The sequence below is a fragment of the Lepisosteus platostomus genome, chromosome 7 (genome assembly GCF_059453375.1).
Source record: "Lepisosteus platostomus isolate fLepPlt1 chromosome 7, fLepPlt1.hap1, whole genome shotgun sequence".
NCBI classification, from domain to species: Eukaryota; Metazoa; Chordata; class Actinopteri; order Semionotiformes; family Lepisosteidae; genus Lepisosteus; species Lepisosteus platostomus.
The window spans coordinates 18,102,204-18,174,292 of NC_142617.1; positions in this window are offsets into that span (position 1 = coordinate 18,102,204).

The following is a 72,089-nucleotide window of genomic DNA, read 5'->3' on the forward strand; positions in this document are numbered from 1 at the left end:
AAAAATTGTCCTGGTGTATGTAAAGAATGTGTGTGTTTGTGTCTGTGATAGACTGGCGTCTTGTCCACTGTGTATCCTACCTTGCACCTGTTGCCTACTGGGAAAGGCTCTGGTACACACAAGTCCCTGAATTGTAAGAAGTGTAAAATGGATGAATGGATTCCATCCTAATTAGGGTTTCATGAATTTTACTTAATTTATAGTTCTTTAAAACTGTATTGAAATGTCATTTACGTTACATAAATACTCACAACTACAAGGTATTCAGATATAGAGTATGAGTGTATTAAAGTACAGTATGTGTATACTACAGTATATAAACTATAAAAATACATATTTTGAGACTTTGAGTGAGCATATTATAATCATATGATTTAATTATTTAAGTATACAAACATTTTCCAGATGTGTCTTAATTTTCTTTCATATTTGTGAGCAATTTAATTCTTTTGATCTCTTTTACCTATTTTACTTCCAATATACCTATATATGTGTATATGCACAACAAAGAGAAATTGGCTCCTTTTCAAAGAAGGAATCAGCAAATAGTTTGCAAGGATACAGCTGAAATTCATCAGGGCTTGGCTAGTTTTGTGCCCCCACAATAGTCAACTGCTGAAATAACCTACCATGTAGGTCTGTGAGCTGTATCTTTAACTTGAACTTATTCTTTGTTTGAGAGTGGAGACCACATTTCTTGACCATAACCATAGACTGCCTAAATCAAACATATAAAAACAAACAAAATCTTCAAAGCTTTGCTCTTTAGAATCACTACTACCTGCTTATATAGTGTTTATCTTTTTTGTTACTTTTCTCATCCTTTTCTTGGGAAGTGGACCCTCTAATGAACTGAACTAGCATTCTTCATCTCATCTACACCACAATGTGCAGCAACATTCTGTTCTGCAGTTTTTTGCAGGCTACTGTAACTTGTGTCCTATTACTTGTGCATACAATGGTGTTTGTATCATAATTTGTCCTACTGAACATACGGTGATAATCATAGTATGCACCTAATTGCTATTTAAAAAGGCTTTCTTGCTCATTTAACCTTTTAAAAGGAAATATTTAAAAACAACATCAACATGTCAGGTCCACATGCACACATCAACAAATATTAGTAGTGTATGTCTTTAAACATAGAAGACCAGTTCCAAGTCGATTATGATTGTTCCTCATGAGTTTATAGTGCTGCTTGAAATTAATGGTAGTGCAAGACATGGACACTGAATGCCCCAGCAACCCCATGTTGTGAAGTTCCCTGTCAGCTGTGGAATCACCGCCGTACAATGAAAGCCAACAAATCTCTATGCCTTTTATACATGCAAATGTAACCTTTTCATATGCTAACTCACAAGCACAGTGAGTGTAAACAGATGAGCGCTAATGTTTTCACATGCATATTGCAGATTCTCATAACATCATGGGATAGCATGATCGAGCAGTGGTTAGCACTACTGCCTCACTGTGCTGAGGTCCTGGGTTCAGTTCCAGTGGTGAGATCTGTATGGAGCTTATATGTTCTTCCCATCCTCATGTGGGTTTCCGTATGGCACTCCAGTTTCCTCCCACAGTCCAAAGACATATTGTTCTGGTAGTTTAATTGGCCTTTGTAAATAAAAATGGCCCCAGTGAATGTATGAGTGGGTTTCTTGTTTGTGTGTTGCCCTACGATGGACTGGTGGCCTGTCCAGGATGTGTCCTGCCTTGCGCTCATTCCTTGCCAGGATAGGTTCCCGCTCCCCCCTGAACCTGCATTGGATAAAGCAGTTCGGAAATGCATAGATGGTTGGAATTCTAAACTGTTTCTATCTTGCAATATTAAATATAACCAAAAACACAATTCATATCCTATTTGAATTTGTTAGAGGAGGTTAGTGCTGTTGCCATGCATACCTACAGTACAGTAGGATTTCTGGGTTTACAGATTGCAATGCTTACTTTGAGGAGCTTGCATATTCCACCCACACATGTGTAGGTATTGGCCCACCTTCTTAAGACATACAGTATACTGTATGTCAGGAACATTGATGGCTCCAAATTGTCCCTTGTGTCTTTGGGCCACTGTACTTGCATTGAGTGTAGTTCCACCTTTTGCCTTTAGCTTCTGGAACAATCTCTGGTTTGCTGTGATTCCAATCAGAAATATGTGGCTTACTGATAATGAGTAGAAGGATGGGTAGATCATGAAGGATGCCATTACCTCTCTCGTGTATGACTTGAACATATTGGTAAACTTTGTAAAACAAAAATAAAGTGCATTCTGTTTTTAATTATTTAAAATTTATATTTTAACCTTATATTTATTTTCTTTATTTTGTAACTTAAGTATCCTCTAAATATTATTTGCACTCACTAATTCAATCCCATGCTCCCAATCACTTTACCAATATGTTTTGAGCACATGTAGTTACAGTACCACATTAATTGTGTTTATTTAATTCACAGTAGAAATAATATGATATAGGATTTTTTAACTATTTGCAAAAACTAGCTTGCTCAGACTTATGTAAAATGAAAAATACAACCAATGCTCTCACGTCTTAAGCCACAAAGGGACCATCTTATTTAGTTCATATTAGTTTTATCAGTATGATAAGAACTCCCTCCTCGCCTGTAGCGATGCTGCTCTATCTCCCACAGCTTCACCTTTGGAGCCTGAGGGGTCTTACTTCTTCAAGCTGATTTACTTGCAGAATTTTCTTTTTCCCTTGTGAATCAGAAGGATTTTTAAGGCTTGACTTGTGATAGTATGAATGAAATGCATTTGTAAGCGAAAAAAGTATTTAAAAAAAAAGATAAAACACCAACTGTCCTTCGAACAGAAATATTTTCATAAACCAGACCTGTTCATTGATCTGGTATTGAGACTCCCTGGTCAACTTAAGGAACAGATTCTATGCAAGGAATACAAACAAGGAAAAACAATGATCAGTATTCAACATGCAGGTGAATACTGCAGGTTGATTCTCACTCATTATAAGCATGATAAATATTGATGGGCTTAAAAACTTAAAAACTGAATCTTTTTCGTCTTGATCAGAGTAGGATCACTTCAGTTTGAACAATTAAATATAGAAATGTGGTGAAATTAGACAAGAGATGTATTTAGGAGAATCCGATGCACATCTCTATATACAGTATGTTTTGAAATATATCACCCAGACATTTTCCTGAACATTACTTTCACTCTTTGAAGTTTCAGTAAGTAGCTGGACAGTTATAGTAGTCTAAATGTTCAACATTTTGTGCAGTCATTCTAAAGGAAAGCATTACAGCAAAAGGTAAACTTTGACATATTTGTATCCTGTCAATTTGCAGAACAATTATAGTGATCTGTAACCATGAAATAACATGGCTTAATTTTTAACTTAGACTGCATGAGTTTATCAGCTATACAGAATATGAAAAACAACAGCAAAAAAAGGATAATAAAATATCCATAATTGATTTTTTTGTTTAAAATATTCTTCACCTTGCATTGCCTTTAATTTAACAAACAATAATGTATTAGAAAGCAGAATTAACCAGTTAAATCAGCTCAGCTGTCACTTTTGCACGTAAAAGAAATGAGAATAATGCTGCCTAAGAGCAGTAGGGAAAAAAACAATAAGGACAGAAATACTAAAAACCTAAAAAAATATGTTCTTCAATTAAACTTCAGAGTTTAGTTTACCAAAGTTAACCTCAAGGATTTTGTTATTATCTTTAATGGTTATGTAAAATCTATTCTCGATTCTTTTAGGTACCATTTAATAATTTAATCTTGGCACTGGTGAAATGTAGTCACTTTCTGAAATACTTTTTTTCCCCAGCACTCATGTTTTTTTCTTTAAATTTAGTATCTGCATTTATTTTTATGTTCATACCAATCTAATGGCATTGACAGCTGAGCACCGTCTTGACTGCAGTATGGGGGAAATGAGAATGTTGCCCTTTTGCCTCAAAAAGTGGTGGTATCAAGTTTGTTGCCCTCCAAGCCCCATTGTGCCAACAGAAGTTAAAGTGGTTGGAGAAAGCTCTCCCTGAAGGGTCACAGCGTGCCTGGAAAGTCACAGAATTCTTTGTTGCATGGCATGCTGAGAATACTTTTGCCAAATGTCAAATGTTATGATAGGTCAGTTGTGTTGAACTACTTGGATCGGTTACTGACAGTGATGTCTGCATTTCAGAACTCAAATCCACTTTAAATGAGGACAGTTACTCAATTTACTGATTGGGTAGTTTCTGACAGTTTCCAGACAAAATATACAGTGCCTTGCGAAAGTATTCGGCCCCCTTGAACTTTTCAACCTTTTGCCACATTTCAGGCTTCAAACATAAAGATATAAATTTTTTATTTTATGTGAAGAATCACCAACAAGTGGGACACAATTGTGAAGTGGAACGAAATCTATTGGATTTTTGAAACTTTTTTAACTAATAAAAAAATGAAAAGTGGGGCGTGCAAAATTATTCGGCCCCCTTGCGTTAATACTTTGTAGAGCCACCTTTTGCTGCGATTACAGCTGCAAGTCGCTTGGGGTATGTCTCTATCAGTTTTGCACATCGAGAAACTGAAATTCTTGCCCATTCTTCCTTGCAAAACAGCTCGAGCTCAGTGAGGTTGGATGGAGAGCGTTTGTGAACAGCAGTTTTCAGCTCTTTCCACAGATTCTCGATTGGATTCAGGTCTGGACTTTGACTTGGCCATTCAAACACCTGGATACGTTTATTTGTGAACCATTCCTTTGTAGATTTTGCTGTATGTTTGGGATCATTGTCTTGTTGGAAGATAAATCTCCGTCCCAGTTTCAGGTCTTTTGCAGACTCCAACAGGTTTTCATCCAGAATGGTCCTGTATTTGGCTGCATCCATCTTCCCCTCAATTTTAACCATCTTCCCTGTCCCTGCTGAAGAAAAGCAGGCCCAAACCATGATGCTGCCACCACCATGTTTGACAGTGGGGATGGTGTGTTGAGGGTGATGAGCTGTGTTGCTTTTACGCCAAACATATCGTTTTGCATTGTGGCCAAAAAGTTCGATTTTGGTTTCATCTGACCAGAGCACCTTCTTCCACATGTTTGGGGTGTCTCCCAGGTGGCTTGTGGCAAACTTTAGACGAGACTTTTTATGGATATCTTTGAGAAATGGCTTTCTTCTTGCCACTCTTCCATAAAGGCCAGATTTGTGCAGTGTAAGACTGATTGTTGTCCTATGGACAGACTCTCCCACCTCAGCTGTAGTTCTCTGCAGTTCATCCAGAGTGATCATGGGCCTCTTGGCTGCATCTCTGATCAGTCTTCTCCTTGTCTGAGCTGAAAGTTTAGAGGGACGGCCAGGTCTTGGTAGATTTGCAGTGGTCTGATACTCCTTCCATTTCAAGATGATCGCTTGCACAGTGCTCCTTGGGATGTTTGAAGCTTGGGAAATCTTTTTGTATCCAAATCCGGCTTTAAACTTCTCCACAACAGTATTACGGACCTGCCTGGTGTGTTCCTTGGTCTTCATGATGCTCTCTGCGCTTTCAACAGAACCTTGAGACTATCACAGAGCAGGTGCATTTATACAGAGACTTGATTACACACAGATGGATTCTATTTATCACCATCAGTCATTTAGGACAACATTGGATCATTCAGAGATCCTCGCTGAACTTCTGGAGTGAGTTTGCTGCACTGAAAGTAAAGGGGCCGAATAATTTTGCACGCCCCACTTTTCATTTTTTTATTAGTTAAAAAAGTTTCAAAAATCCAATAGATTTCGTTCCACTTCACAATTGTGTCCCACTTGTTGGTGATTCTTCACATAAAATAAAAAAAATTATATCTTTATGTTTGAAGCCTGAAATGTGGCAAAAGGTTGAAAAGTTCAAGGGGGCCGAATACTTTCTCAAGGCACTGTATACAATCTGTAAGTACTATTAGACAAAGAGTAAGGGATACTTTCAGTTCAAGAAGTCAATGATGTAAAAGCAAGTTAAACAACTGAGACATCAATAACCTTCAGAAATATCACAGTTATTAAACCAATTTAGGTAAATAAAAACACAAAGAGAAAATGATAACCAGAGGTGAGAAGAAGCATTGTGAGAGACCCTTTTAAATTTGCACTTATTTCCTTAATCATTGTATGTCCTCTGCCAGCTGAGACATATATTGTCTTTCCTTTGCTCTAGAATGTCTCCTTAAACCTTTAACTCCCACTTGTACTTGCTAGACCAAGAATTGTTAACACAGAGACTTATAAAGCTGTACACATTGACACACTCATTAGCTTTAGCAAGGGAATGTGAAAACTACAGTAAAATGAATAAGTGAATAGTCTAAAAATCTAGTTTAAAATAGTCTAAAATACATATCCAAAGTAAACCTGACATTGAAGCAGCTGTTTCTGTACTCTCGGATAGCATCCCTGACAGAAAATCCTGGATGACAAAATTTCCTTCATTTAAACTACGATAGGACTAAAGTCATGCTTCTCTGTACTTTCCATCATCTGTCTAAAGCACATGCAACAACCTTGTGTTACGATTCCCTGCCTCTCGGCAACGAAAGAGGCAGAAGAAGGCGTAGCCTTAGTTCATCAGTCCACCTATCAGTGTACGCTTTCACCACCACACCTCCGTCTCATCTGGTATTTAAGCATTAGTCTTTCCCTACCCCCTCGCTCAGTATTGGTTTCCCTTTCGAGCTACTTAGTTGCGCTACGCCTTCTACCTCCTCGTACAGTTCTGGTTCCGACTTTGGTTTATCCCCTTTTACTACGTCTTTTGGATTATGGCTCGGCTTCGGTTGCTTTCTCCTAGTTTGGTTCTCTGGCTTCCCCTGGACTCTCGGCTCTCTCCTTCGTCTACGGTTTTGGATTACGGTCTGGTCTCTGTCGGCTCCCGCAAGTGGGTTCACTACTTGGTTTCGGTTTCACTGGCCGAATCCGTAACACCTTGTCTGCAGATGGCACTGTACTTGAATTTCAATCTAAATTGAAGAATTTGTTGTCGATATTTGATACAGGTTTAATCTTTGACCTACCCTTGCACACATGCAAAATACTATAAAAACATAATTCTTTCCTCTCAGAAATATTGCTGGACTATATTGTTGTCTCTGTGTCTCCTTTGTTGTTTCTGATTGTTGCAGAAAAGCTGGTCAACACACTCGTATTTTCCAGAATTGCTTATTGCAATGCCATAGTCACTAGGCTATCTAAATTAACAAACTTCAGTATGTCTAGAATTTGGCAGCCAGTACCCTGACCAGGTCGTATCGTTGACAATCCTGTCCAGTGTCGACTTAAAAATCTTCCTTCTCACCTTTAAAGCTCTACGGCTTGGCACCTCAGTCCTTATTATCAATACTCTCTGACTTACAGTATTATCATTATATTCCCCACCTCACAACCTTCATTCATCTGCCTCTGATCTCCTGTTTGTCCCTCAAGATCATCTATATACTATGGATAACATTGTCTTCTCTTGCTGTGCCCCAAAGCTTGATCCAAAAGGAATTCTATCCCCATGGTTATCAGAAAGCTACCTTCCCTGAGCGCTTTCAAATTCAAAAGCAAAATCTTCTTCTTCAGGAAGGCTTTTATAAAAGGAGTATCTGTATCTGCTCCTTGCATCTTCTACTACATTTCTAATCCCTTGTGCTTTTATGAGCTAATTTAGTTATCTCCTATCTTTGGTACTGTTTTCATTTAACTGCGTTTTATTTTTTAATTTTCCTGTAAAGTTGTTTTATAAGATACTTTAAAGGTGCTATATACGGTAAAAATGTATTATTGTTGTTGTTAAAATGAAAATTTTATAATTAATACTAAAGCAAGTATTCAAAAAGTTGTGCTTTTAATTCAAAGCAATATGGACTAGATCCCTGGTTCTCAAACTGGTACGTGGAGCGCCCATAGGTGGTACGCCAGATGACCCTGGAAATTTGTTGTGTGCACTGAAATATTGGGAAGGGTTTTCATATTTTCTATTTTAATAAAATTAGTTTATGTGTCAAATGCGCAGCCTACGTACTTAGCCATGACGATGCAGCGTGCATTTGAGTGGACACAAGAGCTACTATGAGTGGACAGAAGAGCTACTATGTAATTCTTTACCATTGTATAGGAATGCGTGCTTCGAACCTAAGTGACCAATTGTATTAAAGAAGTTATCTTTAGAAAATTGGGAGAAGGAGAATGTGTGCGATTTTGGAACACTGCCAATCCTGTAAGCACAGGAAAGCGTGATAGATAACAGAAAAATATATAAGGACTGCTCTAGGTTAATTTTGAGAAAAATACACTGAGCATCTCCATTTTTAACTCCCATGCACATGAAATAAAAACATCTTTTAACTTCTGAGACGGACTCCTGACTGTATTTTAAGGTGAGATGGGGAAAAATGCAAGCTTGTGGATTGCTAAAGCAGGTATGCCCCGCACTATTGATGAAGAACTTCAGCATCATTTTACCATTGGTAAAAGAGCTGGCACGTATTATGTGTGGAGAAAAAGCTGTTAAACAACTCAACCTGCTGCTCCTTGACACAGTCACTCACAGAATTATTGATATGGCAGGTGTTGTCAAACGTATGCTGACAGAGCGCATTAAGATGAGCAGATGCATTTCACTGTGATTAGAAGAGTCTGTAGATGTAGTTGATTAAGCCAATTTGCTTGTTGATGTTAGATATGAGTTTGAGGGCTTGTCCCATGAGGACTTTCTGTTCTGTAAGCCGCTACCAACAAGAACTACAGGAAAGCAAATATTTCAGCTTCTGAATGAATTTATCGAAGAGAATGGCATCGACTGGAAAAAATGCGTCAGAGTTTGTACAGATGGTGCTAAAGTGATGACAAGCCGACACAGTAGTGTAGTTGCACGAATTACAGAGGTTGCTCCAGACATGAAGTGGATGCACTGCAGCATCCACTGCCTTGGCAGTCAAGAAAATGCCTGAGGATTTAAAATCTGTGTTAGACTCTGCTGTCAAAGTTGTGAATTGTATCAAGGCTCGACCAATGACTTCATGTCTGTTTAGTGTGCTTTGTAATGAAATGGGCTGCGAACATGTGCAGCTTTTGTTACATACCGAAGTGAAATGGTTATCAAGGGGGAAAGTGCTCACGAGGCTCTTTGAACTGCGCTCCGAGGTACAGATGTTTTTGCATGACCAGTAATATCCTTTGGCATGTCTATTTGATGATCCAGTGTGGCTGGTTAAATTAGCCTACCTGGCTGATATATTCTCACGTTTGAATGAGCTGAATATGGGACTGCCAGGGCTCTCTAACAATTTTTGACATGTCTGACAAGATCACTGCTATGAAGAAAAAGCTGCAGCTTTTTGTTAATAAAATCAATGCAAGCGGTGTCTCTGCTTTCCCAACTTTGGAAAACTATCTGCACACATGTCGTGTGGCACTTCATGCTGCTGTTCGTGATGTGATAGCAGTGCACCTTTTGTCATCGGAAGAACAGTATTTTCCAGTTCAAGTCACACCAGAATGGATCAGGAACCCCTTTACTGTTGATGTCGTGTGAATACCCAAGGATCTGACCTGTGCTGAACAAGAGAAGTTGCTCAAGTTGTCGTCTGATTTGACTTTGATGTCAGAATTGAAATGCCAGTCACTGTTGGATTTCTGGATCCAAAGACAGAGTGAAAACCCAGACCTCTCATTAAAGGCTACAGTATGTGGTTTTTGATGCCTTTTGTTTCTACCTACCTTTGTGAGAAAGGGTTCTCTGCTCTCACTGCAATCAAGACAAAGCTTCCTGCCCTTGTCCCTGACAATGCAAGGCTTTGCTCGATTAAACAGGGTCACCCCTCTCACTGAAATGGTAAGTGTTCAGTGCTATTTTTATTATATGGGTGTCTGAGTGTGTGTGCGCACGCTCATGTTGATAATTGAGATTTTCTGTGGTTCCTACGAGAAGATGACCTTAAGGTGGTACTTGGATGCTTTGGTTTGATTAGGGGTGGTACTTGGTCCAAAAAGTTTGAGGACCACTGGACTAGATAGATCAAATGACTAAAATGCATATTCAATTCTTAGGTGGAATAATTCCATTGTTTACTGTATGTATTACATTTTGGAAATCAGTATAAATCTAAAAGGTGTGTATGAATTTTTGTTAAATACTTTTAAAATTCAAGAACTGACCTACATTTTCATTGAAAATACTGTTACAAATGGGGGGTTACTGTCACGGACGTCCAAAGGGACTAACCGTGGGGAGCAGGAGAGCGGAAAAAGACCCATATGCGTAGCGGCGAGACAGGAAAAAGGCCCGGGCTCATTAGTGCAAAGAGTTCAGGAATGCCGTATAGAAACCTATGCCCTCAGGGAGCGGACATGGGGTGCCCTGGTGCTAGACGGGTCTCAGGACATCCGAACATCAATGCTGAGCAAGGACAGAGTGCAAGACCCGGAAATATATAGCCCAAGGGAAAGAGAGGGACCGGAAGGACAGCAGACCGGAAATTAGGGACAGGACAGAGAAGGAGCGCCCTCTGGCTGCAGAGGGCGTGACAGTTACGAAAATGTTGAAAATCAGGAATTGATCAAGCAGTTTAGTCAATAAGTGAAATAAATATTCAGAACCTCCAACTGGTTAGTGATTTCTCCACAATATACCCTATTGGTTAACATAATTAGAGGCACTTGAATTCTTTATTCTCTGGCACCGCTTTGGTGAAAAGAGTAATAACCCAGGGAGACTTGGTTATACAAATGCTTATTAACAAAGACAAGACAAACACTACACACAACAAAACATACAGTGGGGTGGCTCTGTGGCTAAGGATCTGCATGTATGGCTGGAAGGTTGCTGGTTCATATTCCGCAGCTGGTAGAGGAATCCTACTCCGTTAGGCCCCTGAGCAAGGCCATTAACCCCAACTGCTCCAGGGGTGCTGTATAAATGGCTAACCTTGTGCTCTGACCCCAAGCTTCTCTCCCTGTCTGTGTGTCTCATGGAGAGCAAGTTGGGGTATACTGTATGAAAAGACAAATTCCTAATATGGGAAATTGTATATAGCAAACAAAGTGTTCTTATTCTTATACAACACACAAGTTATTATACATTATGTACAGACACGGTGTTCCAGAGGCCCAACATTCTAATCATCCAGACTTCAATTACACTCTGAAATAATACCTACACAGGCCAAATAAGAGATAAGATGCCTTCTAAATAAATACAATAAAACCTGCAGTTAAATCTCTCTCTCTGCAAATCCAGGTTCTACAAAATAAATGGGAGCCTCCCTATTCTAAAAATGCACCCTAAGGAGGACAGACATCTCTAACCGATGTACAGTATCTTTTACCCAGGAAATCCAAATTCCCTAAAAACACAGAATAGCAAGCTCTCTCTAGCAAGGTTCAAATACTTAGCAAAGGTTTCATTTGGATGATCATGAAGTAGGGGCTCTAGTGTGGAGCAAGCTTGGAGTTCCTGAGTTCTTGTGGTCTGACCTTCTTTCCTTCCTCCTCATTCAATGCTCTAGGTCACCTCTAGGACCATTAGTTACATTGTATTTCACTGCTACTTATTCACTCATAAGATGTGTTCCCACTTACAAATTAAGCACACCAAGAGCCTGACAGAATGAAGAATTAAAAAATGCAATTATTATATATACTTTATATTGAGAAACATTAACTATGTAACTAATACTATTGTCTCCCACATCACATTTGTTGCATTTTTAATGTACAGTATCTCAGTATACTGCAGGTTGGGTTGCTTCAACCAAATAACCAAATTCTATCTCTAGAAATCAAACTTACATGAATGCATAACTGGACATAATTAAAACACATATCTTTCTGATGGATGACTATTCAGAAATTTTTCAGACCCCTCCACCTTTTCCACACTTTGTTGAGTTGTAGACTTATTTCAAAATGGATTGAACTGATTCTTTTTTGCCATCAATCGACACACAATACCCCATTATAAAAAAGTGAAAACAAGGTTTTCTAATTTTTTGCAAATTTATTAAAAATAAAAAAACTGAAATCTCCCATTTACAAACGTATTCGGACCCTTTAGTATGACACTCCAAAATGAGTTCAGATACATCCTATCTTCTCTAGGACTTGATTGTAATCCACCTGTGGCAAATTCACTTGATTGGATGATTTAGAACGGCACACACCTGTCTTAAGGTCACACAGTTCACAGTGCACAGCAGAGTAAAAACTAAGCTATGAAGTCCAAGGAACTCTCCGTAGACCTCTGAGACAGGATTGTGTCAATGCATAGATCTTTTAAAGGGTATAAAAAATGGCAATGCATCGAAGGTTCCCAGGAGTAAAGTGGCCTCCATCATTGTCAAATAGAAGAAGTTTGGAACCACCAAGACTCTTCGTAGAGCTGGCCTCTGGGGCCTTTGTCAGGGAGGTGGCCAAGAACCCAATGGCCACTCTAACAGAGCTTCAGAGTTCCTGTGTAAATATGGGAGAACCTGACGGAAGGACACCCATCTCTGCAACACTCCATCAATCAGGTTTCTATGGTAGAATGGCTAGATGGAAGCCACTCCTGAGTAAAAGGAATATGCCAGCCCACATACAGTTTGCCAAATGGCACCTAAATGACTCCGAGAGCATGAGGAAAAAGATTCTCTGGTCTGATGAGACAAAAATTAAACTCCATGTCTGGCAAAAACCAGGTACCACTCACCACCTGGCCAATACCATCCCTACGGCGATGCAAGGTGGTGGCAGCATCATGATGTGGGGATACTTCTCAGTGGTACAGACTAGGAAACTAGTCAGGATCGAGGGAAAGATGAACAAAGCCAAATACAGAGAGGTTCTTGAAGAAAACCTGCTCCAGAGCCCACACAATCTTGGACTAGGGCGAAGATTCACCTTTCAGAATGACAACGATCCAAAGCACACAACCAAAACAACACTGTAATCACTGCTAACGGTGGTCCTACAAAGTACTAAATAAAGGGTCTGAATATTTATGTTAATGGAGGATTTCAGTTTTTAATTTTTAATAAAATTACAAAAATTCCTAAAAACATGTTTTTACTTTGTCATTATGGGGTATTGTGTGTCGATCCATTTTGAAATAAGTCTACAACACAACAAAGTTTGGAAAAAGTGGGGGGGTCTGAATACTTTCTGAAGGCACTGTATATACGTATATTGCATAAGTGTAGTATATATGTCTTACAGAAGCAGAAGACGCATATACATTATAAGATTACAGATTTTAAGGTTTGTGATTACTTGCTACTCATTTCATTTAAGCATGTGACACTGGACGGGAGATTAATTTTACTTTAATTTCTGTATATGTGTATTTTTCAATTTGTTTGGGAAACTATTTTGACCTAGGAAGCTAGCACATAAATTATGTAAAATAAAATGTAACTGAAAATTCTTATTTCCAGAACTATTGCCCATTTATCCATACAGTTTATACAGTAGCATCAAAAAGTAGTTGTTTTCTTAAAGGCCAAGTTACCTTTCGGAGGCAATTTATTTTTGTCATCGTTGACTGTGACAGTCAAAAAATTGCTTCAGAGCACTCCATTATTCTAGCATTGAGTCAAGCGTTAAAAAAAAAAAAAGAAAAAACACTGTCAAGTCAGTGACAGTTTACATTTGAGTAGATGGCTTTGTAAGTGTGGCATTCACAAGGTGTAAAGCACAGCAGATCCCAGTTTCCTTCTGAGCCACCATGGTGCTAGTGAAAAATGACTTTTATGAAGGATTGGTTATGCATGGCTTATTTCTAAACACAATGCTTGGCTTTTAAAAGGTCCCAGGAGCACTCGCAATACATTTATTACAACGGACAGCGAGAGCTTTGGCTGCAGTCAGAAGAGAGATTAATTAGAGTGGATTCAAGGCTGTGCTGCTAATGTACAGCGTGGGGATGAAATGACGCAGCATGGGCTCAAGGAAGCTTAGGGCACATTTTTGACCTATGTAAGACTATGCTTCTGCTCTGGAAGGCTTCAAATCTCAACACACTGCCTTCTTTAAAGGCAGTGTATCTGGATGGGAAGAAGTGAAATTATGAATCTTTGGAATGTAATGTCTCTTTGGTTGCTTCATGGTTCCTTCCAGTTAGCAAAAAGGTTCATCATCATTTTCTGCTGATTTGCCTTTTGCGATAAAGCCCTGTTGGGGAGAGGCATGCTGCAATAAACCTGACTGAGGACTGTAACTGTGGACTTGACTGACAGGCTGTAAAACAGTTTTGATTGTACACTGTGTGTGACTATTATCAGAGTGTAGATGAAACCCTTGAGCTGCATGATTGCTTTACAGTGTTGCACCTTGATGGGCTGATGTCAGGTTGTCTGTTCAGGGGTGTTCTTATCAGATAAAGGAATAATGCATGTATTCAAATCCTGAAACTGCATAAGAGTGCCCTTCAGGCTCTTATATCGGTTGTGTGCTGAGCCAAGAAAAAGAGCACTGATTTCTTTTTCTACAGTTTGTTATTTTGCCTCCTTCAGTATAGCCTCATTTGGATTGAAGCCTTCTCATTTTGCCTTACCATAACTATTCAGCTGAAGTATATATTTCTAGGGAAATGCTGAAAAGACCCTGTAAATGGCGGTGGTTCCTTTGCTTGATTTTATCTGAAGCTAACATATTTCTAAAACCTGAATGGTATCAAACAGATTATGCATTTGTCCAACAAAGCACTAGAGATTGTTTTATGCTGCACCTCTCAACTAAAATGAGTAAAACAATGTCATCCACTGGTAAACAAAACATAAATGTAAGGATCACATTGTGGCAGTTTAAAAACGTCCACATTAACACACTGTGAGGTTTGAATAATATTTATACATATGTCAGGTCCTCTGAAAAATATTAATATTAATGATGCAGAATTCAGTTCTCAACAGTGATGTCTATGGAATGTACAGTACCAGCTCAAAACAGTCTCTGTGACAGTATGCAATCTCTGCAGAAAAAAGAACTTCCTCACTCTAGTCCAGATATACAATGATGTTACAAAAATGTAGGTTTGATTTATTTTAATTTCCAACAAATTAGGAAAATAGGTTAGCAAAGGTGACATATCTGGGGTTTCTTTGCAAAAAGTTCTATGAGTTTGAATTTTTCAAAACAATACATTCCCAACTCTTGAAAAAATTCTGTTCTGTCATTCCAAGTGATCAGTTTAATGGTACTGGATATAAACATTATCTTGTTGCTGAAAACAGTCAAATGCCTGATCAAAAATATAGTATACAGTATGTATTATACCCATTCACCCATTTTTCAAAAAACGTTTACATATGGTAAAGGTTACACCAACCTGAAGCCTAATCTTGTAGCATGCAAGTCCTTAGTAAGGCAGACACACAGGACAGTTGCAGCCACCAGAGAAACAGTTTCAGCCAGCATGTCTTTGAAAGATGGGAGGAAATTGGAAAGCATGACAAAAACCTCTGTGAGCACAAAGGTCACAAGTAGACTCTACACATTGCTTGGTCTAGATATGCAATAAACATATTTACTAATTAACTGTAAATGTTTCTGAAACAAGTCGGTGTGTGGTAATATGCAGTTTTCACTGTATAGAGAATGGCCATCATAAATCGTAATTTTTGCAAGAATTTGATATTGTTACAAATAATCAGAGCCTGACCAAGCGGTTTTATCAAGAAGTAAAATAAGTATTCATAACCTGCGACTTGTAAGTGACTTCTAGCAATATACCTGAGTGGCTTGTATTATTGGAGGCACATGAATTCTTTGTTCTCCAGCTTTGTTGAGAGGAGTAATAATCCAGGCACACATGGTTAAACGAATATTTGTTACAATGACAAGTCACAGATTGAACTACACACAACAAAACGTAAGTTACTTTATGTACAGTATTTACAAGAAAGGTGTTTGTAAACACAGAGGCCTAACATTCTGGTTACCCAGAGAACCCAGACTGCTACTAAGCATTAAACTCTTAATATGCTACAGAGGCCACACAAGAGAGGAGCTGCCTTCTAACTAAATAAGATCACTTTATTGGCCATAATGTGACAATGATTGTCAATGAGCAGTCCAGAAACAACATATAAGATTATACTTAGACAACAGAAAGGGGGAAAGAAAAAGCAAAAGTAGAAAGAAGAGGATGGGGATAGAGGAATGAAAGAAGGTCAGACCACAAGAATGGAGTCAGGAGATGTTGGAACTCAAAGCTTGCTCCACAACAGAGCCCCTACTTCATGATCATCCAAACAAAACCTGATTGGAGCTAAGTATTTGAACCTTGCTAGAGAGAGCTTGCTATTCTGTGTTTTTAGGGAATTTGGATTTCCTGGGTAAAAGATACTGTATATCGGTTAGAGATCTCTGTCCTCCTTAGGGTGCATTTTTAGAATAGGAAGGCTCCCATTTATTTTGTGGGACCTGGATTTGCAGAGAGAGAGATTTAACTGCAGGTTGTATTGTATTTATGTGTGTAATTGAAGTCTGGGTGATGAGAATGTTGGGCCTCTGGAACACCGTGTCTGTATATAATGTATAATAACTTGTGTGTTGTATAAGAATAAGAACTTTTTGTTGGCCATATACGATTTCTCATATTAGGATTTTGTCTTTTCATATACCCCAACTTGCTCTCCATGATACACACAGACACGGGAGAAGCTGGGGGTCAGAGCACAGGGTCAGCCATTTATACGGCACCCCTGGAACAGTTGGGGTTAAGAACCTAGCTCAGGAGCCCTATGGAGTAGGATTCCTATGCTGGCCGCTGGATATGAACCAGCAACTTTTCAGCCAATGCACCGCCCCAGTGCTAAATACAATGCAACCTGCAGTTAGATCTCTCTATCTCTCTGCACTCCTGATTCCACAAAATAAATGGGAGCTTATATCCCTATCCATAAAAATGCACCCTCAGGAAAGACATTTCTAACTGAGGTATCTTTTACTCAGTAAACCCACATCCCCTAAAAACACAGAATAGCATGCTCTCTCTAACAAGGTTCAAATACTTAGCTCCAGTCAGGACTGATTTGGATGATCTAGAAGAAGGGGCTCTCAAGCGCAAGCTTCAAGTCCCAACTCTTCCGGACTCTCTCTTCTCTGCTTCTTCTCTTTCTTCCTCCTCCTGTTGTCCTCTTAATGTGATTTTAAATAGTGAGTGTCTGTACTCCTCCTTGACAATCATTAATCCACAATTTATCTAGGTATACTAAGGTAATATTTCCTAATATTGAGGTGGGTAGCTGCATCAGCATGCAAAGGCTGCAAAGGAACAAGTTATAGGTTTATTCCATGCTGAAAAGAGAAGAAAGGAAACACAATGTTACGGCCGTGGATCCTTCTTTTGGTGTTCAGACACCTGAAGAAGGCTCCACGGACAAAACGTTGTGTTTTCTTTCTTCTTTTTTCACCATGGAATAAACCTATTATTTGTTTCCTAATATTGATCTTATACGTGAAGGTAACACCAAAAAGTACCATTTACTGTATGACATTCAGAGGGATCCAGTAAAAACGAATGTCTCTTTAGTAATGAAAAGATACAGAAGTGAACTGTACAGCTGCTATTATGTAAGAAAGTAAAAACAATCAGATTATGCTACAAATCCCAGCAGATGATGTCTAGAAAAAAATATTTAGTCCTGAGATTCTGTAACATGCAGAAGGACTGCCTGAAGCAGTTTCCAGTTTTGTAACATAGTCCCAGTGCTCAACTAAAACTCCTGTAGGAGCATGTTAGTGCACGTTATGCAATTTTTGCAATATTGTGCCATAAGAGAGGTCCTAAACATATAAGAATTAAAAAAGGACAGAGGAGGCCATTTATCTTTTCTTGCTCATTTGTCTTTAGAACTTTACTGAACTACTTTATGATATTCAAGCCATTTATTAATACATTCCATCAGCATAAACAGCATGGCTGGGTACCTTGTTCAACAAGTTGACAACATTCATGACCACTTGTGTATAATGATGCTTTCTATTCTTGGTCCTAAAAGTACAGCTTAATGCCCTTTTGTGCTGACCTTGTTTATTGAATTTACTTTGTCAAGATGTTTTAGAATTTTCAATAGTTGTATGAGGTCCCCCAATAAACACCTCCATTTAAAACTAAAGATCAGAACTTGCCCTCAATTTCTTGTGCAAAGTGATAGTACTGTACCTTGCACAAACCTATTAAATACTGTATAAGCACTTAAATGTTCAACTAGAACAGTATCTCACCCAACAAAATGCCTAAAGATGATTCAAACAATATCCAATATGTACAAGTAAAAGATAGAGATCTGTTCTTAAGACACTTCGAAATTGACGCCAGATTGAATTGACACCAGATAGATTTTTTAAAAGATGGATTCCAATAGGAGATGGACATAAAAATAGACTTTACACAAGGGCATAAAAAGAGGGTTTCATATTTACACTGCAATCTTATAAATGTAGTGTAAACATCACTGCCTGATATATTCTAGTCCATATAATATACATAAATTATAACAAGGCATGTCTTATTGGTTGACCAGTCTCTGTGTGCATAGATTGAAATCTGATTGGCTCTTGCTATAGTGATTATAATATAGCCAGTGTATTATTGGTTGTCTGAGAATCAATACAGTGGCTATGTGAAGGTAGATTGGATAACCACAGCTGAGAAATTAGTGGTTTATGGGTTGGAATGAATGGTTTTCAATAAAGGCATTTACCTTTGAAACTGAGATGTGTCAAGCCCCCCCGAAGACAAGACAGATGTAGACATGACAATAATGATGGTCAGCACAGAAATATTCATCATCTTCTACCATACTTTCAGTAACATACTGAAATTCTTCAACTCAAACCAGTTAATTTATATTTCTCCAAAACAAAAGTAAGATAGACTTTTCTTTTATATAGTGGAGTTTTCATTATATACAATTGGCTGTATTGGAAATCAAAGATATTAAATTGATTAATTTGTAATATCTGTAGCTGTGTTTTGTGGTTAAATACAAAATAATACTAAATGTAATACAAAACAGCTAAAGAAATCTAAGCAGGAGGTAATTTGCATTATTCTATTCTAGAAAGTGTGGGACATATTTACTCTCAACAGAGAGTGTACTGAATATAGCTGGGATACATAATGATCATCACTTTTAGCACTACTCACATGTAACATTTTTTCTGTACTATAAACTATTTTAATGTCTATTAAAAGAACGATGGAATATTTAATAAGGAAATAATTTTAAAACCCAATGGAATTTGTGTGGATAAGTGAAAAACAGATAAAGTTGAAAAAAATCATTTGACTTTATATATTTGTTTCATAATAATATTATGTACACTTTACGTGATTGGCATTACTGCCTTCAAATATCCAACATACTATACTTCATGTGAAGTCTTAAATTACAATTTAACATTTATAAAGTTTACAGTAATATCCTGCTGAATTGTGATAAGCAAAGAAAAAGTACAAGAAATATAACATTTTCAGAGACAGGGTAATGTTTGTAGTAAGCACTTTTGTTCCATCTTCTTTTCAGCATTTTCATAGTTGGTGCACAACTGCTTTAAGCACTGTATACATTTTTTGCTACTTGTGGAAAACAAATTGTGTTGTATATTTTTAAAGGGCAACGTGTTCTTTTTCTTAAGTAAGGTATAAACATTAGCCATTGATTATTAAAAGGAAAACCAATCAGCACACTTATTTTTACAGTAAAAACAATTTTGCTTTATTTGTCTTTGGATGGGGAAGGGTTCTTTTAAATAAAAGGTCTGATTCAAGAAAACAGTGGTAATATTATGACAAAGTGAAGGTATTCAAATATTATGGAGTACCATGGTAGCAAAGTCCATACTTGATTGTAAAGGCCAGAAATCTTTCTGGCTTCCATAGTGTTAAGTGGACTTAGAGTCTGCAGCTCCCTCCTGGGTGAGAAAAAGGACGATGCATCTTAAAGCACTGAAATCTATACTAGAATTTCTCACTGGAAACAAATCTTTAATTTTGCCTCAACTACAATTTTAAATTTTTGAGTCCCCTATACTGTTTTATACTGTAGACAGTATAATGCCGCAGTAGTGAACTGGTATTACAGCAGTGTCACTCAGTTTTATGACCCACAAAATCATTGGTTACAGTTAACACATATAAATTCAAAGGAACAAGTAATAGGTTTATTCCGTGCTGAAAAGAGAAGAAAGAAAATACAATGTTTCGGCTGTGGAGCCTTCTTCAGCCTTCTTTGACACCTGAAGAAGGTTCCACGGCTAAAACGTTGTTTTTTTCTTCTCTTTTCACCATGGAATAAACATATTTTTGTTCCTTTGCAGCCTACACATGCTGCCGCAGCTACCCACCTGAACATATAAATTCAGACTAACTGGATGACATTCAAAGGTTGTTGGTCTAGTGCAAATCTTATGTTGTATTTGTTCAGTTTCCGCAAAAACAACATTTGAATCCCTTATAGAATTCAAATAATATCTACTAAAACAATTCTCTGTTTCAAAGAAATTCCAGAGTCACAAGATTTATTTAAGAATAAAAAACTCCATCCATTCTGTGGTCTACATTTTGCAGATGTGTTTCTAGTCTGGAATAAGTGGTGGTGAAAGCCACTCTTGATTGTATTATTCTCATGATTCTACTGTATCTCATAAGTATAGGGTTAGTCACTGGACTCAGATATGCTGATGTATGATGAAAACAAAGTAATTTTTAATTTATTTATTTTAAATAATGATCTGCTATTTTTGCCATTTGAGCAACATTGTTGTTTGGAATAGCAAAATACTAAGCTCAAGTCATACAATTTCATAAAAGGCACCAGGTACTCAGTGTTTGATATTTGAGTTATGTTAAAGTTGCCAAAGGGGTTTGACAAAGACTGTTCTAGAAAGACATGCTTTTATTTGATTGGTGTGGCCATGCCACACTTGAGTAATGAAGATTTCTTGGTGGAACATTTTCAAGAGATTGAGATGTTCTGCATTCAGAAATAATGCCTCAAGGTGACTCAAACAATATCCAGTACATATATGTAAAATATACAGATCTGTTCTTATTGTTCAAGTTCAAGTTTATTGTCATTATACTCATATACAGGTATATGGTATAACGAAATGCTATTTAGCTAGCCCTCAGACGATAAGTAATACAAAAAAACAACAATACAATTGTATAATAAAAGAAAGATAGAGACAACAGGCAGTGTGCAAAAACAACAACAGGTAATGTGCAAAACAACAAAAGGTAACAGGTAATGTGCAAAACAACATCAGATGTGCAAAAACATGCATCAACAGAATGAAATAAAAGGTTAGAAAATTATAGGGAGTTTTGACATGTAAGGTAGAGGTATTGGGCTTGAAGACACTGGATAAATTGACTCTGAATAGATTTAAAAATATATGAATTTCAGGAGATGGACATAAAAATTGCCTTTTTACATCAAGGGCATTAAAAAAGAGGGTTTAATATTTACATTGCAATCTTATAAATGTAGTGTAGGCACCACTGTCTGATATATTCTATTCTATTTATTATATACACAGTATAATAAGACATGTGTTATTGGGTGACCAGTCTCTGTGTGCATATGTTGAAATCTGATTAACTCTTGCTATAGTGATTATAATGTAGCCAGTATACTATTGGTTGTCTGCAACCAATATATTTCCATAACTGTGTTCAAACTGACGTGGTTATAGTACAAGAATTTCCAGAAAAAAAAGATCACAACTCACCATCTGCGTGTTCGGAGGACATTTATGAATAACACCGATAGCCAAAAGACGATATCATCTTCTTTGGGCCATAAGATGTCTGAATGTCAGCAGAGATTGCTGCAGTGTTTCATTTATAGTTGAATATTGTATTGCCCTTGACAGACCTGATAACATGTGGAGACATGATTGTGGTACGCATTATGCTGACTGTTGCTTTGTTGAAGCTGGCTGGTGGGATGGTGAACATATAATTATGTAAGCAGGAATCTCCTTTACTCAAATTGATTTATGTATTGATAGTGCCAAAATTGTGTTAGGACACAGGGAGGTCCGTCCTGATAGTAATGTTTTAATGATTTATCTCTATGTTGGATCCCTTCAGAGTTGTCAAAAAACAAAGAAAGATGAGAAAACAAGATTCAATTTTTAATTACTTTTTTTTAAATAGTACAGTACAGATTTGCAGTATGTACTGTACAATCAATTAGATATACAGTATGTCTTCCATCAAATTCTAGTGCCCAGCAACATTTAAGCAGGTTATCTGGGAGGTGGCTAAGTTAATTAGGCTGAGCTGTGGGTATTTAGTGGATGGGCTAAATGTTTTATACTTCCCATACTAATGCCACTGGCTGAACTGCTGACACAATACTTAATTACACGGTTGCTGTGGTCTGAATTGTTGTATATATTAATAGTCCCCAATGAAACAATTGCCTTTGCTAGAAGACAAAAGAAAGCTTAAAAAGTGAATATAGCCTTGCACAGGCTGCAGTTTATTACATATTTGTATGGGTTTCATTGTTTGTAAAGCTACAGTATGTAATTCTCTAGAACTGACAATGTCATACTGTTCATCCTGTATATGATTAGTTCTGGTTCTGGGTTAGATAGTGATCACCTCTTGTGCAGGAAGTTGTTGACCATGGCTACAGACAATACTTAAATGAGTACATGCGTATAAATACAAGCCACCACCTGTTCAAAGCACAATGTTATTTTACAGTCTGTGACTAATACCAAACATTCTTTGGTAATTTTATAAAGTCAAAGGAATCAACAGTGTTTCAAGACTTATAACAATGTAATTCCAGATGGTGTATTCCTTAGCCCTGTTTCAATTGTTTCACAAAGTATACATAACTTTTACAAGACATCAAGAGTTAAATTAAATTCAAGTTTTTTTATAACACTAACTATTGTATTTTGTTTATTTTATACTAGAACATAGATTTCAGAATATGTGCAAACTTATCAATTTGAGACAAATCTGCCTCCACCTACTGTAACTGATCCATACGAGAAAAAGTCAACTCAACCATAATTACTTTACATCTCCAGACACCACCATCTTGAAAATTCCAGGAATAACTACCATCTTGGACACTAGTATCAAAATGCACCCCAAACAATAGCCATTAGATTTCATTTAAATGACGATGCGTAGTGACGATGTGTGCTTTTCACACACTAACACAAAAGAAAAGAGAATCTTTTAAATAATGTAATAAATCTTTTAAATCAAATGAGATATTAATCAGACCATTAGTAAGGTTACAAACAAGAGGAGGCCATTTAGTTTTATTACTGTACAGTAGATGTGTTAGAAATAATTTGAACTTTCTTTTGCAGAAGTGATAAAAAATATTAGAAACTTTAAGTACTTCATGCATCCCACAGACACCTTGAAAACTTGATATGGTGTTAAGCCCCTCTTTAACCTTCTTTTTGTTCCTCAGGGTACACAACAGATATATTTAGAACCTTGGTTTATAAAACAGATGCTATCCTCCCGATACCCTCTATAATGGGGATCATACTAAAACCAGTGATGTCCTTTGTGGTGTCTGAATAAACCACTAGTGAAAAAATAGGTCAACAGTGTTAAGTGAACAGAAACCAAAATGTAGATCACAATACAAATGTTTATAGTTTACCTGTTACATCAGGATCAGAAGCATTTGTATCATACATGTAAACTATGAATTTACTGTACTTTACCACTGTTATGTGATATAAAATTATTATTTTCATTATTATCCTCTTTGCATTTTCTATTCCTCCACTGGATTTTGCTCAAAAACAAGTTCTACTAATACATTTCTTAAAAAATAGTGAAATCGTGTCTGCACTGCTTTCTAAAATTTTTGTGTTAAAGAACTAAATTTGTCTGTTTTACCTCTTATACTTAGTTCATTGAATTCATATTTTTTTCATTTGCTCTATTTATTAATCACAGTCTCTGCAGATCAGACTGCTGCAGGTAGGCTATCCATTAAATTTATATATATATTATACTGTATGTCCACAGAGAAAAAATAAAATAATAAAAGCAGCTCTTTGAGGTTTAGTTTTCATTTGGCATTTGTTATAGAGAAATCCAGCCACAAAAAGTGTCTAAGATTTTCAGTTACATTTCTATATATTCAATGAGTACAGCAAATGACTGTCCCCAATCAATAAAGTCTGCCATTGCTAATGAAGTGTGCTGTTTTGGAATCAGTACTTTATTGCTAAACAAGCCAATAGCAATTCCATACAAATTAATGAATGCCACATTTCACTGTAACCGTTCTGGATTCCTTCTGGTCACTCAACTTTAACATATTTTGTAGTCAGAAGCAGGCTCAATGAATAAAGTGTTTTCACACATTATAATACATTGCACAAAGATTTAAAATATTATAATAGATCTATTCACTATGAATCAGCTTCAATCAAGAAATTGCAATTTGCTGCTCACCTTTCCTCATTTTGTATTTCATGCCTTAAAAAAAATGCAAAATCATTAAGCAGCAACATCAGGATTATCCCTTGAGGCCTCATCTTGTCAGATCACAGAAGTCTGGCCATTACTGCAATGGGAGACCTCTAAGAAAAAATGTGTTGCTGCTGCAAGTAATGATAGTGGATCTGTAGGTGGCACTCTTCCCTCTGGACCAAGCTATGGGCCGAGTGTGGTGAAAAGAGACACCGATTTAGATGATGCAATCCTTCAGATCAGTCATTAAACAGGAGTTATAACTTAGGGGGTCATCAAAGATCCCATAGCACTGTTTGTAAGAGTAATTGGTATTAACCTTGACATTCTGGCTAAAGATTACTCTTAGCTTGCACAGTTTGGCCCTCCTAAGACTTCATCTTAATTATTATAGGTGAAACAATTATTTACTTCTCCATCTGACCTGAAGTGTAGTCCGCCTTCTAGTGGATAATGGCTGCTGTACTTCACATGCTGCATTTCATTCATGCATGACATGATTCCCTTTCTATGAGAAACTCGTTGTGATACTTTAGAATGTAAAGGGCTATATACGTGCAATTAACTAGATGAATCGTAATGATACAAGAATGAGGCAGGGCGAAAAAGTATTTTTCTAATTCAGAAGAATGCTGCATGTTATATGTTGCTTATTTAGGTCTTTAATTGCCCATGATATTACTTAGAGGAGACAGACTTTCATTTATGAAGAAGGTACAGTAATAATAATGTGAACAGGAAAGCATGCAAGATCTGAGGCAATATGTAAATTGAAAAAAGAAATCACCAGGACCCTTTATAACGCTATGTAAAGCAGTGTTTAGCATTACAATAATACAATTACTTTTTAATTTAAGTGAGTATACAATGAATAACTCTTACTGAGTTTTGAATTTCCAAAGTCATATGTGCTTAAGAAAATGTCAGTGCACCTCCTAACAAGATGAACATATTCCTGATAGTTTTGTGAAATTGGGGAGGTTATGCAGTGCCTTCTTAATGTATTATGGGACAGCCCATAAGACAAAAAATATTTTTGTTTAACAGTCAAGACATTTGTATTTCTGATCATGAGATTAATATGAATTCATGCCTTCAACATGAATCATACTGTAGATAAGGATCTGTTCTTTGGTGCATGTGTAGTTCTTTTCTTTTCACACTTTAACCTTTCCATCACTTTGGTTAAGATTCATCTTAGTCTTATCCATCCATAAATCTGTTTTCCAAAATTCTCCTGGCTCATCTTTGTACTTCTAAGCAAAATAGTGTCTTTTTTGTTCTTGGTACTAGTGAGAGATATACTGTAAATCTTGTGGTGTAGCCTTCATAAATCTGCAATCTTCTGCCAGCAATAGATTTTGATACCTTCATACTTGCACCCTAGAGTTTATTGGTGACTTAATTAACAGTTGTTTAAGGGGTTTCATTGAAAGCTCTGACAAATTATCCATTAAAAACTGCAGACTGTTTTTTTTTTGCTAAGAATTGGTAATCATATCCGAGAATTCATTCTTCTTCAGTATATTCCAAATTGTTGTTTTTTCTATTACTACTTTCTGTTTTTTTTCTTGTTTGAGATTCAAATTTCCCTGCTTTTCTTTAACAGAAAGTTATTTGCTTTTCATTTTTTCTTTTCTTTTGACTGGGAACTTCAAACACTAAAACACTAAAAACAAAATGAACAAGATTAATAGGATGGTAACAGCTCTTTCTGAGTTCTTTTTAACCCAACAACAAACACCTGACAAACAAAAGACACCTGCCAGCCAACTGTCCCTATACATTTGTAGAGGTTTGATGGGTTTACTGAGACAATTATTAATTGTAGCAGTAATCACGAGGTTGTCCGTTGGGGCTTTTAGAAAATCAATTGTCAGAACAACTAACAACGCACACACACGGGTTCAATACACGAGATACACGAGATTTATTAATATAAATTGTGCACCAAACATATACTAGTCTGCCTGGATACGAGCGGCAGACCTTACTGTGAGGGTTATCAATATACAAGGTATATAATCTCGAAGAGATGCAAACACAAAGAGATACACAACGGAGAATATATGTCAATATATATCGTTCGGTTACCAAATCGCTAATCAGTGTTATTACCCACTGTTACTCTAAACTCGTAAGTAAATACATTACTCAGGAATTAAATTGATAACAACTTATGTTGAGGTACAATTGAATTCTCGAGACGCAATGTAGAACATGGGGTTTACTTATCCGCTGTGTATGGATTTGGAATTTCCCGGCACGAACACCAAACCAGCTGACAGGCTCTGTTGTAGCCTCTGTTCCAGCGGTTGTCCAATGGGCGTTGTCCCGGCGTCCTCTGGCTACCAGCCAACCAGTCGAGGTGCAGCTCGGAGTAGGACGGGGGGAGGAATCTGACTGCGGCGCGCAGGGCAGTCAATGCTCCGAGGGGATCTACCAGCAGTCCGGCTGGCTAGTAGAAAGTCTCTATGCACAGAGTGTGACCGCGAGTCCTCACAAGTCACTCTTTTGCCTGGGAAGAAGCTGGTTCGTTCCCGGTCCAGCGCTGCTTCTGAATAAGCTATTCAGGTTGTTGACGAGGGTCCAACTGTAGGCTGCCGTTGATCAAGCGGAGCATTCACGTTGGTAGAATTCTGAGTACGTACGGGATCCTCGGCCTCGCGCTTAGAACAAAGTCCAAGTCCCTTTGCAGACAACAGCAGTTGTCACGTGATTGTCTCTGAGGATGCGCGAAAATGGCCAAGGAGAGCCCCGATCTGAGCTTGCGCTCCCTTTTTGACCAAGACACAGATGTGTGCTGATTGGTTGAGAGTTTGGCGGGCATTGGAGACCCACGTGGTATTACCACGCCCTGCCAGTCCCTGATTGGTTGGTCAAGGTGAGATATAAGTCACTTATCACTTATCAGCCAGCAGCCATATCACCCTGCAACTCACAACTGACAACCCACTGAAGCTAAGCAGGTGTGAGCCTGGTCAGTACCTGGATGGGAGACCTCCTGGGAAAAACTAAGGTTGCTGCTGGAAGAGGCGTTAGTGGGGCCAGCAGGGGGCGCTCACCCTGCGGCTCATGTGGGTCCTAATGCCCCAGTGTAGTGATGGGGACACTATACTGTAAACAGGCGCCGTCCTTCGGATGAGACGTAAAACCGAGGTCCTGACTCTCTGTGGTCATTAAAAATCCCAGGGTGTTTCTCGAAAAGAGTAGGGGTGTAACCCCGGCATCCTGGCCAAATTACCCCATCGGCTGTTATCAATCATGGCCTCCTAACAATACCCCTCTGTGAATTGGCTTCATTACTCTGCTCTCCTCCCCACTGATAGCTGATGTGTGGTGAGCGTTCTGGCGCACTATGGCTGCCGTCGCATCATACAGGTGGATGCTGCACATTGGTGGTGGTGGAGGGGAGTCCCCATTACCTGTAAAGCGCTTTGAGTGGAATGTCCAGAAAAAGCGCTATATAAGTGTAAGCAATTATTATTAATTATTATTATTATTACTCTTGACACTTAAGAATGCAGTCCAGATGTCCATTCGGCACTCCCTAGACTGATAGGCACCAATGGATGACCATTGATCATGATAGCCAGGCTTAGCTAAGTGCATCCCCGTCTGGGAGCTGTTCCTTATCAAAAGAAAACATCTTAAATCAGCCTGCATGAATACTTTCTCTGTGGCTGCACCACAGAGATGGGGGGTGAGATGGGGGGTGAGATGGGGCCTCATTTAGGAAAGCATACCAACGCTTAATTCTGTCTTATTAACAAGCATTGCCGCTACACATTCCTTCAGAATAGAGGTTCAATATTATGGATTTAAGTGACCCAAGAGTGAACTGACTTCATTTAGTGATAATTAGTATTACTAAAGGTAACTAAATTGACTTCATATAAATAAAATACTTAGAAGATTTATGGATTCGTAGAAAAGATACATTATCAGTTATTTTTAAAGAAAAAATATTATTATAAGAGCTCATGGTGAAAACTACACTTTAAAAATTTGAAAAAAAGAGCCCCTATGTCCACTTTTTGGCAAGCTTCCTAGCTGGCAGATGAGAGGTTCTCTCAGCATATGCTAGAGAGCTGGCAAGGAGCCATGTATTCCTTTGAGAGCTTGCTTTTCAGTCCTGCATGTTTTGTTATTATCCGGAAGGATATGTTCAAATACACATATTACAGAAGAGCTGCAGGTGTCCTTTAATGAGCCAAGTTCTAACAATGTCAGGTCCTCATCTTGTGTCAGGGAACACAAGCTGATGCTCCTTCTGCTGTGCTGCATTTTATCAACTACTGTAGGTGTTTGGAGGAGAAAGGCATGAATAAATTCAGCAATGTCCTTTAGAGTAGCTTTCTTAGTCTTTTTATTAGTGAAAGTGCTACCAGTTGGGATAGTAGTATACTGTTGAAATCATATATTAATACCATAAACTGTACACAAATATTAATATTATTAATAACAGTCAGGGCCTAATTCCTGTTAATACTGTTATCCACCATACTGTATACACTAACACTTGTTCATTTATCACAGCATCTCTTGACGTCCACCTTGCCCTCAATCATGCAAAGCTCTACTTATCAACTGCCATCCTCTCACTATGCAGTGGAAACATACCAGACTTCCCTTCAGTAAGATTAGAGTTAGTTTCCTACACTGCACTTTCCTTTCACCTAAACTAGATCACTAAAATGCTTGGACATGACCACAGAAGACAGAAGACCCACTGCAGTTTGACAGACCACTAGGGAATGCACCGCACTTCTGCCATCACCATATCACATACAGTAGTACACTGGACCCACCAATGTATACCCTAACAAAGGCCTGGCCTTTCCCTCTATAACCCTTCCCGAACTCTAGCTCTTATATGTTGGTCCCCTGCTGGGGAACACTGCGTGGTCCTCTGAACCTGCTAATCTTCCTCCTTCTGCTCTTCCTTTAAAAATACCCAGCATACATTTCCAGCACTTCCATGGCATCTACAGTACAGCCAACAGCACCTCTTTCATTCAGCCTTGCCGCTTCTTCAACAACTGCACCCACACAGCATATTGTACATTCCCAAAACTTTCATGAACCCCATCAGGCAGTTTCTTGGTTAACTGCAGCCATCAGCCTCTACTGCTGAAATTGGCTGCTTTTTCCACTTCCACAGCAGTTGCATTTTGATACCCACCCCAGCCCAATAAGGCAACAATTCAAGGCAGCTGTGGCCTCTCAGTTAAGCATCAGCTGACACCATATGACACAGTGCTAGAAAAGTAAGCTTTTCACTATATACCACAGAATATGATTTGGATAATTGTATCCAATGTATAAAAGTTTTAACCCTACAAAGTTTTATGAAGTAATCTTAATACTCACCTTTTATGGATTTTTTTTAATGGCAAAGTACATAACATAAAACATAAAATAAGGAAAAGATAAGATTATGATTTAAAAAGTAAAATCAATAATTGTTCTTCATAAATCTTGTTTCCAGAGAGCACAGCTTGTTGTTGTCAAACAGAAGGCAATGCTTCGAGTTTAGGTACTGTATGTAGTTTATAATGAATAGATTTCTAAGGTACAAATGGAATATCATGTCACAAATCTGTTGAAAATATTGATAATGTTGGCAGAGTTGTTCTCACTTGCAAGTACAGGGCTCCACATTGAACTATGAACTAGAAAAAAAATGACTGTGTTGTATTGAAGTGTGGACATTTTTTCTAAAACTAATAAAAAAGGTAATTAACTTATAATTGTGGTGTATATATGACATATGAAGAACATGATGTAAAGTGAGACTCATGACAAGTTCCTTGTTGAGAAGAACCAACCCATTGCAGGGAGGAATATTATATAATGTTTAATAATAGATACGATAAGATATAACTTTATTGTCCATCCAAAAGGGTGGAACTTTTTATCTCTGGCATCACCTTGGCTTACAAAACTACAAATGAAATAACCCTCAACCTAAGATAAATACACATTAACAAAAATAGTCCTAGACATGCAACAACACATACACACACATTTCGCTCTGCCCCAAATTACACTACCATGTTTAATCTAAAAGATCCATAAAGGAAACAGTCACTTGGTTTTGTTTAATACCAACTGAACAAGGAACAAAGGATTTCTTGTATACATTTTTTCTTGGCTGAAGGCCATGTCTCCCTAAAGGTAGCAGTAGGAAATGGAGATATATACACACAATATATAGGGCATTGTATGATATTATTCTGAACATTGACACAAGTCTTGAAGGAGTGATGTGCAGGCTCTCTTATTGTCAGTGTTGTGGGCATTGCCCACCTTGAACAAAAAACAAAAGAATACTAGATGCTTGAGAGATGGGTCTACTCAGGAGCCTCAGGGTCCAAAAAGTTTTAAGGAGTATGTGAGTAAGATGTTGAGTTCATCTTTCTTGTAAGGTTGCTAGTAGCTCTATGATCCAAGAATACTATCAAGTCACTCCGTAATATTCAACAACGTGACCAGGAGCTTTGTTTGAGAACCCCACCCCTCTTGTGATGAAGCTTTTTCTGTTTTTTTTTGTGTCCAGACATTTCCTCAACTGAACTTCAGCTTGTGTTCCCTGGTCCATGCACTGTATCACTGTTAAACATTCAGTTCCCTTAATCTTTCACACCACTGTCATCTACAACAGCAATAACCCTTGTTGTAAAGTGACAAAAACTGATCAAAATATTACAAATGATGACTAACTATTGAAATGTATTATTTTAGCATTGCAGTCCAATCAATTATATCAGTTGTACACCTTTCACTTTCTATTAATGCTTTTCCACACTGCTAAAATGATTCAAGTGATGAGTCAATGGCAGCGTCCATTTCTTCTTTTAGTTAAACAAAACCCATTTGAGATTTAAACGTCAAATTCTTCCTAAACGTTGTATATCATCACCTTTGTTCAGACATAGAAAAAAGACTGAAACTCTTTATAGATCAAGTAATTGTTTCAGTTTTAAATATTATAAAAAATCGTATTTGTTATAAGAAGAGATGCAAAAACCCTTTGGCCTGTTAAGAACACAGTTGGCCACCTCTGCCTTTAGAGTATTCAGGGGGTTGTGGAGGATGTAACAGCTAAGAGTTAATAACTATTTTCTCCACCTTTAGTTTTAGATTTAGAGAGGAGACTTGGGTTAGAGCATGATCGTTTGGTCACTTAGATAAGTGATGGGAACACTATACTTAAAAGAAAAGGTGCTGTCCTTCAGATCAGATGTTAAACCGTGGTCCTGACTCTCTGTGGTAATTAAAAATCCCAGGGCGTTTCTCGAAAAGTGTAGGGGTGTAACCCCAGCGTCCTAGCCAAATTTCCCATTGGCCCTTACCAATCATTGGCCTCCTAATAATCCCCATCAAGAACTGGCTTCATTACTCTTTTCTCCTCCCCACTAATAGCTGTGTGGTGAGCGTTCTGTCACATTATGGCTGTAGTCGCATCATCCAGGTGGGTGCTGCACATTAGTGGTGGTGGAGGGGAGTCCCCATTACCTGTAAAACGCTTTGAGTGGAGTGTTCAGAAAAGAGCTAGATACAGTAAGTGTTAGCTATTATTATTATTATTATTATTATTATTATTATTATTATTATTATTATTATTATTATTATTATTATTATTATTATTATTATTGTGCTTGGAAGAGTTATTGTTTTCAAACATTGTGAAAATGTTTAAATTTTGTAACCACTTTATCCATTAATAAATTAACTGATTTTCTGTGTGGAGTTTGTATAATATCCCCTTGTTTGCATGGGTATCCAAAAATAGGATAGGAAAATTGGCCCTGGTGTGAGTTTGTGCATACAATATCTGTGTCTGTGTGCGATGGACTGGTATCTCATCCAGGATGCATCCTGCCTTGCTCTTGTTGCTTGCTGGGATAGTCTGTAGCTCCCTCATGACCATGAACTAGATGAAGCAGTTGTAAAATGGATGGATGACATCATTCTGAGAAAATGTTGTTTCATGTGTTTTTTCAGCAATGCCTCCCAGAAATTAAAATGATAAATTCTCATGACATTTTTGAGCAAAACATTTTGCCAAAAACCAAACTTGGTGGGAAGCAGGCATATTTGGCTTAACATGTTTGTACATTGCATTTAATGAAACACATTATTGCAGTGCTCATGTTCAGTAAAATGCAACAGACAGGAAAAATGTCCTTTGAGATTTGGCAGCCTGATTTAAATCAGTGGTGATGCTTAAAATTGCCTTCTAAAGTATGTTCCAACACCTGTTTTTAAGTTTAAGTGAATGTGATACTTCAGTGCATAAACTGGTTTTAAACCATATAAAGTAGTCTGTATAATGGTTTACTGTAGAAGAAACATTCTTATCGTATGATCTTGAATAAATATACTTTTTCTTAAGCCCAATCATGCATTTAATACTTTAGAGACATTAGATGATTTATAATTGTGTCTCATGGAGCATTATTAGCCTGAATGCATGTTTCCATCTTATCATCATTTATTAAAATCAGTTTATTTTACTTTGATGTAAGCTAAGCTAGTAATTGTATGTACCTCAGTCAACTTGTTTCCTTGATACATTTTTTATGCCTACATAAATTATGCATTCTCATGCATATTTCAGCATTTAAATACGTTTTTTTTCTTCAAAATCTGCTTTTTCACCTTTGCAACACTTCAAGCTTATCTTGAACAAAAATGAATATTTCTTTAGATAATTCCATGACTAAAAGAAGCATTTGTTCCTTGAGTTTTTTATAAGCAGTCAGAAAAGCCCAGAGACATTTCTGGCTCTCTTAAACCCAAGTTTTTATTCTTTTCCTCATTTAAAATGCAAAAAGAAAGTTGCAGAATTTTTAAATTAAGGGAAAAGAGAGAGAATGCCCACACAAACTTGGAGCTACTTCATATAATCTTAAATATTAATGGCAAAACTTTAACAAGTGGATAAAATATAGCATCCAGACTGAGCAGCTGGACATAAGGTAACCATGACAATGAAAACTAAACAACTGCTTTAGCCCAAGAAGGCATAATTGTTCATATACTGTAGATGTACTGAGATTCCTGCTGACACATTGAGATGTGCCTCTGACTAGCTCTCTTTGGTCATTATTATCATTATTAATATGCCATTGTGCTAACAAGGCACAACAAAGAACATTTTAATAGTTTATCATGGTCCTTATGCACAGAAGTTATAGTTAATCTTAGAATAATAATATTATTGAGATAAACATACAAGTATGTGATTTTTAAAAACTCGAAGCACTATATTGTATAATAGCAAGAAAAACAACGAAAAGCACAACAAATTCACCTAGAAAAACCAAGAGTGAAACTAAATTATACTCTAAAAGCTTTAGCAAAAAGTAAGTAAGATTTAAAAATGTCAACAGTCAGAGAGCCTTTGTATAGTGAGTTCCACAGATGTGTTGCGGAACATAACAAGTCTCTTTGTCCACTGTGTTGAGCCTGGTCTTTCTTTATCAGCAATATATCATTAAAATAGCTCAGGACTAAGCCATTCAGTGCCTCTTACAATACGTGAAAAGGAGAACTGCAGAAGAGACTTAAACTCCTCTTTAAATTTCATAGAGAGCCAGCACATTTTACAAAGCACAAGATTTATGTGCTGATGCTGTATGTTTTCAGTTAGGAAATAAACTGCAGGATTTTGGACATAGTGAATCCTACGAGTATCTTTAGAAGATACCAAAACAAGAAAATAGTTGCTTTGTCTTAACTGAACTAATTGCATGTGTCAATACATCAGCATAAGGTAAGGCAGACTAAGGTGAAATAAGTGATGTGCATGTGGATGATCCTAACATGCATTTCAAATGAAAACACAGGGTCAAAAGTAACCTGAGGATTTCCAAGTTCTTTCAATTTTCATGATTTCAGCACAGATAAAAATACATAAATATATTGTAGTTATTTTCACTAATGTTGTAAGTCCACAGATTTGCTTAAAAAGTTCCGTTTTGCTGGTATCTTAATATGAGACAGACATCTGTAAAGTATAGAAATCACGACAGAATTGTCGTGGCCATGAGGCAACAAGCAAATACTAAATAGTAAAAGTCCCAACATAGAAACCCATGAAACAACTTGAGAAAGTGGGACAACATCAGATTTAAAAAGCCAAGACAAAAAGATGGCCCGGGGTAGTACAATAGGAACCAAAGCAATGAAGGGAAGAATTTGCAATCCCTAACTAATTTTCCATGTGATCCTACAGAAAGCTGGGATTGACATGAAAAAATCAGCCCTTCAGACCAGTCTGAAGCTATCAGTAAATCATTAACTACCTTAAAAAGGGTTGTTTCTCTTTGTCTAAACTCCAACTGCAAAGCTGGATGATACTGATTCAAATATTGCTGTTCTATTTCTGTTCCTAGAAAAGAAAAGTGAGTTGGAAATACAGTAGAAATCATTGAAAATAGCAAAAATAGTTCACTAAAATCTAAATAGAAAAACAATGCATTTTCCCTTAGTCTATCTGTAGCACAATGATAAGAAGAAATTGTAGTACCAGTAAACAAAAAAAAGTTGTTTCAGTAGTGGGGTCATTGGGCTATTATGTACAGCACTGAAGAGCATTTGGATTTACTGTACATTGAAAAATTTAATGTTTTATTTTTTATTATATTTATTTAAAAGTTTGACTGCCTGTGGTAACATAGTTTATTATTTTAATATATTTTAAATGATTTAAAGAGATGTAACTAGATACCTAGTCAAAGTAATTTTGAAGCTGTAAATCATTCTTCGGTGATTTAGTAAATTCAATAATTAAGACTCTTAATTAAGAATAATAGAAGTTATTTAACTTAAATTTAGATTATTAGCTTAACCATTTCAGCTAAGGTTAGGACTATCTGGTTGCAGATTTGAGGCCATTAGAACCCTCAAAATAAATAAGTAGGACCCCAAAACACTAGCACAGAATTCTTAATTGTGTTTATGAATGTCTGAATTGTTTTTACTATTGGTAGGCTTCAGAAGCCAAACATTCTAACAATCTGATCTTATGAGGAACGTACTGTATCCCTTTTTCAGAACCATTAATCCCAAATGAGTGGCTTGAAAAATATTCAGCTATGAAGCTTGTATCACACAGGTGATGAAAGGACTAACCATGGTTCTTCCAGACTATTTTCTGTTTCCTATCCATGAATAGAGATTCGATTAGTTTGGCTTCTTCATTGTAACTTAACTGGCAATACACAATAAACATCTTCATAAATCAACAGAGATGTGGAAAATGGCACATTTTAAACTCTAAACCTAAACCATTAGGTACTTTTTTTATACAAATGGTTGTGGGAGTCTGGGACAAGCTAACAAGTCAGTGTTTGAAGTGGCAACTGTGATATGCAGGTCATTTACTTATTAGCAGAATTATTATTGCATCTGTAGTTATTAGGAGACCAAGAAGATTTGGAGTAACAGCCCAGTAAGAGTGACTGGGAGCTGGGCAAAGTACAGCTGGGCCAAAGCCACTGGTGAGGGTAGGGTCTACTGTACCTCAGTGGACAAGGCAGAGATAGAAGTGATGCCCGGGCTGGGAAAAAGGGATGACATTGCTGGGGCTGAGGCACAAGGGGGTGGATGCCTGAAGAGAAGTAAAAGGAGAAAAAGCATTGCTGACGTTGAGCAGAGTTATGACACAAGGGAAGGAGCACTGTGGTGGCCATTGGACAAGTGGAGAAATGGGAAAAAGCACAAAGGAGGCTGGAAGTAAGGGCATGAAAGCTTGTCATGCTGGACTAAGGGAAAATGTAGTAGGGTTTCAACTGGCACATGATACGATAGTGAACCAATAAGATTTTAGCAATCTATTACTACTGTATATTTCGGATTAGGCGGCTTCAAAATATGTTGAGATTAATTAATCTTTATGTCATATTCTGTCAGGGATCTTTCTTTATATACATGGGAAGTAAGGAGAATTTTAGTCACTGTCTTGCATGTAATGTATGGCGTGAGGGATGTGTGATTTACTCTGTGTGTTGCAGTTGAAATAGGGAGCAAAAAGACTTTTCCTGTATGAACCATCTCTTTACTCGATTTCTGTCCCATTCTATCTTAATGCTCTTGATGTAAGGTGAAACAAACCTAGGGCCACCTCTATAGTAGGAGACATATACAATAAAGCAGGAAGTTTCAGCTGCCAAAAAGACACCATAGGCATCAGGCACATTTGAACTCTTTACTGCCCCCTTTTCAAGAAATTCAAAAAAGAGGCATTTTGACTAGTATTCCTAAAGCAGTACAGGATCCCGAAAGATTCACATGACACTTTACACTCCAACACATTGCTTATTAGACAAAAACAGGTGCAAACATATTGTGGTGATGAATGTTTATTGGATATGGCCCCCAGTTTTTACAACTGACTTTAATGACTGATGTCAAAGGCTTCAGTTCAGTTGGTAAAAGCTAGGCAAAGTGTTAAAGGAAGAAAGTCTGTTTCACATCCTGATAAAATACCACCTGGAAGGCCACCTGAGGATTGTTGGGGTTGAGGGTAGAGTTCATTACACAAATCATTTCAACAGATACAACTAATCATGTAAAGAAAAACCTTATTGGGCAACGAATGAGATGGGAATGTAAAATATAAGCCAGACCAGTTTAAGAGTGAAACAAAATAATAAAAACTGTTTGATTTTCACAGATAATCCTTGATGGAATAACAGAATGGTATTTCTGACTGACACAATATTCAGAATTATCATAAATGGATAAATTCACAGGAAGTATAAATCTAAAACTTGAAATGTTTTTGGAATAAAATACATTAAAAATACATGACATCACAGAGAGATCCAGGGATCCTATTTTCAGTTTTTACGATATCACCAGATTAATGAGAAATATTAATTTGGAGTAAAAAAAAATAAATTGTGTATTATTTTTGTAATTGAATGTACAGTATGTCATAAGTCAAGATGCCCACTTTACAGTGGTATTTGTCATTGAATAAATGGCCAAAATATGCCATTTAAGCAATTATGATTTAAAGTATCCATTCTCAACAAACTCATAATGAGCCCTTGAGTTTTGTTAAATAATTTGTAATTATATTACATATTAACTAAACTAATTTTGGTTTAGTGAAACTCATATATACAGTAAGTAGCAATATACTGTAATAATAGCAATAGTCCTTCTCTTTTCTCCTCCAATGACCTTTGAACAACAGATTAAGCAACGGTGCAGAAAAAAAACATTGTATAAAACAGATACTGTATGTGATGTTTGCAAATGTATTATACTTTATAATATGTGCATACTACCCTGACAATCAACACAGCCTTTGTTTAATTCTATTTCAGCTTTTTAAATATTGACTCTAATCATTCCTTTATTTACCTAAAGAGAAAAATGGGTATTTTAGGGAAAGTATTTTTGAAAGGAGAGGGAGAAGGCTGTGTGGATAATAATTGTTAATGTAAGTGCTGTGAGTTAGTGAACAAATAAAGGACACACTTTTTAAGCAGTAATTTACAGCTACAGTATGTGAATGAAGTGATATTTTCTTTGTTTTTCTGGAAAAACAAATACCTTTGACTATGTAAGCTGAATCATTTTAAAAGTTCATGTACAGTAAGCACATTTTAATTTTAACTCTGGGCAAAGACACAATGAGCTCTGCCCCTACTGCTTTGAAAGAAACTGTAGCACACATATGGCAGCCTTCGACAAAACTCTGGTTTCCTCAATGTAAAGGAAATGACAATTGAATTGGTGGCATGAAAGATTTTCTGTATGGAGACATGGCCTGAAGGACCAGAGAAGCACTGGGGACTGGAACGTTTGCAAAGCTGTAGGCAACTCCAAAGCAGATAAAGCGCTGTGTCGATGAACTGGAAAATTGATTGAGGAGAAACAACCCCTGGATGTTAGGATCGCCAAGGGAAATTCCAGGTGCTGATGCCAGCAAGTTTCAAAATGCAGCATCTACACCTAGTTAAGGAACTCAGAAAGCACCAGGAGCCACTTTCAAACTTCTTGCTGCTATTCCAGAATGTAAAAGAAATGCGAAAATAAGCTGCAGCCTGTTTTTATGTCTAACTAACAGCACAGTCTCTTGTCTCTGTGCAGCTGAAGTGTAATTGTTTGTTGCTTCTGAGACCCATAGACAGTCAATGTACTACTTCCTCCATGCAAATAATAGCTCTGGCACTGCTTTGTTTCATTATGTCTCAGCTCCCCTTGACAGTTATCCGAGTTAGTTTCTGTTCCTTTGTCTTAAGAAAATGTTTAGCGATTTGAAACATGACATCTAATGTTTAACACTCTATACTGTAGTTAAGCTGTATACAGTAAGTACAAGCACAAAGGCTTAAATGTAATATCATCCTTTTTATGCAGCCTCTTTATTTAACAGTTTTTTTAACATTATATCATTAATGGTTAAAATATCAGTACAAAAAATCTTTAAAGCAGCTTCACCATTTTGCTGAAATCATGAACATATTGGCAGGAAGGGAACAAGATATTCTCAACCTCAAGTTCACACCAAAGAAAGAAGTATCAGGAGGCAGGCTCCTTAATATTTGATGATAATGTACATCTTCAGAGCAGAATATTAATTACATTATTTGTTAAACTATGAAAGAACCTTAAACTGGTTTAATCAAAACCATACACTTGACACTTTCATGAATGACTTTAATCTTACCAAATAATAGACACCTCTTACACAAAGTGAAGTTGGAACAGAAAATTGCAGACCCTGCTTCAGAAAAGAAAGGTTGTAGCTTTTTTTAGTGACGAAGTTAGCGGGAAAGCTAAAAATCTGAATGAAAATGTACTAAGAAGGACAAAATATTTTCTAAGGATTAACTCAAATGTAACTACTGGAAATTCTTGCATGTTTTTAATTTATTTTCAAACTGGTAATGGAATTTGTTGGTTTCACTTACACTATGTTCTGTAAACATGGGACACATACTATAACAAAAAACATTGTTTTTGCAATTGAAATTAAACCTATTGTTTTCTTTTTGGCTTAACTTAACGCAAAACATTGTGAACACTGTAAGTCACCTTGCAACAGTCAAATAATAAGTCAAATAAGTCAAATAATAATGAGGAGAAGGGAAGGCAAGAAGAATGAGATGACTCCATTGTCTGAAAGAAGATTTTCCCGGTGAACATTGTGCTTGGAATATGTCCCACAAACAAGGTTTACTGTTGGATTAGGAGAACCCAGCTGTTCTCATCCTAGATGGGACCATCATAGGACCATTGAGAAAGGAACAATTTACAAAAGACATTGAAACCCACCATGACTATGGATGGTGGAATGAAACCAGACCACCTAAAGAAAATGCCTGCAAATCTGGGGAGAACATATAGACTCCTCCCAGAAGGAGGAGCCCAAAATCAAATGCAGCAGGACTTCATTTGATTCATTTGATCCACATCAGAGCTGTGATGCAGTGCTAGAGCAGTGCTCACCACCATGTCTCTGCAATAATGTCATCGATAATGAGTAAATATTTTTTACAAAGTTAGAGCTAAAATACATTGCATTGTTTTCCTGTGTAAGTACTCCTCACAAGGAAGAGTATTTAGGGAGGAATATTGAAAGAAACCCATTTTGTATCCTGGAGTGCAAATCAATATCAACACACTCAGAAAATAATGGTACTGTAGCTGTACAACAAGAGGATCCAAAGCAAAATTGAAAACACACTGCTGAAAAAGCCAAATTCAGTATAATCCTCTCTTAAGTCAAGGCTAAAATGGACCGTCGTGAAGCTACAGTAGCATTACGGAGAGAATTCAAGTTTTGTTTATTCAGTTACTAAGTAATTACAAAAGTGGAGTAAGCACTAAAACCAAAGGATTGCCTAAAGATGTTGTGTAAAAGAGAATTATGATAATATACATTTCTGAACGTTTCAATATTAGTAGGGGAAAAACATTTTTTTTTTATTTTGTTTTAGACTAACCAAAGATAGAAACTTTGGTTTCAAATTTTCAACAAAATATTAACATTTTGAATCACAAACACTCAGGAAGACTGAACTAACACTACTAACAGTAGAAATAAGTACAATATATTTTTTAATGCATGATATGTCCTCTCTAGTCTTCTGATGCTCCATTAAAGTGCAAAGGGATGAGCTATTTATTTGGAATATGAAAAACAAACAGCTCTTGGTTGCCGTATTCTGTATCATTCAGTATTGTTTCGGAATTATTATAGCCACAGCCTGACAACGTCCTAAAAAAGTCCCGCAGCGCCAGAAAGAGGTTGCAAAAGAAGATACAGGTGAGTTTCAAGGGGAAATTATATATTCATCCTATTCATGATTACAGAGGATCTCAGTAAGCCTGGGCACATGTTGTAGAAGGTACACCCTGGATAGGTCATCAGTCTATTCCAGGGCACACATGCACACACTCACACTAGGGCCAGTTTTCCTAAATGCAAATGAACTAGAAACCATAGTACCTGGCAGCAGATCTGGTAGAGTGGGCTCAAGAGACCTTCTGCCAGGGAAAACTAGGAGACACCATGAGGGAAGGAGTCCTCTGCCTCCTTTTCAAGGGGGGGGGGTGGGGGAGACGCTGCAGACCTCAAGAATTGGAGGCCAATAACAATGCTCTGCGTCGATGTAAAGATTCTGTCCAAGCTACAGGCCAGCACACTGAGGACCGCCCTGCCCCACATCATCAACAACAGTGACCAGATGTGTGGGGTGGAAGGGCAATCTGTCAGCTGGAACCTCCAGCTCACCAGGGACACCATGGACTGGGCTGAGAACCAGAACATGCACGTGATGGTGGTGAGCCTGGACCTGGAGAAAGCCTTAAACAGAGTAAACCACAGCTATCTGTTCTGAGTGCTGGAAAGCTTCAGTTTAGGAAAGAGTTTCAGCCACTGGATAAAGGAACTGTACTCTGAAGTGGGAAGCAGTGTCAATGTAAATGGACACCCGGGGGATTTCAGTTCCCAGGAGTCCGGAGTACGACAAGGGTGTCCTCTTTCACTTCTCCTCTATGTTCTCTTCACAGAGCCATTAGAAGAGGCGGTGATACAAGACCTTGTCATAGATGGCCTAGTGATACCGGAAGGCATAGGGGAAACCCTCAAGATCTCCCAGTATGCAGACGAAATGATGCTGTTCCTGAGCTGGGAGAGGGGGATGAAGAGAGCCCTGCAGGTCTTGGAGCAATAAACCAGGGCCTCTGGATTAAAGCTCAACTGCCGAAAGAGTAAACAGAAGTTCTTCTGACTCTGGAAGGACAGGACGACAAGAGACTGTGCTGCAAGGAGCCCCTCAAGATATCAAGGGTTTCGTTTCAAAGCCAGGACAATGAGACCATCAACTTGACTGAGAGGATTGCCAAGGTGAACGTGAAGTTGGGTCTGTGGAAAATGTGGTCGCTGATCCTCACAAGGAAAGTGATGGTGTTTTAAAGCAGACATCCTGCCAGCTTCGGTTTACCTAGGGGTGGTGTACCGGCTGCTAGCCAGACTCAGATGGGCTCTGCAAGAGATGGTCTTCAAGTTTGTCTGGGGTGGCAGGTATGAGTACATCACGAGGAACCAGATGTGCCAGCCAGTCGAGGAAGGGGGGAGAGATGTGTCGCATTTCCCCTTGAAACTCGCCTGCATCTTCTTCTATAACCTCTGTCTGGCACTGCGGGACTTTGTCAGTACTTTGTCAGGCTGTGGCTCTCCATCCCAATGAGGTACCTGGTTAAGTGGACAAACACTGTGTCTAAAGCAGTAAAGTGACCGGAAACCAACAGTACACCCACCCTGTCACGTGGAGCAGGAGGTACAAGGCCATGAGACAGCCAGTGCTCTGCATCAACCACAGAGCCCTGTACAAGGAGGTGATGGGGCAACTGGTCGCTGATGACCCTTGTCTGGGTTCCCAAACAAGTCTGAGAAAGGACGCAGCCAAAAGAATTATATAACAAGCTGAAGGACCTCAACTGGATGGCAGTGCGCCAGAGGCTCGCAACCAGAGAGATTGTTTACAGAAACTCGCTCACCAGGAATCCGCATTCCCCCGGGACACTTGTTTTGTCAAGGAGATGCAGGAGCACATGTTCTCGAGCTCCCCCTTCATCCAAAGCAGTGTGGGGGCAGAATGGACATTGGGCCCTGTACAGGGACTAAAGCAGAAATCACTGTCCCCTGAGCTCCTGCTCCAGAGTTTCAGAGCCAAGACAGGGAAATGGCATAGACAAAAGCAAGTTCTAAGGTTTGGAGGGACTCTTTCATTGCTCAAATCCGGCCCCATCATCCACTTGCACTGATTGATAATGGAAAATCACTTCATTCGGAAAGTTTTTTATTTGATGACAGTTCGATTATTTGTTAGAATATGCACAAATTATGAAATATTTTCTTGGAAATAAAGTTTATTTTGATAGAAAAAAAACCTGGATGAAAGCCACATGAACAAAGGAAGTAAATACAAATTCTACTCACATGTACGAACATGAACAATAATACTAATGAAATAATAATGTTGATTTTATATAACATGGGCTTTGAGAGGGCTTTATATAACATTACTCATTTTTCATCAACAGAGGATACCCCAGCAGTGTGATTGACAGGGCCCTTGCCCGAGCCAAAAACACCCCCCGGACCATCAACCAGATCAGGAACTCCCGCCGTAACAACCGCATTCCTTTGGTGCTTCCTTACCACCCTAACACACTTCCTATCCCCAGGACCATTAACCACAACTTTTCCATCCTACAGGATGATCCCTCCATTGGGGCCCTCTTTTCTGATCGCCCTATCATCTCATATCGCCGACCACCTAATCTGCGTAACCTCCTTGTTCACAGCTCCCTTGACCGCCCTCAACAACCATCAACACCAGGCACTTTCCCTTGCAACAGAGCTCGCTGTATCACCTGCAAGTACACAGCCACCACCACACTCATTCAAGGCCCCTCAGGACAATTCCGGATCACCCAGACAGCATCTTGTACCTCCAGCAACCTTATTTACTGTATCTCTTACAGTAAATGCCCAGCCATCTACATTGGAGAAACAGGAAGGAGACTCGGAGACAGCTTCAGAGAACACATCAGGGCTGTGAAGATTAAAGATCTCTCAAAGCCCATTGTCTCTCATTTCACCTCTGACGGCCACGACCACTCTAATCTCTTCGTCTGTGTCCTCAAAGACGGTTTTCCGAACTCATACATCAGAAAGACCACCAAAACTAAAATTATTCTGCAGCTAGGATCACACATTCTCCCTTCTCTTAACGACAGACTACTGTTCTTTTACATTTTCTCCATTCATTGGAAGTTTCATTTCACACCTCTCTGCACCCATTCTGACTTCACACCTCTTGATTGGCCTCTCTTTCTGTCCCCTGCTCCCGCCTCTCACTCCTCCTCCCTCCCAACCTTTGTTCTCCCGCTACTTTACCTTTGCCTACTGCCCTGTCTCTCTCACACCTGAAGAAGGCTCCACGGCAGAAACGTTGTGTTCTCTTTCTTCTTTTTTTCAGCATGGAATAAACCTATTACTTGTTCCTAGGATTCAATAGGTAGAGTAAGGCTAGTTCAGGGTGATGTTATCTGAGTCCTCATGACTAATGGCAAAACAGCCATTACTTGCCATACACCTGTAAGCTTGCAGTAATGTCAGTAAGAGATACACCACATTGTTGAGATTGCAAGGTATTAAAACTTGACTGATTTTGGTCTGATTATCCCTTGCAGTACAGGAATGAGTGCCAGACAGCCAAGTCTTAACAACTGGTAATCCTAAATTGAGTGAGCATATAACAAAAACTAAATTGATGATACCAAATAAAAAAATAAAATAAAAAAAACAAACAAAATAGGCAAAACTCTAAATACTGTACAACACTATTCAGAGAGGTTTGACGTCATGCAGTATAATAGCGGGACTAATTCTACATGCGAGTTCAAAATTTATAACTTGCCCCTACAACGAGAAACTAATTTAGTTGTGCTAGTTGTAATGTTGATAGTTAAAAGAAATATACCATCATGCTGTGGGATGTAGGATTCAGGTAAGTACTGTACAAATGTGTGAGTCTGTCTTGTTTGTCTTGATTCTGTCATCAACAGAACAGAGAAGCATGAAAAGTGAGGGGGTAAGTCTCTCCTTAAAATAGATTCTGTTGGGTTCAGCAAAACACAGTGACAAGAATATTTTCATCCACTTAAAATTGATCAAATTCGGCGAAAAGGTTTATCAATTAGAGATGAAAGGAACCCAAGATGAAATATCAAATTACTTTTCAAATTTTCCCATTTCAGCATTTTTCGGAATTTCCTTCTTTTGACAATTCCTTCCTTTGTCTACTACTACATTATAGCACTGTTCATTGCTTTTACTTTTTTATCTAAACCCTATCTTTTTCTTCTGCTTACACTTACTATTTTGAGTGCTTGTTAACAAATTAAATTTAATAAAATTGTGTAATTTATAGGAAGACAACTTTTCAAGAATAAGTATAATCTGCCTACATCAGTGGCTAAAATCTATAATATAGCATATTAATTTAATATATGCTATAGAAGATATGGCTATATTCTGTTTATGCACAACTCGGAGGCTTTAAAGACCTATTGATTAAAACTTAGCAGTCTTCGTAGGTGTAACATTTCAGGACTAAATCTGTCCAAAAGTAAAAACTGACAAGCTCAACATGAATTTCATCACAGGAACCAAAGAACTGGAGTAATTAGGTAATCAAAAGAAAATGATGCATTCAAAAACAGGAGTATATCTGACAGAGTTAGCCATGTGTTTTGGTGATTGATATTAATATCTGTTCATGTTTTTTTATAAGACATTTTATAGTCTTCTCATTCTCTCTTTGTCTCTCTATTCATAATTCTTTATAACCCAGGTTCTAGAATTGTCTGTACATATGAAATGTATTATTATGATGAGCAGTAGCTTTAGTAGCCAAACCTATGATAGGATTAATCTTATTTGTATAAGAATTTATTTCAATTCTTTCTTTATATTGGAGGATGCATTTTTAATTACTTCTTAATTGTGTTACATTGAATTGTGTTACAGTGGCCTCACAACCTCATAATTCTTGTGATACAATGAGACACTAGGTCGTTTTAAAGGTTCCCCAAAACTAAAGAAATGTTAAATATTTGACAATTAATGTGGGACTTCAGACATTATAATACAGTATCCAATATTTGCACTTGTTAGTCATCTCGCCCAAGAATATGTTGTGTTGGTCTGATTAGAGGAAGATTTAAATTGCATTATAACAGGAATCCATTGGATTACCAATTGTGTATTTGCATTTTTTCCACATAACTGGAGTTACTGAAGTTAAATAAGATGGTAGTCTTTACTGTTCAGAACCTGGAATATCCTAGAAAACACTGCAGTGAAGTGACATGTCCTGACGTTTTGGGGAAAAAAAACAATCACTTACAGATGCATCTATTCCTATTCGCAGTATATAAGACGTGAATATCTAATGTATCACAAAACATAGGTGTGAAAAAAGTTTATAATTGAAAGGTCATTCTTCTGACTAAAACAGTTTTTTTAAACTGGGTTTTTGGATGGCCTCAGTGGCTTCTGGGTTTCAACTAAGTTTGAGCTCTCTGTTAACTTTTGAGATAGAATTGCATTTATTTTAAGATGAACATACAAGTACTGTTCTTAGTTACATTCTTTTCTTCACCACTGATACAGTATGTCTATACATGCATTCCAGGTGTAGTCATGGACCTAAACAGAAATGAAAGCAGAATCATACCCTCCAAACAGAGTTTGGAGTGTACCATTGAGATACAGTAGCTGGATATGAAGTCAGTACTCATTTGATTGCAAACACTCCCTCTGCCATAAATAATCTCTCTTTCCACCATTCTTAACAAATACTGGAATTATTATTGTGCTGCCTTTTGAGTGCTTGTGTAGCACATATACTATAATAGCTATACTTCATCTTCTGCTTAGTGCTTAAAGTCAAGTATTGCAATGAAGAATGAAGGACACTAAATGCTGCCGCCTCTCTACACGCTTCTCTTTAGACTGGGAACATGGTGGAGGGTAAGTTGGTATTATTAGAAACAGCTAGAATTAAGACTGTCATGAATTAATAATGATTAACATAATCAGGAGATACAGTTCTTAAGTATTATGTAAACTTCATAGTCTCTCTTTAAGTTTTATTGAAAACAATAATGATTATAACACTTCAGATTATACATATACTGTAAGTGGAACAGAGGTCAATTATTAACAGTGTAAAAAACATGAAAGCCTACTAAGATCCTATTTTTAAAAATGTGTACATCGGGCTGTTAAAATTATACATATGAAATATACTGTACGTATAAAATGGGAATGGTGCTGTTTCAATATCCTTACCTTTGAAGTCTTGTTAATATAGTGTGTACCACTAAAGAATGCATTTTACTCCATCATAGTAGGAGACATTAAGAACATTTTTAGTGAAACATCTATCATAAAACAAACATCTTGAAAATATTGCTGACACCTTTGACACTGGCCTGAGGCTTGAAATCTATCACTCTCAAAATAATGATGAGGAGGAAGAAGTGGATCTATTCCACAAGTAAAGATAGAGCTTAAGCAAAAAGATGTGGTTAAAAATATTTAAAAGATTTTCTAAGCTCATAGACATGGAATTTCCTGTCAATATCAAATAAATAGGGGCTGGCAAAGAGCTAGAGGAGGGATTTGTCAAACGATTAAGCTAGAAATGCTGGGGTCATAGCCTTTTAGAATGTATTTTACTGGAACACCCTTTTTTACCATCAGTGCTACAAATTCCCATTGCACTTTTCCTACAGTTTTAAGATTGCACTAAAACCTTCCTAATGAATATATAATTAGTGTTTGTGTGATAATATTTCGTACTTAAATTAATCTCATTATTGCCTCAGCAATTTCCAACATGATTTTGATTACTTCTTTAATGACAATATCTCAGTGGCTAATTAGAATGGATTAAAGTGTGATGTTCAAAGTCTGTGGAAATGAAAAATTGCAGCTCAGACAAAATATGTGCTTGATACCCGATGATTTGGTCTTGTGTCACACTCACACTCACACTCACACCAGGGCCAGTTTTTTTTTACAAAAGCCAATTAAACCACCTGTATGTCTTTGGACTGTGGGAGGAAACCACAGAATCCAGAGGAAACCCACATGAACAAGGGAAGAACATACAACCACCATACAGACAGCACCCCAGGAATTGAACCAGGGCCCCAGCACTGCAAAACAGCAATGTAAACCAGTGCACCACTGAGGCACCACCTTTATTTTTTTATATGTTTCATATTTTCTAGGTTATGCTTAGGGAAGTTATGCAAGGGAAGAAATTCCCTTGAATGGAAAATCCAGATAATTGTTGCTTTTAAAATGGATGGATGGACCCAATACCTGTATTGCAGAAAAATATTGCCTGCAAAAGCTGAATCTTCTCTTTCTGTTCACATCCATGTTGGGTCCGTATTCAAAATAAATGGTTAATAATGAACTGTAATGCAAGATGCTTTACATCATGCTGGTTTCCCGTGTTAATATTTGCCAATAATAAACAATAAGACCAGACCAGATGAAGGAAGTCAAATTTAATTAGCTCACGTTAATGAAGGGATGATTACAATCCCCTTGCAGCATTTGCATACATCTAAAAAAAATGAGAAGGCATCTTCCTTACACTGATACTATTACAGCTGCGCTAACAGTTTCATTGTACTTCGAGACAAAGTAGCAGACCCTTCCATGCAAAGAACAAATGTTTTTTAAAGAGGGAAAATAGAGAAGCATGTTTGCATACATGGATATTCTGACTATGATAGAGGTCTGTATGAAAGTCAGGAAATAAAAAAGCAAAGGAAAGCCAGTAGGGCAGTCAAGCAGCAGAGTAGGTAGTCTGGAGGAAAATCAGAGAGTATGTGACTTACAGTACACCCAAGAGAAAAGAAAAGAGAACCTGGTACAAATTCTGAGGCTGCAAAAGGAAAACCTGCTGATATCAGAAGCTCCAGAGTTGTTGCTTAAGAGTGAGTGTGGTCTAGATGCATCTTTTGAAGAAAGAAGATAAATGTTTTGGTTTCCTGGTTTGAAAAGAGGATACCCAGGTGAAGTAGCCATGATGAAAAGCAGCAACAGCTAGGGCCCAAATCTGTATAGGATGGGGAAAACAGGTAGTTGATGGATCAGGCAAAATAAACTACAGGCAAGCTGCTAAACCAGCCCAATAGTGCACACTTGTGAGGTTATCTGGTCACAACGTTAAAGAAAAGTTGTCACAAATGCAAAGACAAATACCCCTTTAAACTAAACTATATTAGCTTTCTCTTGCAGAAGATGCTGTCTCAATGGGTTAGTACATATAGCTATATCGTATTACCTTCCAAAATCCTCAGATCTAACTTTGCAATCTTTAAATGCATGATGTTATCAACCAAGATGTGTATAGAAATCTTCTCATAATGGGTCACTTCCCCTCCAGCAGGGATGACAGCTGCACCATTTCAAGGCATCAGCTCCAAATGTTGTTTTCAAATGTCCATGAAGATATGGAATCACTCTGCCTGCAGCAGTTCAGACAGCTCTGTATGCAACGCAAAAAGGGTTCATCAGTTTCTTGTGGCCTGAACTGCCCTTCTGATTGGTATTTTTTTAAGCAGACTGGAAGTAGGCCGCCCCACCTACACACACTCTGGGTGAGAGATGTTATTCAACACTTTGAATTAGAACAAATAACATTCACTATGAGACAGCCTTTTATTTCTTATTATAAGGGTGTTTTTAAAGAAAGTTCAGGGGGAATGGCATCAGCTAAATTCTCCTTCATCTCTGCTGCGCTAAATTACAATCCTCTATAACTTAACTTTCCCAAAATCTATAAAGACCCTTGGAATCTCTTCCTTCCATTCATCTTTTAGCATCCCTTCTCTACCTCATTTTTACCTTTGTAGTTACCCCCTGGTTAATTCCTCACTATGAATGGAGTCCTAACATCCTTTTTCAATAACTCTCAGGCAAGCAGGTTATGCCCAAAATTTCCATGCCTGCTTTTAAATAAACATTTCTACAAATATTTTTCCATTTGTCTATTGTCAGCTTGTAGCTCCCCACCCTACATTACATTTTAGTGATATTAACCAGAAAAATTCAGTTCTCTTGTTACAGAAATCAATAATTGCTAACACTGAAGTGAGTAATATACAGTACAATGGAAACAAGTCACATTGTCATAATAATATACACAGTAATTGATAAAACTAAAATCTTACTGTATATAATGTATGTCCATCAGACTGATCAGCCAATTACTCCTTGAAAACTTTAAAGCTATTTGAATTGACACATTATTTACCTTTGCCCTCAGCAGTGAAAAAGAAAATGCATGCAACAACCACTAAGCTACTGTAAATCTTTCTCACAGTATGTCATGAGGAAAAGGCCTGGTCTGCTACTACTTTACAGTTGTAAGGAATCATACTGCATTACATGCTGGGTCATTCTTATTGCTTTTGATAGAACGTACCACTCGCTAATATCTTTGTTTCGTTATTTAACAATCTGTATTTTAATAAGCTCCTATTGTGCAAGGAAATAAATTGTTTTGGCCCTTACAGCTAGCATAAATTTAAAAACAAAAATTGCCTAGAGGCAAACAGTTTCCTTAATTTAAATCACGAAATTGCATGCTGAAAGAGAGAGATCTGTCATATAGAATATATGAACTGCATATAGAGTATAAATACTGTATGTCTTAACAGTGCAGTGACACACATCATACTTTGTTTGAAGATTTAATGGCTTCTTCTAGACAACTACTAATTTGATTGTTTTCCTGTTTACGTATGTGTCACACCTGTCATAGGCTTCCTTTGGCTGAAGAGTTTGTGCTGTTTTAGCTGTAAAATATGCAAAACCTATATACTGTATGACAGAAAAAGGGAATAAAAATAAAATGTGTGTTTCATAATGTGTGGCTACTGTATTATTTGTGGCTGCTCTTTTACTTAGCAGGGGTGTAGTCAGCATTGACACCTGTATTCCAAGTCATTAGGGAACTTTGAGACCTTACCATATGTTAAATACTGAATCGATTCTTAATTGCTTAATTGACTCAGGTGCTGCAGATCATTTGACATTTAAGAATTAGCTGGAGTGAAGATTTGCAATGGTCAGGAATCCAGGTGGTATGGTTGACTACCCCTGCTCTAGCGTGTACAGTAAGTGCTTAGGTGACGGGTTACGCTGATATTGAGTTCCAAGAGGAGATGAAGACATATTTTAGGCAGCCCAGAAGGTAAGCCATATGCCACAGTCATGACTGCAGATTAATGTGCCCACACTTTGAACAGTTAGCTGTTGCCTTCTGACACAAAATATACAGTATAGTGCAAGCATACCATCAGGGTCACATTAAGTGTAAGTCTTAGTGTATGCATGTGCCATTTACATTTACCCACAACTGTCCTTTCTAGGCTAATACATGAACTCTTCCTTTATTACACTATTCATGCCAGCTCTCCACTACCACTTTGCATGCTAGATGCCTAGATAAGCAATCATGGCTTTCTCATCTACAACATCAGAGCACTTCTCCTAGTTTTTCACCTTAATAGTACTGTTATTTATACTCAGTTTGGGGATCAAATTGTTTTGACTTTGCTTGTCTTTACCTAGGACATTCACAGAATCAGCTCTGCATGTGAAATGTTTCTACCACACACAATTCTATATAGATTGAGGCTTCCACTGATCATGTTCAGCTCTGAGTGCAGCTGTGTTTCCAATAGCATGCATATGCATTCACCTTTGTATTTTTAAGACTGATTGTGTGTATTATAAAAATGATAAGAGTAAAATAAGAAAGGTTACAGAAGGGAGGAGGCTATTCAGACCATGCAGATTAATTGGTTTCTAGTAGAGAAATGATTTGAGGATATCAGTCAGGAGTGTCTTAAAATAAGCCAGTTGTGTCCATAGATGACACTACCCCTATCAAGCACTCCAGTTCTATACACCATTAAACACCATCCAGTTTAACATTTCCACCACTTTAGTAAAGGTATATTTCAGTCTTTTCTGTTAAAAACCTAGTTCTAAAACTCTTCTGACTCATCTTTATACCTCTGAGCAAATTGTGCAGCATCATGGAGGTAATGTCTTGGCCAGGAATTGCATGAATGTCTATGGGCTTGAACTGGCTCACTCATTGTCATTGATAATGGAACTAATGTTGGCAGCATAAGAATGAGTTCTGAAAATTACAGAAACATGCTGTCTGGTAGTGTAGAAAACAAATGTGTCTTAAATGTGTCTCAAAGTTTGGTGAGGTTAATGTGTTACAGACTTTAGGCACTTAGTGCACAAAGGTATATGAAACCTAATACAGATTAAATGTGTCCTGAGTTGGCACAGTGGTGCACTGGTTAACATTGCTGCCTCACTGTACTGGTGCTCTGGATTTAATTCCAGACCTGGGGTGCTATCTGTGTGGTGTTTGTACAGTATGTTCTACCCATGTTTTTGCAAGTTTTCTTCAGGTGTTCCGGTTTCTCCTAATGTCCAGATATATACTCCGAGGTTAATTGGCATCAAGGAAAACTGGCCCTGATGTGAGTGTGCCTGTCTATGGGGACCCAGCAATGGCCTGGCATTCTATCAAGGGTGAACGCTGCCTACAGTCTCTTCTCCCGTGGTTTTCTGAATTGGATGAAGTAGTTAGAAAATGGATGGATGGAAATGTGCCCTTATAGTCATGGTCACTTCAAATCATTGGTTTGACCAATAAATATATTCCATTATGATCAAATGTATACAGTACAAACCCCAAAAACAAATGTATCATTACTGTGTACTCATCATTCATGTTAATTTCATGAATAGTTGACTTTTAACATGAACTACTGTAAATAAAAAATACAGCATTATTGTATTTTACAATACTACTAAAGTACTGTATATACAATGTACATACTGTAGTAGTACTGTATATGAACTCCAATTCCTGTTTTGCATTCTCTGTCTCTGCGATTGATACTGTAGATCATTTACATAAACTTTAGTTTGAAAACATTTCATAGAACAACAGGAATACTATAAAGATTCAAGACAAAAAGGCTGTAAAGGTACAAGCTGTAATCAAGATTACATTTTAAATAAAGTTGTTTTCTTCATAGAAGTGAGCTAAATGCTATGGCTCACAATCAATCTAAAGATCACAGATTTCACATTTAAGACATTTTTTTTTTCCTTAGTGAATCTTGCCTCGGTCCATGTCTGAATTTTGGCCCCCTTCACTGTGGAAAGAAATCCACTGTGGGCAATTAAATCCTAAACTTAGCAAATTTTACATTCAGTGGTGTGTGAGAAATGCAGATGCTACAGGCAATCATGGACGTGTTCTTGTAACATACAGTATGCAAAGTTATTTCCACCTGAATTATATGCGTTTAACTTTCTCCTGTCTGTAAAAGCACTGAAGAAGAAAATGAATGCCAAGGCCCCTGTATTAAGAAAAGGTAAAACATAATGTCTCTGTGAAGGTTCTGCTAGATGCTTGAGAAGAAGAAAATGTGGAAAATGATCACCTAGAATACCCATTGCTGAAATTTGTCAACAATACAATTTAAAAAATATCACAAACTTACATTGCTAGATTTCCAAATCCAAGGATGCACTCAATATACAGCATTTCTCATATTATTTTCCAGGAACTTATAACCTGCCTCCAGGGTGTGAACTGTAATTGAACTGTGACCTGACATCAAAGAATTAACTTAGAGATATATATACTAATTGTGTGCAAATTGGAAGCAAAAAGGAAATCCTTATGAGATCAGTTGCTTTAGGCATGCACCTAGAGAATTCATGTTCCAATTTAGTTATTTTTTTCATTATAGGCAAATAAGAGGAAATGTGAAGAAAAAAATACGTTTATTGGTTTTTGTTGCAATTGCTTCAGAGCATACAGCATAAATTCTATGTAACATATAAGTTGAAAAAATAAATGAAGTCTTCTTGACAATTCTTCCTCTTCTGATTGTATGCACCTCAATTATCCATCAACCAAAGCACTCCTTGGAGAAACCAAAGGTACACAGAAAAAGATTAATATAGTTTTATAAGTTGTCAGGCCCACACCTTTTTGTATCTAGGCTACTCCTAATCTTAGTTAAAGCTCCTTAAAGCTTAGTTTACTTCCAGTTCTGTTCTATTTTGGTCCGCTGATCCTGGTTTCTGAACTGTGTTTGTGTGATAGTTTGGATTTACATTTATCAGTCCTTTTTACAACTTTAATTTGAATTTAATTTAGTGGTATAAAGTTACATTTAATTAATGTAGCTTCACTAAACTAAATGACTCTGAAAAGCTGGCTAGCTTTGGTCTACAATTTATGGTTAGTTAGAACTGAGAGTCCCATTGCCCCCGTAATACCTCTTTTTAATCATGTTTAAATCATTGCTCATGGAGTACAAACATCAAACTCCTTAGGATAATTTTGCAATTTTTACTAAAGTGGAAATCTTCCATCTAAAGGTATATCATAATAATACTGTTGCATCATGGATGTGGTGTCATTGTTATAAACATCACTAGCACTTAACTTCTTTCTTTGTTAAGTTTAAGAACCATTCTAAATTGTGCTTACTTCATACTGCCATAATTAGTATAATATTTTTGTAAGTTCTTGTTTTGGTTTCTTTGGTTCCATCCTCATTAAAATGTCTATTTTACTTGTATGCATTTGCACATACTGCAGTTCCCTTGACTTTTGGTCAACTATTTTTTTAAATACTTTTCACTTGTCTTTGTGGAAGTCAAAGGAAGTCAAACTACCACCAATGTGGTAGTTTTTTGCCTAAACAACCTGGCGGCTATTGTGCATTTTTGAATGCAAAGAGAAAATGACTTTGTGGTTCTGTATTTTTTTTAAACATTTTTTATTTATTTTTTATTTAAAATCAACCAGTGTTTCCTTACATCTTGACTCACAGTTACAACCACTGACCTCTGCTGTCTATGAAGAAAACAAAGCTTCTGACATGCTGTGGACAGGAGAATGAATAAAGGAAATCACCAAATAAGGAGCCCATTGACATTTGGACTGTGATTTTTGGAAGGGAGTTTGTTTTGGATCTGAGTGTTTTGGAGTTTACAAATGGTAAGAATCTTACAGTATGTACCCTGCAATTGACAGTGAAAATACATTAAAGAAAGTTTAGATAGAGCTTGAAATGTTTTTGTTTCCACATTGCACTGTTTTCCCTTCACTTTACATAAAATATCATTTTTATCTTGTAGTTTTGTTTGTGTGTCTGTTTCTGAAATTCACCTATTTAAAGACAACAAATATGGCACTGTGCCCCACTAAGTATCACAAATTATATAGTCTTTTGGTAATTAATTTTCAAATACACATTTTATTTTCCATTATACTGTACATAGTGCATGGAAAGTGATTTGACTTGTTCACAAACATTAGGTTGTAGTTTCAACTGAACATCTGTCTCAGGAACAGGCTTCTTTAATGCATGCATTTCTTGAGAAAATCAATCTATTTTGAGGGTAATTACTTCAGACCATATTTCTCTATTTGTTCTACAGGTTGCCATGGTTCATAAATAAACATATGTGACATACAATATATCAATCTGTGAATTGAGAACTCAATTCGCGAAGGCAGAAGGCTTTCCAATGGCAAAAATGGGATAACAGTATGAAAGTTTTCTTATCAGAAACATTTAAACAGTAATGGGATAACAATTCATTTAACGAGACTATAGTTCAATTATATCATGACCACATAGATCGCACTTGAAAAAAAAAAACCACAGGAGTGGGGCAGAACGTCTTACATTTATTTAAACACCGTTTACTTGCTTCATTTTGTCATTGATCACAATTCTTTTACTGTAACTGTAACTAACAGTTTTAGCATTAAGCAAATTGAATATCTACCACAGGAAGGTTAAAAACCAGCAGGTTTAAAAATTCATTACAAATTATACAATTAGAAGATTTTTTACTTGCTGACATATTATTCTTCTTGTACTGCAGTTCAGTTTTATAAATCCATGTACATCCCCAAAGCAAGCTCATGCAGACGCTGTGCTGTAGTGGAACATTCCCATTGAGACAGGTAGTGCAATGATGCCCTCAGAACTCTTTCAGGTGCTATAGCAACCAGAACTCCCTAAGGCCTAATCCAAAGCATGTAAAACTGTCACCCCCAAGATGAACAGCAAATGGAAAGGCTGGATATTATTAGCATTAATCACAGTAGACTCCTGCTGTGAGACAGACAGGGAGAAGCCCCCTTTTTCCAATCCATGAATAACTTCTACTACTAAACTTAAACTCTACTACTAACTGAAAAAAAACTGCAATTTGGTGCTTCTTCATTAAAAAAAAGACTTTTCATAAAGGTAATATCTTATTGAGAGTAAAAGAGTAATCCCTCCTCAACACTAATTCCTTTCAATGCAATAAATGAATTGTGCAAGTCTCTGTGGGGCATAATATTCTCTAGAGGACTAAAAGATCAACATGTTAATAAGGATTAACATAAATACTGCATGAGAGAGAAAGCAAGAGAGAGAGAAACAGAGAGTTTTAGATGTTAAAACCAGCAGACCTGTCATTTAAATCATAAGAATTAAATTCTATTCTGCTGTTCTGTTTCACTGCCTCCATCACAAAAACAAAAGAGGTTACTGCAGTTAAATGGGAAAAGGCACTAAAGCATTTTATGTTTGATATTAATACGAATGTTCCTAAACTATAGTAAAAAAGATTGACAAAATGCCCTCTTAGCAACTAACAGCTGTTAATTCTTGTACTGCACATAAATTGGAAACTTCAGAGACAGAATCAAGAGGTAATACAAAACATAAACCGCTAGGAAAGAGTATCACTATGCTAGTTTTACAAACTAAATAAATACTATGCATTTGACTGTGTTGCTTCAAACCACAACCAAGAAATAGTACTGAAGACATATTTTCACAATTTATCACTAAAGTGAGAATTGCTAAGTAAATGTTTAATTCTTCTGGAGCTAAGGATAATTCAGTTTGTCCAATGGCCATATTTATTTGGTCAGAATGAAATCTTAAAACTGTAGTGACTTTTTGCACTTTATGTGCTGGTGTCCCCTTTGGGAAGGTGTCAACCAATATCTATATAGCTTGTGAATCTATCATGTAAAAAATACTATAATACATACAGTATATTAAGATATCAGCATATACCTTCTTAAGTCCAGACAAGGTATTATGCTCAAACAGGCAATTTACTACAATTTTAAAATTTCTGAAGTGTAAAAATGGTTTATTTAAAATTTAACATAAATCACTCTATTTGCTCCCTTTCCAACACAGCTGGATACCCTAGCTTGACATTATTTAAGTGACAAAGCCAGACTGCAGATCGACACTTGAGCAGAAGGTTAAAACTGTGTATTGGATGTTAAGTCATCAATAATTGCAGAATGATGCTTTGGCTAGGGACTCGTCTGTTCTCATGTGCCAAGTAGAAAGTCAGTTTGTCAATATAGCTCCATAAAACTGGACATGGCATGGGTAACCCTAAGAGGCAGTTATCACCAAGAACGCACTGAAGCTGTCGGTGTGTAATGGAGAACAATGAAGAGCCTGACGATAAAATCAATAGCCCACTGCTAATAAAGACAACCTGTGTGTATCCATCTGTCAGTGAGCACAGTGGTCACATACTGTAGAGCATATCTTGCAGTGAATCATTTCTGATTTAATGGTTAATCTGTAGTTATGGTAGCATCTGTACTGTAAAACTAACAATTTTAAAAATGGGGTAAAATGGCCTGTACAATAAGAATGTTTTATCGTGTATATGAACTCATAGGGGCAAAAAAAGATAGAGTCAATCAATTTACTGCACAAATGGTTCAGAGGAATTGATGGACTTTAAAAGCATATTTACTGATGGAATGCATCATGTATAAAACAATTGATATTTCCAAAGCAGATTAAACATTAGCTGGGGAATAGTCCAACTGTAGAGCATGAACTAGGGCACACTTATTTGTGCATGTGGCCATGGACTAAAAGCCTCAGAACAAAAACTATGTGTTGGGCGGAGAAAAACAATCAAAACTCCTAGCTTGAAATATGGGAGACAATCATATAATTTAAAAATAATTAAAAAATACGATGAATGGATACCATGAGGCAACAGGGGAAAGTGAAAATGGTTTATTTATGGTGAAGAAATAAATAAATGTACTGCATGATTATCATCAAAGCAGAAAGGAGGGAAGCATACTGTATGGCTCCAGGCCAGGCTTGCAGACAAAAATCCCTATATTGCTAGCATTATTCTTTAAGATGGGAGTTGACCCTTCCTTTCTAGTCTAATAATTTGCCTGCACACCACTATGAGAGAGCAGTGTAGGAGACAGGGGTTTTAATTTGCTATAACAATAAAAAATTATAACAGTCAAATGTGAGAGTCCTTGAATTTTAGGAACCAATCAAACAATAATTTACAGTCTCACACACTGATTCTAAATACACAATATACAATTTATTTGTACAACCAAAATATGCTTACAGTACAGTAACGAGTAACAAAGTACAATAAAATAATATACTGTATCTGAATATATCTATATTAAAATGACCTGCTGTGATAAGAATGGCTGATCGTTCAAAGTTAATAACTTTGGAGTTAAAATACGCATCAACTATGACGTGTTAAAGTCTACTTGTACTGTACATTCCAAGAGTATCATATAAGTTAATCAAATTTATATTCTCGGACACAAGTAAATATGCATTTACTATCATCAAATATGCTTTTGGAATAATAGTTAATCTCACAAGAACTATGATTTGCATAATGACATTTTATACTCAAAAATCCATTTTCCAAGCATACTTGATGAGTTTAAACTGAGCTGGCTAGGTTCAAGGCTCCTCGTACAGTCAGAGAAGAGAGAGAAAGAGCTTTTGCTGGGCAATTGCCTAGCAGCTGGTGGTGGGGCTTGGGCAGCACTGCCAATGTAGCATCTTGCTGATTTCGGTCTGCACAGTTGGTCTTCTTGAGGTTCACCCATGAGTTAAACAAGGGGATTTAGTTTGTTCCAGCTATAGCTTTTCAGAATATGCTAGGATATTCTGGATGTCGACAAAAAGAGTCCAAATGTCTAATTTTACTGATCAGGCAAAAATAACAGTGGGTTCCTGAACACAACATTTCTTCTGTGTCAGGAAGAATATCTTGGGCAGAATTCTGTACTTTACTCTGTCTCACTTTCTCATCCTGCCTGCAGTATCGCGGTTGGAAAAGCTAGCGAGTTCAGTTGGAGAAATTGATATAGCCAGTAATTTAACCTCCAAAAACTGACTTGGGTTACAGTTTTATAGTACTACATCAGTTGGTGACTGGCTGAAATGCTATTAGGTTTGGTTCTGGTACCCACCTGGCAGATCCTCAATTAGTGGATCTTCCTCTGGATGATGGATAGTGACCTTTGACCTCTGGCTTTGGGAAGAAACCAGACTGGGTACTTGCAGAAGCCCAATTTGCGCTATATATCTTTACATTCTTCAGCCTAATATAGCTTTATAACGTCTCTTATCAGAGGAACCACTTTAGACAGATTTCTGTGTCATCCACAGAGAGCACCAGGGTGCTTGATCAAGGCACACAAAGGTTATTAGAAATCTTTAATAACACTTAATTCTAAGTGAAATAATAGGCCATGTTGCTATATCAGTAAACTCTACATCATTCTAATGGTATCCTACTGCAACAAAGTAAGATGATAATACTTGGATGTTGTTTTTCGAGCTGAACAAAAAACAGTACAAGTTACATGAAATGGCAGATACTACGTGGTATTTACTTTGCTGCCAACAAATGTCAAAGAGAAGTTACTTAGCTAATGTAAACAGACTTCTCAGAATACCCTTGACACCACTGAATAATTGGGTGAAGAGTTTAGTTTTATACATTATTATTATGCATTTCAGTGCCCATGTTTAATCAGTTCTCTCCAGAGCATTCTTGACAAAGAATTTACAGCCTACCAGTTAAAGGCTGTCAGGTTTTTTTTAAGTTAAAAAAGAAGATATCAACATTAAAAACAGTAAAAACTAGATAAACCAGCACCTTAAAAGTGTCAAGTTCCACATGCAGATCTTACATTTAACCATTTTAATAATAATTAGAATGTTTAGTTATTCACCATATTTGACTTTATCTAGAAATCAATAAGAACAAACAAAAAATATTTAAAGATATTTTATTACATAAAAAACACAGGTGTAGATTGGTAGGAGAGTTGACAATGTTCTTATGATCTGACACAGATTTTTTGTTATAAGGACAGCTGGACAGTGAACTGGATCCTTATCTTAGTCTAGACATCACTATGGAAATGTTTTCAATAAGAAGAATACAGTACATCTGCTTCACAGAACATGCTATGCACTCTAGGTGGTGGGAGTAATGGCTGGCAAAAAGCTTAGGCCTGGAAAATGTTCCTATTTCTGGGGACAAATTAGGTGGAAAAATGTGCCTGCTTGTAGCAACAAGGAAGTAGCTGAAAGAGGGATTCCTCTAAGAGGGAGACAATATAGGAGATGCTACAATACTATTTTATGAACCAATCATTAGGGTCCAACAGGCTGAACTACCATCCATTCTCTCCTGAACTTCACTATGAAAGCTGAAAGAAGAGCTGACTGCTGTAAGGCAATGTGCATATCTGAATATATGCCCAATCATGCACCAAGGCTTTGGCTCGGTGTCGGTTGTCCCAATACTTTATCAGAAATCAAACCTCAAACAAGGTCCACTACGAGGAGACACCACTTAGGCTAGTAGGCCACCTAGCCATTAAGATTTTTCATCTGAGTGAGGGCCATTGGCTGATGCAGCAACAAAAGGATGCGAGATGGAGTTGAGTCCAAAAAATGACTATACCACCATCAAACTGAAGGTCTCAGACCAAAGGAAAGTATGCAAAATTCATATACGTTTCCCAGGAAGTTAAATTGTAGATACGTCCTATGAGTTTAGCACAGAAGTGTGTGAAAAGAAGCAGTTTTTAATAGTCCACCATATTATATTTAAAGTGCTGTTATAGGGCTAGTTTTCTTGGTTAGAAGGACACCTCTTGCCTATTTCCAGGGGATGTGTGAGTCATAAGAGTGCAAACAGTCTCCTGTCACTGACACTAGAAGGAGTCAACCCACAACTCCCACAAGATATAGCCAAAGTGATTCCAAAAGTAACCAGGGGTTGGGACTGGAGCAGGTTGAGCCATAGCCTCTGGAACATTGCTGGACAACTGCTTTCTAGACCATTTGGCTGTAGGGGGCCTAACAAATGGAAGGATCTTCCTCAACTGCTGAAGAAACTCTATTGCCACCTGTTACCTGTGAAGAATTTTGTCTAGCAGCAATATGGAAGTCTAATAAGCTGTCAGTTACCCACTCTGAGTAAATTAAAGAGAATTAGCAGCCGGGTGCCAGTCTTATATACAGTTCCTTCAGGCAGAGATAGGTCATCACATTCTTGACTAGCCTATCTGTGGCATCGCATTAATGCGTCATCCTCTGCCATAGCAGGTAGTGATATTCTATTGGTGGATGGCTACTCTTTCAAAAGGAGGGGAGCATCTGCTACATTATGAAATATTTTTTAATTGAATAGAATACTTCACAACCACAATAAGCTAAAATTAAATCTATATCTAAATTTAAAATATTTTTGGTCAGTTCTTTTGTGATTAAACAGTCATAGTTAAAAAGTATAATTTTTTTTTCTAAATTCAGAATAAACTTTTACTATTGCCAGGGAAATTGAAGAAGCCCTCAGGAGATGGAACAGTATTTTAGCTCTGCAAATCAGAAAACACACAGCTGAGCTGAGGTACCTGCCAGTTCCTCTGTGAATCTCAACTCAGTTGTGACAGTAGGTCTGTGCTAAATATAATAACTGCCTGGAAGTGACAAAAAGCCATCCGGGAAAGCTCTTCCATGGGTGCCTCTGAGCCCTGACACAAGCCCTTTATGCCACATGCATGAGGAACAACTGTGATTAACAAGTCTATATTCCAAAAATGTGAAAGGCTGGAAGAAAGACTCCTACAGTGATGGCAACACATGAACTACGATACAATTACATTCCAAATCAGGATAGTGCAGTACGTGCTGTAAAGAAAAAAGCTGACAAAATTATAGCCTTATGTTAAAGTGTAACAATTATTTCCATAATCACTAATATACTGCACAATAGTCTCTCCTTATGAATCACCTACTTGTTCAGATTGAAAATAGTCAGATCTGGAACTGTATACTGTACAGTATATTATTTTAGAAACTATATTGTGATAAGCATTTACTTAGGTTACTATATGGTACACAGGCAGGCAGTGCTTTTGAGACTGCTAAAAAGACCCATATTGTTTGACTGGGTCTGCTGGGTTTCACCCTGCCTCATGATATGCATTTTGTCTTTACCATCAGGAAGTTGAAAGCACTGAAAGCACTATGAGCACCATCCCCCAGGCCAGGCTGACCATCACAGCTGACCAGGTGAAGAAGGAGCTGAAGAGGCTGCACGAGGGTAAGGCCACAGGACCAGATAACATCTGTCCCAGAGTTCTGAGGGCCTGTGCTGATCAGCTGAGCGGAGTGCTCCAGCGACTGTTCAACCTGAGCCTGCGCTTGGAGAGAGTCCCGGTGCTCTGGAAGACATCATGCCTGGTCCCGGTACCAAAGAAAGGGCGCCCCTCTGTCCTCAACGACTACAGACCAGTTGCACTGACTTCTCACATCATGAAGACACTGGAGAGGCTGGTCTTATCCCACCTGAGACCCCTGGTCAGCTCATCACTGGACACCCTACAGTTTGCCTACCAGCCCAGTGTTGGTGTGGAGGATGCGATCATCTACATGCTGCAAAGGGCCTACTCACACCTGGACAGGGCTGGCAACACTGTAAGGATCATGTTTTTCGACTTCTCCAGTGCCTTCAATACCATCCAGCCCTTACTTCTAAGGAGGAAGCTGGAGGAGATGCAAGTCGATGCCTCCACGACCTCGTGGATCACTGACTATCTGACAGGCAGACCACAGTCTGTGAGACTTCAGAACTGTGTGTCTGAACAGGTAGTGAGTAACACAGGGGCACCTCAAGGGACAGTTCTTTCTCCATTCCTCTTCACCCTCTATACTTCGGACTTTAAGTACAACTCAAAGTCATGCCACCTGCAGAAGTCCTCAGATGACTCTGCAATTGTGGGATGTATCAAAGGTGAGCAGGAGGAGGAGTACAGAGGACTGGTCGGCAGCTTTGTGGAGTGGTGTGGGGTGAACCACTTGGAACTGAATGTTACAAAGACAAAGGAACTGGTGGTAGATTTCAGGAGGAAAAAGGTCAAACCTACTCCTGTCTACATCCATGGGAGTGGCGTGGAGATGGTGGACTCGTACAAGTGCCTGGGAATGCACATCGATGATAGACTGGAATGGTCTAAGAACATCGAGGCCATCTATAAGAAGGGACAGAGCCGACTTTACTTCTTGAGGAGGCTCAGGTCCTTCAATGTGTGTAGTAAGATGCTACACATGTTCTATCAGTCCGTGGTAGCGAGTGCCATTTTCTACGCAGTGGTGTGCTGGGGCTCTGGGATTAGAGCAGTAGATTCCAAAAGGCTGAACAAGCTCATCAGGAGAGCAAGCTCTGTCATTGGGTCTGATCTGGACCCCTTGGAGGTAGTGGCTGAAAGGAGAATGATGTCCAAACTAGAGGCCATCATGGACAACTTCTCCCATCCCCTCTATGACAGGCTTGCAGGAATGAAGAGCACGTTCAGCAATAGACTGATTCATCCACGGTGCGACAGGGAGCGCTACAGGAGGTCATTTTTGCCGTCTTCCATAAGACTGTACAACGCATCCACCTTGCGTCTTGGCAGAGGCAACATCGACAGTGACCTGTTTCTGGACTAAACGCATCTACACATCTACTGCTACATCTGTTCTTTTTCTTTTTCGTTTACAACCACTTTTGTGCAATATATGCCAGGGACCTGTGCAATACATTTATATTTATATCTATAGTTACATCTATATTTATATTCATATGTGTGATACGATTTTCTGTGTACTGTTCTGTTCTAGTTTGTTCTTGTGTGTCCGGACTGTGAGTAACTCTTGTATTGTATTGTATTGTATGTATTGTACTATTATTATATAATTCGTTACACTGTGGCTGTGTTGTGTGTGTTAAGCTGCTGTTAAACTGCAATTTCCCTCACGGGATCAATAAAGTATCTATCTATCTTTAAGCACATGCAATTGGTTTGGGTATAATGTCCATCTCACATAAACTGAGAGAGGTTCTCCAAACGTGATGCATGATGTGTGCTCATACTGTAAGGTTCATGCTGCTTCTAAAATTAGGTTACCAAAAACATCAATTTAATTCACTATGGTCTCAGTGTTTTATAGTTTAGCTTGATATTTTAAGGGGATAGGGTGTGATCTACAGTACCTCTTCCAGCCACAGGATCCTAATTGGTGCTGGAGAAGACTGACAAGTGTCTAGCAAAGATGCTTAATCTAGAGGTAATAAGCAAATTTCAGGCCTTTTCCAGCAGAGAAAGCAAAGAAAAGAAAGCAAAGAAAGCCAAATTGGCTATCCTGTTGAAAACAAAATCAATGGAAAGGTAATAAATTCAGCATAAGAACTTTCTGTAATTTAATTTATTTATTCTGAAAAAAATTATTTTAAATTACTTCAGCACTACTTTTTACTTATTAAAATGTTTTCTCACGTATTACCTTTTACTCATTTTTACAACATCATCATAATGACATCATTTTCAGTAAGGGTTTGTGCAATTCATGGTAACAGTGGCCTGAAGCCTATCCTGGAAAGCAGGAAAGCATTGGGTGAAAGGCAGCATAAACCCTGGATGGAATTCCAGTGCATTACAGGGCACAGACAAACATAAGCATACACACACTCATACTAGGGTCAATTTTGTTACCAGCATGTCTATGGACCATGGAAGGAAACTGGAGCGTCTGGAGGAAACCCATGCAAACACAATAAGAACATGCAAACTCCATGTGGAAGAAACTGAACCACTGTAAAGCAGCAATACCAACTACTGCACCATGTGGCACTCCTTTACATAAACTTAATACTATTTAGACTTAGATAAAGTATTACTACAGTAGATTATGTCCTGCAGTAAAGATTGCCTTTGTCCTGTATCTTACAGGCAGGTTTAGCTAATTTGTTGTAGTTTTTCTGTGGCCCATCCTAGTAACTCCTTGTTACTTATCTGTCCATCAGTTGGTACAGTATGTGAGGTTTTAATCCCTCTGAAAGTGAAGAAACTAAAGTCTCATCTCATTAGAAAAAACTAACTTAAGAGCTGGTTTTGCTGTAGAATAAGAGATTTACGAACAATACTTGTTAGTATGGGTTTTCATATGGAAATAAAAGTACATGTTTTTGTGAAAAGAGAAAGAAATTCTGAGATGTGGGGAATATTCAGAACAGACAGCACAAATAAGGGGACAGAGAGTTGTGATCAACAGATTGTTGAACCACAGATTAATCCCCAGCAGAATTTAATTTCAAGGATTCTTTCTTATTGAAACCCTTTTTAAAGGACTTTATTTTTATTAGGATTTTTAACAGTAATTGAATTTTAATAGCAAGAATGAAGATGGTGTTTAAAGGAATGCTACTCCTTTGGAGGAAGGGAGAACAGGCTGTAGCCCAGGTTAAACATGTGTACAGTATGTGTGAAAGGAGCTAAAATATTGAGGGTAAAGGGTGTTGAATGGCTTTCTGGCACTGGGTTGAAAAAAAAGATGAAAAGATAATACCCTAAGGAAATGGCATACTTGCTGATGGAGGATTTTCTTCTTTATTTCCTATTTGTCATTCTCTATCCCTAGGTGCAGCTACAGTAGCATCTCTAAGGAAAAAGAGTAAGAGGGGTCTCAGTATGGAGAAGATACAAGCCATTTAGTTTTTTTCCTTGCCTGTTGATGCTAGTGAGAGGGCTGATTTGATTAATGGTAACCTATGATTTTATTTTACTCTAAACTTCTATGTTTGAATTTAGCTAATTTAAAGGTTTTTGATTTTGCTATTTTCTGTCTTGTATTATTCAGTTCCTCATCCAAAGTGCAGAAATCAGGTCAAGACGAGAAGCTGTGAAGGTACTGAGTAATCATTAGGAATGATTACTCAATCCCATTGAGAAAGAGTCCAGCAAGTCTCATTAGCTCGAGATCTTATTAACCTGGCTTGGTGCCCTGATATCCCTATATACTCACAAGGTGGAGTAGTTGACAGGCATTTACACTTCAGATGCAGAGGGAGTGGGAGATGTAAGATCAATCTTATTCAACTCATTCAGATAAAAATTCTGTTTTGAATGAGAATTTTTAGTGAACTGTAGTTCTTGGGACCCTTGAGAATGCTTTGGAAAATCATTTTTATATCTGTATACACTAGTGTGTAATTTTAAAAGGACATTCAAATGTTATTCATTGAACCTTGTTCTTAATTATTTTTTCATTAATCAAATATTTTGTTTTAAATCATCGCATTGCAACATATTTCTTTAATTTAAATTTAAATTCATGATATGTTTATTTTTGTTTTGGTAATTTTATTAAATGTTTAGTTAAATTGTGTTTGGAGTCATAGTTATCTTATAGTGTACAGTTCTTTCTAATCTCTTTAGTTAGATGTAGTTATTATTTGTTATTCCACCTATTTTTAAAGATGAACACCAGTAGACTTGTATGTGATCTTTTGCTATTTAATCAGTGGTGATGAAGTCTTCTTTATCTCTTGCTATTTTAAATTAATGGTGCATGGTACCTTAATGTCACTGGTTAAATGAAAAAACTATGGAGGAAAAACAGGAAGGTTCAAATAATGTTATTCTATTTCTCCAATTATATGCCTAGTAGATGTATGTACTGTAACTCCCTTATTTTTCTCTTTACATTTCTTACTAGGTTATTAGTTTATGATGTCCATGTACTAAAGTCCAACTAGTTGCATTTCAGTTAACAAACCTGAATAAAGGTAACCCGAAAACTCGGGTAAATTGAGTAGTACAAAGGAACAAGTCAAAAGACACATAAGTCCCCAAGATCAGGACTACTGCACAAGATAGATAGATAGCAGCATCAACATGCATAGGCTGTGATACGTAAAGAGGGCTCCACAGCCAAAATGTTTTGTTTCTTTTCTTTTTAGCATGGAATAAACCTTTACTTGTTCCTTTACTGCACAAGATGATGAATTCAAGCTATCTGGCTCACAAATGGACATCACGTTGAGCCAATATAGTGTCACCTAATGTCTTTATAAAACCCTTTATAAAAATCTGCTTTTTAATCACTGATTGTGTTAATTTTCCCTCCTGTAAGGTACAAATATGCACATTCATATGGATGAGCAATCCTGTTCTGGCTCAAAAATGCTTTAGCACAACTTATGCAGGCTTTATTAAGGATATCTCACACATGATCAAGTGAGAATGAGAATAGGTCCTGTGATTTGGAAGGTTAGTTGTGATGCCCTGCCTTTCTTAATCAACAGTTAAATCTATGCAGCTTCTCACTTTTGAAGCTGTTCCAAATTGAGAATTTCTTACATGATACCAATAAAACAGTGAAGCAAAATTAATGCATGGAAATGAATAGCAGAGGATTATGTTCTTATAAACACCATAAGAGGGTCAGGAATTTTGAGTTGCTAACTTGGTATGAAAGGAAAAGAAAATGGTTTCAGCAACAGGACCATATTTCCATTGATACACTTCACATTATTTCTTCCATTCTTCAGCCTAATGGAAACTCTAATTAACACCTGACATCTTCACAGAACACTGTCTTCTTTCCTGTGGATAAAATCACTAGAGTCCACTGCTACTTTCTGATTTAATATGAGTTGATAATTGGGCTTGCAATAAACTGGAAAGATACACAAGTTTCTTTTGTGACAAGAGAGAGATGTCTTCTGCTACAATTGACTCCTCAACTGATAATGGATGTCTGTTCAATAGGCATCTGCTGTAATTGGTTAATTATTTGGCTGGTGGTACTGTATCAACAAATATTTTTGCTTGATGGTGGATCAAATAATGTATTCGTCTATTTACAACACTCATCCCCCCAGAAACGGCAGTCTGCCAGACTGTTTTTAATTTTTCTTAAAGATGCAGAAACAACCTTTTATGGTCATTTGTTAATCTGAGAGAAGCTACACCTCACTGTTGTGACTGGTTATAAAAAGCCATATTTTACCATTAGTAACATTAAAGCTATAATTTGGAAAATGTAAAATCTCTTTTTTATTTTCTTTCCATTTAGTTTTCATTGTACATTTCAGCTTTTCAGGCTAAGTTTTCAACCTGATGTTTCATAATGCATTTTTCCTTTTCTGGTGCTTTACCTTTAACTACAGTATGTGCATCCCTGCGTTAAATAATTTCTATTCAAGCCCATTTTATTTATTTTAAATATTCTATCAATAGGTATTCCTTTTACTGTATGTTTCTGTCCAGTTCAGTAGTTGGCTTTTCTGCTATAACCTCATAAATGCATGGGTGGGGGCTGTGGAGACAGAAGATGAGGACTGTGGTTATCAAGCACATGTTAAAATCTAATGAGTCCTGAGGTTTAAACAAAACATGGCAGCTTGTAAAACATTGCTATCTGGTATAATCATGTCCTGGAAACATATATTAAATAAGCTTTTATTCAGGGAGAGCTATATTATGTTTGGATTGGGGAAGTATGATCTTGAAAGAGTCTTGCTGGTAACATTATGTTATCGACAGTATTTGAATCTATACTGAATAGCAAGCTATATGAATATAAATGCCTGCTAAAACATTTTTAGTTTTAAATGTCTTTTTAATTTACATTTTGGGAGCTGGGGAGGTATTGGAATAAACAGAACAATCAACAAAGCAACTTCATAAAGGTTGTATTGCTGAGATTATTTAAGGCTCCAGATCTTTGAAGCTGATCTACAAAATGTAATTTGTCAAGTCCTTATGCAAAACTGTCCTAATCAAAAGATACAGTCCTTAAAAAAACAAATTCCTTTTAAATTCTCTTTCTCAGTGACTGTGATGAGTGCATCACTGTGGTGTGCTTAATTTGCTCATTTGTGGATTCCTTTTAGCTAGTAGCATATTATTTTATCATCTTGCTAAACCTGTGTTAGGGTCACACTTCGGTACCAACACAATCTGTTTTTTCTTTTTAATATTTCATTATACTGCCTTAAATGAAGGACCAAGGCAGAGGTTATTTCAGAGAAAAGAAAATGGCTCTACTGTAACTAATGGACTGTGATGATCCCAGATGAGTCAGGTTTAAAATAAAGATCTATTTCAAAGAACACCAGTGTCCAATTATAAGTTTTATGCTAGTGAAGTGGGTGGACATTGGAAACAAAAGAGCTTTAAGTTGTACAGTATAAACATATTGATTAAAGCAGAAGCTGCTTGTATCAAATTGTATCTGTATATATACTATATTGTATACACCTTACTAAAGTATTAATTTATAACCATTGATATGGATAGAACGTTCTCAAAATATTTGTTAAGTTCTCAATGCAATGCTTATTTGGTCAGAGATATTAAAATGTAAAACAAATCTTCATATAATTACCTTCTAAATAAATTTTCTTGCTTCTCTCAAACTATGGCTTAAAATGTAGGCACTCATCATGTTTGAGTAGCATATCCTCTTTGCTGCCAATGGAAAAAAAGGTTTTAAAACATACTTATTAGAATTTTAATTTAGAAAACATTCATCAGCCTAGCTGGTAAATCTGCATTAATGGTGTTTTATGGATATGCTACTTTGAAAGAATGAGTCTGGAATTGTCACTGCGGGTGCACTTTTGATATTAAAGTTAATTAGCTCTTGGGCATTAATGCTAATATTTTTGTTTAAACAGCAACCATATACAGCAGGCATAATGATAAGTTATAATCCCTAGATAACAGGGAATCACAACCTGACCTTTAAGCTCTGCTATTTATTTTTTAGTTGCTATTCATTTGATATAATACTAGTTAAATTATGTGCAAAGGGGAGATGCATTTACAGCTTGTGTTTTGGTGACATTTTATTCTCTTCATTTTGTGCTAAAATCACTGACCTTCTGTGCCTTCTCAATTTTATTCCCCATTTTTAGCTTTTCAGCATGTCTGTGACCTGACGTTTAATACTTTGTCAAACAGTTGCAAATGTACTTTTAAACACTATCCTAATGGTGACATCAGTCTTGAAGAGGCCATGGTTGACACAGCAGCAGACCATTGGTTCATTTTAGGAATCTGAAAGTTAACTATAAATAAAATAAGCAACTTACCTTGCTCATATTATGACTTTGGAATTCTAATATAGTCCAGTTATGCTCTGCTCCCATGCTGGAGTTCTTAAATGTCTGCAGGTTTTCTTTGCACCAGAGCTTCTAGTTTCCTAGTTGATCTAATTATTTGTTAATAGGACCAGTTTAAAACCTTGCAGTTCATTATAGGCTTGACATGTAAAATCACCTGTAAAACCTACAGCCCTGCAGGAATGGAGATGAGCAACCCTGACATACAGAAACTAAAAGCTGACGTGACTGAAGATCCATAAAAGACAAATAAACCATACTGAGGCCTTTATTTTAATGAGCCCTTAGGTAGGGTGTGCCAACTATCCCAAGGGGTGAATTTATGCATTGGTTAGTCAATGAGATTACTCTCGTGTCTTTCACCTTATTCACAAGAGTCTATAGAGAACAAGCATTAACTCACAATATAATAATGATGATGATGATGATGATGATGATGATGATGATAATTATCATCTATTAACTTTACAGGTTTCAAATCACACTTTATTAATGGTTAAGTTCCATACAGCATTTACTGTATATGTTAGAATTATATGGATATTATTAATAGACTTACAATAAGTCAATAGTACAGATAAATTCTTACTAGGTTATTGACACTGCATTTAATGCTATGTTCAAACATTCCATCCACCCATTTTCAATAAGGGCTTAGTCCAATACCGGGTCAGGGGGAACCGAAGTCTAACCTGACAAAGATCACAAGGCAGGAAACACTCTGGATCTCATAACAAAAATAGGGCATTTGAGAAATAGGGCAAAGATAAGAAGGGAAACAACGTATGAACACCCACACCCTTCCACACCTGAAGAAGGCTCCACAGCCAAAACATTGTGTTTCCTTTCTTTTCTTTTCAGCATGGAATGAAGCGCTACTTGTTCTTTTAATGCCTACGCATGCTGACACAGCTACCTACAGTACTTGAATTAATTTTTTAATCTGTTTAGAAAGACATGATTCTCCTGTGCAGGGATGATATACTGTATACAGTATTACAAGAAACTACATGAAATAAGAAGTTTGTTAAGATATAATGTAATTTAATAATATAAGATATAATGATTTGTTACATTCCTGATAAATAAATTTATCATAAGCAAAGGAAATGCAATATGAGAAACTGTGTTTTCCAAGTGCTGTGGGGGTTACAGTATGAACTGGGACCCTTCTCTAGATATAAAATTAGGTAAATAAAATGACAGAAAATATAATAGCACCAACTGTGATAAAAAGGTATTCATCTATGTCAAAAGCTAAGAGTATATTCCATTCAGAAAGGGGTAATTTTTAATTTTTTTTTTTACGTGTTTGATGGAAAGCCATTTCAAAGAATGGCCTGCAGATAGCAGACTGGTATTTGACTTTTCAGCCTGATGAAAGTGAGGAAAGATGGAAAGCTCAGTGCCAGGCCTGAGCTTGCAGGCACCTAACAGAGAGCAGGGAAACAGAACGAGGCTACACATCCTACATTTGTGAGAGCCAGCATGCACTGTGATAATTCAAAAACAGAAGGCCAATAGATTTTAGAGACCGCCTGGCAAAAGATTGATCTCTCTTACGAGGCAGAAAGGATTAATGCCTTTGAGAACTTTCCCTTGACAGTTCAACAAAAGAGAAAAGGCTCCACACCTGTCTGAAAAAGGCTGATTAAAAAAAAAAGCATTCCCTGCTCTTTTCTCTGCTCTTTTTATAAAAAGAAAGTGAAATTCTTTAAATGTCTCAAAGAAAAAAAAATCATTTCAAGATATCCTCAATAATTTTTAAAAGATCCAGTTCATTTGAAAATATTGGTATTGGTTTGGTATATAAGGATTATATAAGGATTGGTATTCATCTTTTTTATTCTGAATTACGATAGATTACGATAGATTACGATATACGATAGATATACGATAGATTTCACATTTAGAAATGTATTTTAAAAATGATTTAACATGTTAATGGCTTAGAAACTTCACTCGTCATACATTAAAATACAGACAACAAAACAATCCTTGTATAATGATTTCTTATCTCTTATTTATTTACACACTTCTGTATGAAACAGGTTTTATCCAAATTTGCTTCTAAATTAAATTAATTCATTGCCAAGATTAAAGGTACTCTATCTATAGAATAAAATAAGTTTGTATTTTCTTATT